We start from the raw sequence: 72,089 nt of genomic DNA, 5'->3' as shown, positions 1-72,089 counted from the left end.
CAGTGTCGCCCGACGAGGTTTTCAAAAAGCCTTTGAAATCATTTCTTTCATGGTCATCATGCATAGACCCATCCCATTTGTGTAGCAACTACTAGCATCCTAACTATTTCCCACCCGCACAACCCTCATAGGTGGTAGGGTCATGCTCATGTGCAAGTACCAACGAGGGGTTTCTCAGAGACAACCCACCAAGGTGGTCACCGACTTATCATGAATCAAATGCAACAAAATATAGTGCTATATGTCAAGCAAAATAAATGGTTTCTTAGAGATGGTCAAAGGGCTGCTTGTCGTGCTCAACAAAGTCTCTAGGGTCTTTAAAATCTTTTGGTCCAAGTCCTTCGTCAACAACGCAATCTATCATCGTAATATTAACGAGCAAAAATAAGAACACCACAAAAACGTGATTGTAGGTATTATAAAAATAGCAAGGTTTTTTTAAGTGTAAAAACTTGGGGAGAACATTTTAACACAAGGTTTAAAGTTTAAAACTAGATTTTAAACTAAAACTATGTATGAAAGTTTCTGTAAAAATTACACAAGTGATGTTATTAAATACTACACAATATTATAATATTTTTGGTGAAAGAATAAATAGACTTGGATGCATTTTGGCTTCTGTGGAATTTTTTCAAAGCAGAAAGAATTGGAAAAAGAAAAAGGAAAGGAGGGGGCCCTTAGTGCAGACTAGACGCGCCATCAACTAGGCCGGCCAAGAGAAATCAGCCCAGGTGGGCGAGGGCGCACGCGTCAGGTTTTGTTTTAAACCTGCACGTGGTCCGTGTCTCCCTGCGAGAGAGAGAGTGTAGGGAGAGGCTAACGCGTGGGTCCCACCCTACGATCGTCTTCTACCTCCCGACACAGGCGAGGGGAAGCTCAGCAGCGATGATTGTAGTAATGGCGAGAGGAGCTAGCGGCGGGACGGATCCAGGAGGTACCCACCATTCGGGTGGAGGTTGAAGGGAGGCTGGAGGTGCCTTGGCTTGCTGGGGACGATCACCCACAATAGAGGAGCTTCGGGAGGTAGCCGTCGGAGTGGATTCATTTAGCAAACCAATGGGAAAAGAGAGGGTGGGGCATTAGCAACGAGCTGCAATTCCAGAGGGAGAGTGAGATAGGCTGGAGCAGCATCTCACCGTGAGAATCGACGACAACCGAAGCAGCGGCGTCGATCTTGATTTCGAGCACAAAAAGAGGGAAGTGGAGAGGGCGTGGTGCAAGGGGCGATTTGGGTCATGAGAGAGTGGAGGGGAAGGAGAGAGAGGCTAGGGGGCCTCTATATAGGCGTGGCCGCGGTGCATCAAAAGCTTGGTGCACCGAGGAGCTCGGGGTCGAGGCCAGAGGCCACGGGTGCTCAAGGGGAGGCGTTTGGGTGTTCCTGGGCGTGGTCTACGTCCAGGGGAGGGAAGGAAGAGAGAGTGGAGGTGCACACTTGTGAGTTTGCTGGTTGGCCGAAAGGGGCGACGTCGAGCACGCGCACGGGATGGTCGTTGGAGAGAGAGAGGAATGAGTAGCCCATAGGGGAGATAGTCGCGGATGCTCACGCGCCTTGACTCGTGCGAGGGACTCGCTCGAGGCGGTCGGCAACTTTGGGCAAAGGGTGGTTACAATGAAGTTGGGCACTGTTGCGCGCTCTAGAGTGCCCGAATTGCATGCCACGACATGCCAGCGACGAATTCTTCCCGGCCAAGCGTGTCCACGGGGTCCAGGGGGATTAAACAAGTGGGCAGAAGCTTTGGATGCTATGGAAGTTTCATAGAGAGAGAGTTGAGTGGAGGGAGAGATGACATATTGCTTTCCAAAAGGAGAAATGGGGTTTTACCCCATAAATAATTAAGCTCACGCCGTGGGAAAGTTAATTGAGGGTGAAGGATCCCGAGAAGAAGGTGTGGTAGAAATTTGAAGTGAAGGAGATGGGAAAAAGTGGAGAAAGTAGCAACTTTACCAGAAGGTGCTTGATGATTATTTGGACAAGTTACCTTTACACAATTGTTGTGAAAGTTAACATGATTGAATTGTGGTAAACACCAAGAGTGTTCACCAAGTTTTTGCTCATTTGGAATAAGTTGGTAATCTAAACATGAAAATCCTCAAAAATAGACAAAATCAGATTCCTGTTGACTTTGGTGATCAAATAAAGTTCCACAAATTCACAACTTGGTGTAGCATCCTTATTTGGGGTCTAGATCACCTGTGTAAAATTTGAGGTCATTTGGATAAACTTGGCAATGAAAAGTTGCTCAAATTTGGTTCTGGACACGGAGGGTTTTGGGGTTCTTAGGTTAACCAAATCAACTTGGATTGAGATGCAATTTTGCAGGGTCACCAGATGTATCATGTGTGGCTTGCAAGAATTCTATTGGAATTTATTGAGAATATTTCCGTTGGGAATATTTCAAAAGCTTGAAATAAGCAGAAAGGGTTTTGAGGGGTTTTGTCCAATATTTTGAACATGACCATGTGTTGAACCTCATATGTATGGAAAATATTTCTCAAATGTTTTTGTAGAACAAACAATATTTCACCTTAAAATATCATTTTTCCTCATAAAATGGTGTTTAAATAAAATAAGGAAATAACTTCTAAAATAAATATTTTGTGGTTTGGGAAGTCATTTTGATAATAGAACCCAAATAAAATCTTTGGGGTGAAACATCCCTCCTAAATTAAGGACTTGTAGTACAAATTCCAATTCATTGGTTTTGAACTTTAAAATAAATAAATACCCTTTTGTTGAGATAAACCTTTTATAAAAGTATTTTCTCGTCCTATACACATGGCATGGTAATTGGGCAAGGGTTTGTGTTCAAGGAGAGAAGTTTTAGAGAGAAGTATTATTTTGGTGAATTGAAACACAATCAACCACACAAGAATGTTGCAATCAAATCAATCATCACAATTACTCAAAAAGTTTTAATTGGTTCCAAATTTTACAAAGACATAATGTGGCGGAGTGGTACAAACACAAGGTGTGACAAACCTACCCCCTTACAAGAATCTTGTCCCCGAGATTCCTAGGGTAAGGGCTAAAAAGATAAGGAAACTCAGATCTAAGGTAGTCTTCATACTTCCACGTTGCTTATATTTCAGTGTAGTTGCTCCACTGGACCTTGAAGTACTTGATGGCGCGGCTTCGAGTGCAACGCTCGGCTTCATCGAAGATGCGGACTGGTCTCTCACGATAAGTGATGTATGGCAGATGGTCGATGGCTTGATGATTGATGTCCTTGTAGAGGTCCGGATGGTTGGGAACTTGGAGGTGTTCAGGAACGTTGCATGGGAAACAAAAAATTTCCTACGCACACGAAGACCTATCATGGTGATGTTCATCTACGAGAGGGAGATTCGATCCACATACCCTTGTAGATCGCTGAGCGTAAGCGTTAATAAACGCGGTTGATGTAGTGGTACGTCTTCACGATCCGTCCCACGAACCGTCCCACGATCCGTCCGACGAACCATCTCGCGATCCGTCCCACGATCCGTCCCATTCAAGTGCCGAACGAACGTTACCTGTGCGTTCCGCACACATAAAACTTGATGACGATCTCTGCCTTCTTGATCCAGACAGAAGGGGCAGAGAGGTAGATGAGTTCTCCGGCACGACGACGTGGTGGTGGTGGTGATGATCTATTCCTGCACGGCTTCGCCTATGCACCGCACAAATCCGATCTACAGGAAAAACTACGAAGTAGAGGTTTAGGGTTGCACGTGGCAAAGTTTTTTCTCAAAAGCCTTAAACCTCTACTATATATAGGAGGAGGGAGGATGCAGCCTTGTCTCCACAAGGGAACCTCCCTTGGGTCGGCCGAAGTGGAGGAGGGAGGAGTCCTCCTCCAATTCAACTTGGATTAGGACTCCTTCCTTATTATCCCACCTCATTTGGATTTTCCACTTGTTCCTCATGGGCTTTCCTTAGATGACTTTGTAAGCCCATTATGCCTTATTGCGCATCCAATAAAATCACATGGACCCCTTGGGGCGTGGTGGGCCCACCCAGTGGGCCCCCGGAACCCATTCGTCACTCCCGGTACACTACCGGCAATGCCCGAAAACCTTCCGGAATCCAAATACCAACTTCCTATATATCAATCTTTGTTTCCGGACCATTCTGGAACCCCTCCTAACCTCCGGGGTCTCATCTGGGACTCTGAACAAAACTTCGGTCACCAACACATATAACTCAACTATACCGAAATGTCATCGAAACTTAAGTGTAGATCCTACGGATTTGAGAACTATGCATACATGACCTGAGACACTCTCTGGTCAATAACCAACAGCGGGACCTAGATGTCCATATTGGTTCGTACATATTCTACGAAGATCTCTATCGGTTGAACCTCTATGTCCGTATACTATTCCCTTTGCCCTTCGGTATGTTACTTGCCCGAGATTCAATCGTCGGTATCTCTATACCTAGTTCAATCTTGTTACCGGCAAGTCTCTTTACTCGTTCCATAATACAAGATCCCGTAACTAACTCCTTAGTCACATTGCTTGCAAGTCTTCTTGTGATGTTGTATTACCGAGTGGGCCCCGAGATACCTCTCCGTCTCACGAGTGACAAATCCCAGTCTCGATCCATGCCAACCCAAAAGACACCTTTGGAGATACATGTAGAGCACCTTTATAGTCACCCAGTTAGGTTGCGACGTTTTATAAGCCACAAGGTATTCCTCCGGTTTCCGGGAGTTTCATGATCTCATGGTCATAGGAACAGATACATTGACATGCAGAAAACAGTAGCAATAAACTTACACGATCATATACTACGTTTATAGTTTGGGTCTTGTCCATCACATCATTCTCCCAATGATGTCATCCCGTTATCAAGTGACAACACTTGCCTATGGCGAGGAAACCTTGACTATCTTTGATCAACAAACTAGTCAACTAGAGGCTCACTAGGGACAATGTGTTGTCTATGTATCCACACATGTATTTGAGTTTCCAATCAATACAATTCTAGCATGGATAATAAACGATTATAATGAACAAGGAAATATAAGAATAAATAATTTACTATTGCCTTTAGGGCATATTTCCCTCAGTCTCCCACTTGCACTAGAGTCAATAATCTAGTTCACATCACTATGTGATTGTAATGAATCTAACACCTATACAGTTCTGGGGTTCGATCATGTCTTGCTTGTGAGAGAGGTTTTAGTCAACGCTTCTGGACCTTTTAGATCCGTGTGTGCTTTACTAATCTTTATGTCATCCTATAGATGCTGCTACTACGTGCTATTTGGAAATATTCCAAATGACTGCTCTACTATACGAATCCGGGTTCCTACTCAGATTTATTTGGATTAGTGTCAAAGCTTGCATCGATGTAACCCTTTACGACGAACTCTTTAATCACCTCCATAATAGAGAAAAAAAAAATCCTTAGTCCATTAGTTACTAAGGATAACTTTGACCGCTGTTCAGTGATTCAATCCTGGATCACTCTTTGTACACCTTGACAGACTTATGGCAAGGCACACATGAGGTGCGGTACACAGCATGGCATACTTTAGAGCCTACGTCTAAGGCATAGGTGTTGGAAATATGCCCTAGAGGCAATAATAAATTAGTTATTATTATATTTCTTAGTTCATGATAATCGTTTATTATCCATGCTATAATTGTATTGATTGGAAACACAATACTTGTGTGGATACATAGACAAAACACTGTCCCTAGTAAGCCTCTAGTTGACTAGCTCGTTGATCAAAGATGGTCAAGGTTTCCTGGCCATAGGCAAGTGTTGTCACTTGATAACGGGATCACATCATTAGGAGAATCATGTGATGGACTAGACCCAAACTAATAGACGTAGCATGTTGATCGTGTCATTTTGTTGCTACTGTTTTCTGCGTGTCAAGTATTTGTTCCTATGACCATGAGATCATATAACTCACGGACACCGGAGGAATGCTTTGTGTGTATCAAACGTCGCAACGTAACTGGGTGACTATAAAGATGCTCTACAGGTATCTCCGAAGGTGTTCGTTGAGTTAGTATAGATCGAGACTGGGATTTGTCACTCCGTGTGACGGAGAGGTATCTCGGGGCCCACTCGGTAATACAACATCACACACAAGCCTTGCAAGCAATGTAACTTAATGTAAGTTGCGGGATCTTGTATTACGGAACGAGTAAAGAGACTTGCCGGTAAACGAGATTGAAATAGGTATGCGGATACTAACGATCGAATCTCGGGCAAGTAACATACCGAAGGACAAAGGGAATGACATACGGGATTATATGAATCCTTGGCACTGAGGTTCAAACGATAAGATCTTCGTAGAATATGTAGGATCCAATATGGGCATCCAGGTCCCGCTATTGGATATTGACCGAGGAGTCTCTCGGGTCATGTCTACATAGTTCTCGAACCCGCAGGGTCTGCACACTTAAGGTTCGACGTTGTTTTATGCGTATTTGAGTTATATGGTTGGTTAGCGAATGTTGTTCGGAGTCCCGGATGAGATCACGGACGTCACGAGGGTTTCCGGAATGGTCCGGAAACGAAGATTGATATATAGGATGACCTCATTTGGTTACCGGAAGGTTTTCGTGCATTACCGGAAAAGTTTCGGGCTCATCGGTAGTGTACCGGGAGTGCCGGGAGGGGTGCCGGGGACCATCGGGAGGGGTGTCACGCCCCAAGGGGTCTCATGGGCTATGGGAAGAGATAAACCAGCCCCTAGTGGGCTGGAATAAGTTCCCACTAAGGCCCATAAGGTTTGAGAAGGAAAAAACACAAGGTGGAAAGAGTTTCCAAGTGGGAAGGTGGAATCCTACTCCAAGTAGGATTGGAGTAGGACTCCTCCACCTCCAGTTTCGGCCAAACCTTTAGGTTTTGAGGCTGCCTCCTCCCCTCCCTCCCACCTATATATACGGAGGTTTTAGGGCTGATTTGAGACGACTTTCTCACGGCTGTCCGACCACATACCTCCATAGTTTTTCCTCTAGATCGTGTTTCTGCGGAGCTCGGGCGGAGCCCTGCTGAGACAAGATCATCACCAACCTCCGGAGCGCCGTCACGCTGCTGGAGAACTCTTCTACCTCTCCGTCTCTCTTGCTGGATCAAGAAGGCCGAGATCATCGTCGAGCTGTACGTGTGCTGAACGCGGAGGTGCCGTCCGTTCGGTACTAGATCGTGGGACTGATCGCGGGATTGTTCGCGGGGCGGGTCGAGGGACGTGAGGACGTTCCACTACATCAACCGCGTTCACTAACGCGTCTGCTGTACGATCTACAAGGGTACGTAGATCACTCATCCCCTCTCGTAGATGGACATCACCATGATAGGTCTTCGTGCGCGTAGGAAATTTTTGTTTCCCATGCGACGTTCCCCAACAATAGGGGACGACCTTCGTCCTTTCTCTTTCTTTTGTCGTGGTTGGGCTTTGAGTGTTTACTCAAATTCACACCTTACAACACAGCCAAGAACTCCTTCTTTGCTGATTTATTTTGAAATCCTTCAAAAACTTGTCAAGGCATGCATTTCATTGAAAGTTCTATTTAGCGTTTTGATCCATCTCTATAGATCTTGATTCTCAATGTTCAAGTATCTCTATCATGTTTTTCCTTTGGTAAACTCCTTTCGAACAACCCTTCATTCTTTTCAGAAATTCTACATTACTTCCGATCAACAATATGTCAACCACATATACTTATCAAAAGTTCTATAGTGCTCCCACTCACTTCTCTGGAAATACAAGTTTCTCATAAACATTGTATAAACCCAAAAGCTTTGATCATCTCATCAAAGCGTATATTCCAACTCTGAGTTGCTCGCACCAGTCCATGGAAGGATCGCTGGATCTTGCATACTTGTTAGCATCCTTAGGATCGATAAAACCTTCTGGTTGTATCACATACAACCTTTCCTCAAGGAAATCGTCGAGGAAACAATGTTTTGACATCCTATGTGAAATATTTCATATATAATGCAGCAACTGCCAACATAACTCCAACAGACTTTTAGCATCACTACGAGTGAGAAAGTCTCATCATAGTCAACTCTTTGAACTTGTCGGAAACATCTTTGCGACAAGTCGAGCTTTTCTTAACGGTGACTTTCACCATCATCATTAGTATTCCTTTAAAAAAATCCACATGTACTTAATAGTCTAACGACCATCAAGTAGTTCTTCCAAAGTCTACACTTTGTTTTATACACGGATCCTCTCTTGGATTACATGGCCTCCATCGCTTCTCCATAGCTCGTAGGTCTTTGTTGTTCAACAACATGACCTCCAAGACAGGGTTACCGTACCACTCTGTAGTAGTACGCGACCTTGTCGACCTACGAGGTTTATAGTAACTTGATCTGAAGCTTAATGATCACCATCATTAGTTTCCACTTCAATTGGCATAGGCACCACAGGAACAACTTCCTGCGCCCTGCTACACACTGGTTGAAGTGATGGTTCAATAACCTTATCAAGTTCCACCACCCTCCCACTCAATTCTTTCGAGAGAAACCTTTCCTCGAGAAAGGACCCGTTTCTAGAAACAAACACTTTGCTTCCGGATCTGAGATAGGAGACGTACGCAACTATTTTCGATATCCTATGAAGATGCATTTATCCGCTTTGGGTTCGAGCTTATGAGACTGAAACTTTTTCACATAAGTGTCGCAACCCCAAACATTCAAGAAACGACAGCTTAGGTTTCTCCAAACCATAGTTTATACGGTGTCGTCTCAACGGAAATACGTGGTGCCCTATTTAAAGTGAATGCAGTTGTCTCGAATGCATAACCCATAAACGATAGTGGTAATTCGACAAGAGACATCATAGTATGCACCATATCAAATAGGGTGTGGCTATGACGTTCGGATACACCATCACACTATAGTGTTCTAGGTGGCATGTATTGCGAAACAATTTCCACATTGTCTTAAGTGTGTACCAAAACTCGCAACACAGATATTCATCTCTATGATCATATCATAGCAGTTTATCCTCTTTTCACGACGATCTTCACTCTGAAATATCTTTGAACTTTTCAATATTTCAGACTTGTGATTCATCATGTAAATACTCCTGTATCTACTCAAATCGTCAGTGAAGTAAGAACATAACGATATCCACGGCGTGCCTGAGCACTCATTGGACTGCACACATCAAAAATGTATTACTTCCAACAAGTTACTTTCTTGTTCCATGTGGTATGATTTGCATGTCTCAAGTGATTCGAAATCATGTGAGTCCAAATGATCCATCTGCATGGAGTTTCTTCATGCGTTTATACCAATAGGTATGGTTTGCATGTTTGAAACGTTTCAAAAATGAGTGAGTACAAAGATCCATCAGCATGGAGCTTCTTCATGCATTTTATACCGACATGACTCAAGCGGCAGTGCCAAAAGTAAGTGGTACTATCATTACTACTTTTGTATATTTTGGCATCAATATTATGAACATGTGTAGCACTACGATCGAGATTCAATAAACCATTGAAGGTAATTATTCAAGCAAATAGAATAACCATTATTCTCTTTAAATGAATAATCATATTGCAATAAACACGATCCAATCATGTTCATGCTCAACGGAAACACCAAGTTACAATTATTTAGGTTTAACACCAATCTCGATGGTAGAGGGAGTGTGCGATGTTTGATCACATCAACCTTGGAAACACTTCCAACACTTCTCGTCACCTCGCCTTTAGCCAGTCTCCGTTTATTCCATAGCTTTTATTTCGAGTTACTAACACTTAGCAACTGGACCGATATCCAATACCCTCATGCTACTAGGAGTACTAGTAAAGTACGCATCAATATCATGTCTATCAAATATACTTCTGTCGACTTCACCAGCATTCTCATCTACCAAGTATCTAGGGTAGCCCCGCCTCAGTGACCATTCCCCTCATAACAGAATCACTTAGCCTCGGGTTTGGGTTCAACCTTGGGTTTCTTTATTAAAGCAGCAACTTGTTTTTCGTTTCATGAAGTATCCCTTCTATCCCTTGCCCTTCTCGAAACTAGTTGTTTTACTAACCATCAACAATTTCTACTTTCGCAGTGTCAAACATTGCAAATCATTCAAGGATCATCATATCTATCCTTGATATGTTATACTTCATCACGAAGCTCTAGCATCTTGGTGGCAGTGACTTTGGAGAACCATCACTATCTCATCTCGAAGATTAACTCCCACTTGATTCAAGCGACTATTGTACTCAGACAATCTGAGCACATGCTCAACGATTGAGCTTTTCTCCTTTACTTTGTAGACAAAGAATCTTGTCGGAGGTCTCATACCTCTCAACAAGGGCACGGGTATGAAATCCCAATTTCATCTCTTAGAACATCTCTTATGTTCCGTGACGTTCAAAACGTCTTCGGTGCCTTGATTCTAAGTCATTAATTATTAGGCACTAAACTATCACGTAGTCATCAAAAACGTGTATGTCAGATGTTCGCAACATCCACAGACGACGCTCGAGGTGCAGCACACCGATTGGTGCATTAAGGACATAAGCCTTTTGCGCAGCAATGAGGACAATTCTGAGTTTACGGACTCAGTCCGCAAAGTTGCTACTATCATCTTTGAACTAAATTTTCTCTAGGAACATATAAAAACAGTAGAGCTATAGCGCAAGCTACAACATAATTCGCAAAGACCTTTTGACTACGTTCATGATAATTAGTTCAATTAATCATATTACTTACGAACTCCCACTCAAATAGAGATCCCTCTAGTCATTCGAGTGGTGCATGATCCAAATCGACTAACTCAAGTCCGAACATCACGTGAGTTGAGAATAGTTTCAGTGGTGAACATCTCCATGTTGATCATATCAACTATATGATTCATGCTCGACCTTTCGGTCTCTTGTGTTCCGAGGCCATGTGTGTACATGCTAGGCTCATCAAGTTTAACCCGAGTGTTCCGAGTGTGCAACTATTTTGCACCCGTTGTATGTGAACGTTGAGTCTATGACACCCGATCATGACGTGGTGTCTCGAAACGATGAACTGTCGCAATGGTGCACAATCGGGGAGAACACAATTTTATCTTGAAATTTTAGTGAGGGGTCACCTTATAATGCTACCACCGTTCTAAGCAAGATAAGGTGCATAAAAGGATTAACATCACATGAAATTCACAAGTGACATGATATGGCCATGATCTTGTGCTTCTTGATCTCCATCACCAAAGCACCGGCATGATCTTTATCGTCACCGGTGCCACACCATGATCTCCATCGTCGTGCTGCCATCGAGGTTGTCTTGCTATCTATGCTATTACTACTACAGCTACAACCAAGCAATATAGTAAACACATCTGCAAACACAAACGTTAGTTTAAAGACAACCCTATGGCTCCTGCCGGTTGCCGTAGCATTGACGTTCAAGTCGATATTTAACTAGTACAACATGATCATCTCATACATCTAATATATCACATCATGTCTTTGGCCATATCACATCACATGCATACCCTAAAAAACAAGTTAGACGTCCTCTAATTTGTTGTTGCATGTTTTACGTGGCTGCTATGGGTATCTAGTATGATCGCATCTTACTTACGCAAAACCACAATGGTGATGTGCAAATTGCTAGTTATCCTCTCTCCAAGGACCGCCTCGGTCAAATCCAATTCAACTAAAGTTGAAGAAACTGACACCCACTAGTCATCTTTATGCAACAAGTTGCATGTTAGTCGATGAAACCGGTCTCTCGTAAGCGTACGAGTAAGGTTGGTCCGGGCCGCTTCAATCCAACAATACCGCAGAATCGAGAAAAGACTAGTGAGGGCAGCAATTCGAACATCAACGCTCACAAAAACTTTTGTGTTCCACTCGAGATTACATCTACGCATGAACCTAGCTCAAGATGCCACTGTTGGGGAACATTGCACGGGAAACAAAAAATTTCCTTAGCACACGAAGACCTATCATGGTGATGTTCATCTACGACAGGGAGATTGGATCCACATACCCTTGTAGATCACTAAGCGGAAGCGTTAATAAACGCGGTTGACGTTGTGATACGTCTTCACAATCCGTCCCACAAACCGCCCCATGATCCGTCCTACGAACCGTCTCGCGATCCGTCCCATGATCCGTCTCGCTCAAGTGCCGAACGAACGGTACCTCCGCGTTCCGCACACGTACATCTTGATGACGATCTCCGCCTTCTTGATCCAGTAAGAAGGGGCGGAGAGGTAGATGAGTTCTCCAGCACGATGACGTGGTGGTGGTGATGATGATCTATTCCTGCGGGGATTCGCCTATGCATCGCAGAAATCCGATGTAGAGGAAATACTATGAAGTAGAGGTTTAGGGTTGCACGTGGCAAAGTTGTGTCTCAAAATCCCTAAAAATCTAGTATATATAGGAGGAGAGAGAAGGCAGCCTTGGCACCACAAGGGAAACTCCCTTGGGTCGGCCAAAGTGGAGGAGGGAGGAGTCCTCCTCCAATTCCACTTGGATTAGGACTCCTTCCTTATTTTCCCACCTCTTTTGGATTTTCTACTTTTTCCTCATGGGATTTCCTTGGATGACTTTGTCAGCCCATTATGCCTTATTGTGCATCCAATAAACCAACATGGACCCCTTGGGGAGTGGTGGGCCCACCCAGTGGGCCCCCAAAACCCATTTGTCACTCCCGTTACATTGTCGGCAATGCGCGAAAACATTTCGGAATCCAAATACCAACTTCCTATATATCAATCTTCATTTCCGGACCATTCCGGAATTCCTCGTGACATCAGGGATCTCATCCGGGACTCCGATCAAAACTTCGGTCACCAACACAAATAACCCATCTATACCGAAACGTCATCGAACCTTAAGTGTGCAGACCCTGCGGGTTCGAGAACTATGCAGACATGACCTGATACCCTCTCTGGTCAATAACCAACAGCGGGACCTGGATGTCCACATTGGTTCCTACATATTCTACGAAGATCTCTATCGGTTCAACCTCTCTGTCAAGGATTCATATAATCCCGTATACTATTCCCTTTGTCCTTCGCTATATTACTTGCCCGAGATTCGATCGTCGGTATCTCTATACCTAGTTCAATCTCGTTATTGGAAAGTCTCTTTACTCGTTCCGTAATACAAGATCCCGTAACTAACTCTTTAGTCACATTGCTTGCAAGGCTTGTTGTTATGTTGTATTACCGAGTGGGCCTCGAGATACCTCTCCGTTACATGGAGTGACAAATCCCAGTCTTGATCCATGCCAACCCAACAGACAGCTTTGGAGATACCTGTAGAACACCTTTTTAGTCACCCAGTTATATTGCCATGTTTGATAACCCACAAGGTATTCCTCTGGTGTCCGGGAGTTGCATGATCTCATGGTCATAGGAAAAAATACATTGACATGCAGAAAACAGTAGCAATAAACTGACACGATCATATACTATGTTTATAGTTTGATCTTGTCCATCTCATCATTCTCCCAATGATGTGATCCCGTTATCAAGTGACAACAGTTGCCTATGGCGAGGAAACCTTGACTATCTTTGATCAACGAACTAGTCAACTAGAGGCTCACTAGGGACAATGTGTTTTCTATGTATCCACACATGTATTTGAGTTTCCAATAAATACAATTCTAGCATGTATAATAAACGATTATTATGAACAAGGAAATATAATAATAACTAATTTATTATTGCCTATAGGGCATATTTACGTTAGGAGGGACTTCCGGAGTTGTGATACGTGGAAAACGTTGTGCACATCCAAAAGCTCGGAAGGTAGCTCCACCTCGTATGCAACTTCTCCTCGTCTATCAGAGATCTTGAAGGGGCTGATGTATCTTGGTGCGAGGTTGATGACCCACAAGTGTAGGGGATCTATCGTATTCCTTTCGATAAGTAAGAGTGTTGAACCCAACGAGGAGCAGAAGGAACTGACAAGTGGTTTTCAGCAAGGTATTCTCTGCAAGCAGTGAAATTATCGGTAACAGATAGTTGTGTGATAAGATAATTCGTGGCAAGTAGCAAGTAATAATAGTAACAAAGGTGCAGCAAGATGGCCCAATCCCTTTTGTAGCAAGGTACTAGCCTGGACGAACTCTTATATGAGGTAAAGCGCTCCCGAGCACACATGGGGATTTCTGTCAAGCTAGTTTTCATCATGTTCATATGATTCGCGTTCGCTACTTTGATAGTTTGATATCTGGGTGGACCGGTGCTTGGGTGCTTCCCTTAGTTGGAGAAACATCCCACTTATGGTTAACCCCTCTCTCAAGCATCCGCAACTATGAAAGAAGAATTAAGACTAAGTCTAACCATAGCATTAAACTAGTGGATCCAAATCAGCCCCTTAGGAAGCAATGCGTAAACTAGGGTTTAAGCTTCTGTCACTCTAGCAACCCATCATCTACTTATTACTTCCAAATGCTTTCCTCTAGGCCCAAATAATGGTGAAGTGTCATGTAGTCGACGTTCACATAACACCATTAGAGGAAAGACAACATACAACGCATCAAAATATCGAACGAATACCAAATTCACATGACTACTTATAGCAAAACTTATCCCATGTCCTCAGGAACAAAAGTGACTACTCAGAAAGCATAATTATGTTCATGACCACAGAGTTATTGAATAGCATTAAGGATCTAAACATATAATCTTCCACCGAGTAATCCAACTAGCATCAACTACAAAGAGTAATTAACACTACTAGCAACCTTACAAGTACCAATCGGAGTCGCGAGACGGAGATTGGTTACAAGATATGAACTAGGGTGTCGACTTGAGATGGTGCTGATGAAGATGTTGATGGAGATGAGTCCCCTTCAATGAGAGGAGTGTTAGTGATGACGATGGCGACGATTTCCCCCTCCGAGAGGGAAGTTTCCCCGGCAGGACGGCCCTGCCGGAGCTCTAGATTGGTTCTCCTCAAGTTCCGCGTCGTGGCGGCGGTGATTCTTCCCGAAAGCCTCCTCTTGATTTTTTTCTGGGATGAAACCCTCCTTATAGCAAAAGATGGGAGCCGGAGGGGCAACAGGGGGCCCACAAGCCACCCAGGCCCAGCTATGGGGGTAGGTCGGGCCTGGCAGGCTTGTGGCCTCCTGGTGGCTCCCCTCCGGTACTTCTTCCACCCAGTATTTTTTATAAAATCCAAAATAATTCCTCGTTTATTTTTACGGCTTTTGGAGTTGCGCAGAGTAGGTATCTCAAACTTGCTCCTTTTTCAGACCAGAATTCCAGCTGCCGGCATTCTCCCTCTTCACGTAAACCTTATAAAATAAGAGACAAAAGGCATAAGTATTGTACCGTAAAGTATAATAACAGCCCATAAAGCGATAAATATCTACATAAAAGCATGATGCAAAATGGACGTATCAGAGGTTTCCCTTGACTTGGAAGCACTTCTTTCCCTTGAGAGGCATGACTCGGAGATAGACATTGTCCCCAACATGGAAACTCGTGTCTCGGCGGTGTGAGTCGGCATAGCTCTTCTGTCTTAACTTGGCGGTCTTCAGGCGTTCCCTGATAAGTTGTACTTTCTCCTCAACTTCACGGAAAATGTGTGGCCCAAAGGTCAGTCCTTCCCTGGTTTCTAGCCAGTTGAGGGGAGTGCGACACTTGCGTCCATACAACACCTCAAATGGTGTCATCTGCAGACCGGACTGGTAGTTGTTGTTGTAGGACAACTCGGCAAAGGGCAAACAATCTTACCACTTGGCTCCATATGCTAAAACACATGAGCAGAGCATGTCCTCGGGTATCTGATTCACTCAATCCGTTTGTCCCCCGTCTGGGGGTGTAAAGCGGTGTTGAAGGAGAGCTTGGTTCCCAAGGCTTCTTGGAATTTTTCCAGAACCTGGAGGTAAAATGGGTCCCTCGGCCTGATACGATCTCCTTAGTAACTCCGTGCAGACTCACAATCCGGTTGATGTAGAGGTTGTCCAGCTCGTTGCCGGTGTAGGTCGTCTTGACAGGAATGAAGTGGGCTACCTTGGTAAAGTGATCGACAATGACCCAAATGGAACCATGTCCCTTGCTTGATATGGGGAGACCGATGATGAATTCTATCCCGACCTTGTCCCAATTGCATTCTGGCACCTTGAGGGGCTATAACAGTCCAGCGGGTCGTTGATGTTCATCTTTGACCCTCTGGAATATGTCACACTTAGCGACTTAAGAAGCTATTTCCCTATTCATGTCGTGCCACCAGAACCTTGCCTTGAGGTCTTCATACATCATAGTTCTTCTGGGATGAGTGGAGTACGGAGTGTCGTGTGCTTCTTGGAAGATCAAGTTCTTGATCTCAACTTTGTTGGGCACGCAAATGCGATTTCCAAACCATACAACTCCTTGTTCATCCACTGAGAATCCTCGAGCTTTGCTGTTCCAGGTCTTCTTCTTGATGCCTTCGATGCTCTCGTGTCCCTTCTAAGCTTCCTTGATATCGTCCATCAATGTAGGCTTTGCTTCGAGGTTGGCCAGAAATCCTGGTGCGAGTAGCTCCAATCCGAAGCTTGCAAGCTCCTCATACAAGGCGGGTAGCCTTTCCATGACCATAAAATTCAAGGAACAAGCCTTTCTACTCAAGGAATCAACTACCACATTGGCCTTTCTAGGGTGGTATTGAACATTGAGGTCGTAATCTTTGATCAACTCCAACCATCTTCGTTGTCTCATGTTCAATTCCTTTTGAGTGAAAATATATTTCAAACTCATGTGGGTTGTGTATATCTCACATTGCTTACCCACAAGGTAATGTCACCAGGTCTTCAAGGTATGAACTACCGCTGCTAGCTCCAGATCATGAGTGGCATAGTTCTCTTCATGACGGCATAGCTGCCTAGATAGATAGGCTATGACTCTGCCTTCTTGCATCAGAACACCACCAAGCCTGGTTTTTGATGCATCACAATATATCACAAATTCCTTGTGAATATCGGGGGTGGCCAAAAGTGGGGCCTTTGTCAATCTCTTCTTGAGCTCCTCGAAGCTCTCTTCACACTTCGACGTCCGTTCGAACTTCTTATACTTCTTCAAGAGTTGCTTCATTGGTTGGGCAATACTTGAGAATCCTTCAACGAACTTGCGGTAGTATCCCGCGAGTCCGAGGAAGCTCCAGACTTCGTTCGCATTGGTCGGAGGCTGCCACTTCGCCACGACTTCAATCTTGGCTAGATCTTCCGACAATCCTTCTGCTGTCATCACATGACCCAAGAATCCAACTTCATGTAGCCAGAATTCGCACTTGCTGAATTTGGCATAAAGCTGGTACTCTTGAAGCTTGTCCTGGACCATCCTCGTGTGTTGCTGATTTTCTTCTTCAGACTTGGAGAAGACGAGTATGTCATCTATGAAGATAACAACAAACTTGTACAAATACTCCATGAAGACTTTGTTCATGAGGTACATGATGTATGCTCGGGGATTGGTTAACCCGAATGACCTGACCGTGCACTCGTACAGGCCATACCTGGTTACAAATGTCGTCTTTGGAGTATCTTCGGGTCTGATCTTCACTTGGTAGTACCCAAACCTAAGATCAATCTTGGAGAACACTTTGTCTCCATTTTACTGACCGAGCAGGTCTTCAATCTTGGGGAGTGGATACTTGTTCTTTATCGTGACTTCATTGAGAGAACGGTAATCAATGCAGAGTCTGATTGTTCCACCCTCTTGGACACCAATAGAACAAGCGATCCCCAAGGAGAGGCACTAGGGCGAATAAATCATTTCCTGAGTTGCTTAGCCAGTTGTCTCTTCAACTCAGCCAATTCTTCGGACCCCATTCTATAGGGCTTCTTATAGATGGTCTTGCTCCGGGCATTAGCTCAATAATGAACTCGATGTCTCGTTGAGGGGGCATACCGGGTAGTTCATCAGGAAAGACGTCCGAGTACTCACATACCATTGGCACTTTGTCCAAATCAATTCCTGAGAGGCAATTAACCCGAGGGGCTTGAGCGGAGGCGGGGTTGGGAACATATTGAGCTTCAACACCCTGGTTGTTGGTCATGGTAACAGTCCTCTTGGCACAATCCAACAAGCCTGGGTGCTTGGTCAACCAATCCATGCCAAGGATCACATCCAAGCCTTGCGACTTCAAGATGATAAGATTTGTGAGGAAGTCTATCCTGTGCATGTTAATCCCAACTCCTCTAATACTGCACCCAGGGTTTGTACCATCACCAGACTACCCAAAGGTGTGGGCTCCATACCAGTTTTTTGTGCAAACTTGTGAGTAACAAAAAGAATGCAAAGCACCACAATCAAACAGAATTGTTAGTGGGGTTGAGTTGACAAGGAATGTAACCAGTATAACATCCGGGTCTTCCTGGGCTTGCTCGACGATGGTGTGGTTCCCACGAGCTTTGCCATAATTTGGTTGGTTGCGGGGAGCGGGGTCCTTGGGTGGCGCTCCACGGCCTTGTCCTTGATTTGGCGCATTAGGGCGCGATGCATCGGGCTTCTTGTTGGGGCACGTCCTCGTGAAGTGCCGAGGCTGACCGGAACCAAAATAGGTGACTTGACCTGACTTTGTTGGCACCACTATTGTTGGGATTGTTGTATGCTGGCTTGGGTTGGCATACTGCTGAGGCTGGTAGCTCGGATGAGGTGTAGGTGGCTTAGCTTGCTGAAGCTGGTAAGTTAGTTTTGCTGGGGCCAGCTGCTAGGGGCGAGGCTTCTGGTTGCTAGAAGTGCACTTGTGGATCATCTTGTTCTTGTGAGTGTCCTCCATGGCACGATGCTTGTCTTCGAGAATAAGAGGCTAGTTCACCAGCTCGAAGAAGGTCCGGCAGTCACAAACAACGAGTTGATACTGCAAGGTTTGTCGTATCCCTTCCATGAAGCGTTCTATCTTGGCTGCCTCAGTGCTGACGTCTTCACGGGCATACCTTGAAAGAAGGTTGAACTTTTGAAGGTATTCCTTGAGAGAGCCACTTCCATGCGTCAGCGCTCGAAATTCTCGTTTCTTGATAGCCATAATCCTAGAAGGGATGTGAGTGGTGCAGAACCCTTGCTTGAAATCAGCCCAGGTGATCACACGATCGCCTTGCATGACCTTGAACCCATCCCACCAAGCTCTAGTAGTACGTCCGAGGCAGTGAGAGGCATAAAGAACCTTCTCACGATCCTCATTCCAGTTGACCAACGAAAGGAGGTCCTCGATGGTGCGGATCCAGTCATCAGCATCCAAAGGCTCAGCCGTCTAAGTGAAGGTTGGCGGTGAATTTCTCATGAATTCCGACAAAGTGGAGCGGCCATTTCCGTACTTGCCCTGTTGCTTGTTGCTCACAAGGGTCTGGGCCAACTATTGCATAGCGGCAGCATTGGCTAGGCGCTACTCCCGGAGAACGTGGAGAAAGTAAGCTATGGTCATATTCTTCGATGGAGGTGGTGGTGGGGGAATGTCACCTTGTGGCCGCTCCTGGCGACCTCTAGCTTGAGCACACCCACCGGCCTCCTACTGGTGGCTAGCGCTGTTGGTGCTAGGGTTGACAAAAGTGCTTGTGCGGGTCGCAATCACCATCCTGTTTGGAGTAGCCGAGTTAAACAACTGTTATAGACAAGATAAGGCAACAAGAGAAAATGCGCGCCTAAGGGTGTTGGTAAAGCGCAAGTGTGACAAACAAAGGTCGAAAAGACCCAACACATATGATTTAAAATAAGATAGGCAATGTAGCCGCTTACATCTTGCCTAAGGAAAAAGCGCGGCTTGCGTCGAAACAAAAACAGTAACACGAATAACAAGCACACATGGTGTCATACGAACCATACACGGACTCGAGTTCAGATGGCTTATCCTACCCTAGGGGTTCTCGTGTTCAAGTGGTGGAGTGCTCGGTCTTGTACTCACGCTCCTCTGGGTATTCCTCATCATCATCATCATCTGTACGGGCATCGTCTCCTTTTGAGGTGGTTGGAGGGTGAAGAAATTCATCCCAACGACGCTTCATCAGTGGAACAGTGAAGAGCCCACGATACTCCTTCGCGCTCATGCGATGATGTCATGGGGTGCATATATGGCTGGGGGTACTCCTCCTCTATATGCAATAGCTGGTCACCCCTTGGGGGCTTCATACGTCTTGATCTTGTCTCGCTTCACCTTGGCCAGTCGGAGTAGCTCACGAGTGCGGTGAAGTTCCTCACGGAGCCTCACAGACTCCTTAATCAGGCTGTGAGCTACACTGTTGGCAAAGAGTCCGAAGTAGGTCTGGAATCTGAATGGTGTTCCATCCTCCGGGGATGGGGTTAGTGTCCATCTCTTGTCAATATCATCCTTACGAAATGGAACGTGGCGAGTAGCTGGCTCATCAACCATCTCTGGAACGATGTCTAGAAGGTGGACGAGTGCCTTCCGTGCAGCTATCTCAATTGCTAGCGCCAAGGTTTCCATCCTGGGTCCTTCAAAGAACCAACTCCTCGGGGAGTCATTTGCCTTCACGACCACATCAACATGGTAGTACTTCGTGATGGCATCAATCCAGTGCTCGTGGTAGAGGAAAACGGGTGATCGGTGCAACTCGCATTTTCTCCACGCTATCCTCAAGGAGTAGGGGAAAGCCGGATGCTAGAAGGTTTCCTGGTACGACAACCATCTACAAGGTTCAAGCGAGGCTGTGAATAATGCTTTGAAATAGAGTGGAAGAGGTAAGAAGTGCAGAAACTCCTAAATATAAAGACTAGGTATAGTTTTGGAAAGGGGTTCATCCTATCTGACGTCCCTGCTACTATGGCTTCCTACAGTCAGGATGGCTGTGATACCAGCTGTGTGGGGACGTCAACTTATAAGTCGTGATCACCGAATGCACGTGTACAGTGATCCCAGAGATCAATGCTCACTTAATACACATAAGCTGAATAACAAGAGTCTTAAATCCATACATAGCATCTGATACAAACGGAGACCATTAAGGTCAAGTCTTACATAGATAGGGCCTCGAAGGCCAACACACCAAACATAACTAGCAGCGGCAATCTTGATTGAAAGCGTGAACCCAAGACATCTGCCTTAAACCTCGAGGCATTCTGACTAGGAAGCATCCTAGTTCCCGTATTTGTCATCAACGAACTCTTCTCTGTATCCCTCCTCTTCCATGCCTGGCCAATTACATAACACGTGGCAAGCCAATGAGTACTTTGAATGTACTCGCAAGCAACCCATAATGTGGAACAAGGCAATAATAATGCATGATATAGCACTAAGTAGGTAAGTTTGCAAAAAGCTAATTTTAAGTGCAATGACATGATCAATCTTACAAAAGCATGCATCAACTTGTTGTGCATGTCCATATGAACAAGATATAAACTATCATCATAAGCCGGGGTTGAACGTCCCACGTGCAATTCCCATGCCAAGTCGTATGACTTAGATCAAGTATCATCTACCTCATATCATCATCTTTGCCACATATTCACACACATACTCATTTGGTTTATGCGAAAACATCTGGGCGTAGCCCAAGAGTGGTCCTCACTGTCCTTGACCATGGACGCGGCTTTTCGAATAGTTTACATTCTATAGAGGTTGCGCGATGTACCCACAAGACTCGGGGAGGTACCGTGTGATCCACGACTCGCGTATATTACATACCCATGGTAAGCACACGAACAGTGCCTTTCCCCTAACGATGCTAAATAAAGAGTCCACTTGATTGGTACCCAACCCTCATGATGTACATCATACGAGCCTCACTCTAGATTTTATCATCCATGAGGGGACCAACGGTGTGCCCGGTGCCTGTGAAAATAGCTCATGGTCGCCCTACGAGGCATGGCCCAACACAAAAGTGACCATTCCACTCTCGCCACTGCTACGGCGACATAAATCCTTCTGTCGTCTCTTGAGCTTGCGTTGGTTTTTCCCTTGAAGAGGAAAGGGTGATGCAGCACAGGAGCAGTAAGTATTTCCCTCAGTTTGAGAACCAAGGTATCAATCCAGAGGGAGAATCGCGTCAAGTCCAGAGTACCTGCGCAAACACAAAAGAGCTTGCACCCAACGCTATAAAGGGGTTGTCAATCCCTTCAAGATTGATTGCAAAGTGAGATCTGAAGGCGGAAAGTGCAACAAAGTAAAACTATAAGGCTGAAAATATGGTGTGAAGTAGACCCGGGGGCCATAGTGTTCACTAGAGGCTTCTCTCAAAATAGCAAATATTACGGTCGGTGAACAAATTACTGTCGAGAAATTGATAGAACCGCACAAAGTCATGACGATATCTAAGGCAATGATCATACATATAGGCACCACGTCCGAGACAAGTAGACCGATACTTTCTGCATATAGTACTATTACTCCACACATCGACCGCTATCCAGCATGCATCTAGTGTATTGAGTTCATGACGAACAGAGTAACGCCTTAAGCAAGATGACATGATGTAGAAGGATAAACTCAAACCAATGATGAAAACCCCATTTTTTACCCTTGATGGCAACAACATGATGTGTGCCTCGCTACCCCATCTATCACTGGGTGAGGTCACGGCACGGTATGAACCCAAAACCAAGCACTTCTCCCATTGCAAGAATCATAGATCAAGTTGGCCAAACAAGACCCACAACTCGAAGTGAATTACAAGGATATGAAATCATGCATATAAGAGATCAGAAGAAACTCAAATAAGATACATAGATAATGTGATCATAATTCCACAATTCATCGGATCTCGAGAAACACACCGCAAAAGAAGATTACATCGGATAGATCTCCATGTAGATCATGGAGAACTTTGTATTGAAGATCCAAGAGAGAGAATAAGCCATCTAGCTACTAGCTATGGACCCGAAGGTCTATGGTGAACTACTCACGCATCATCGGAGAGGTCATGGTGTTGATGAAGAAGCCCTCCGTATCCGAATCCCCCCTCTGGCTGGTCACTAGAACGTGCCCCAGATGGGATCTTGCGGAGATAGAAGCTTGCGGCGGCGGAAAAGTATTTTCGTGGATCTCTTCTTTAGTTTTGGAATTTTTCTGGATTTATAGGCGGAAGAGGTAGGGCACACGTGCCACAGGGGGCCCACAAGCCTGCTAGGCGCGGCCCCCCTGGCCGCGCCTAGGGGGCTTGTGGGGTCCCCTGCTGGCCCTTGCCTTGGTTCTCAAGTTTGGCGCGTATCTTTTGTTCCGGAACAAATCTTTTCGGAAGTTTTATTTCGTTTGGACACCGTTTAAAATCCTCCTCTGAAAAGGGTCAAAAACACGGAAAAACCAGGAACTGGCACTTGGCACTGAGTTAATAAGTTAGTCCAAAAAATATATAAAAGGCATAGAAAACATCAAAAGTTTGATAAGATAATAGCATGGAACCATAAAAAATAATAGATACGTTGGAGACGTATCAAGCATCCCCAAGCTTAACTCCTGCTCGTCCTCGAGTAGGGAAGTGATAAAGACTAAATTTTTGATGTGGAATGCTACGTAGCATAGTTGTCCTTTGTAGTTCTTTCAAGTGGCATGAATGTTTAGATCCGTAAGATTCAAAACAATAGTTTGCTATTGACATGAAAACAATAAAACTTCAAGCAAACTAGCAAGGTAATCATGAACTTTCGAAATAACAAGGCCAAAGAAAGTTATCCCTACAAAATCATATAGTCTGGCTATGCTCCATCATCCCCACACAACTATTTTAAATCATGCACAACCCCGGTATTGGCCAGGTAATTGTTTTTGCACTCTTACTTTCTCAAACCTTTTTCAACTACCACACAATACATGAGCGTGAGCTATGGATATAGCATTATAGGTGGAATAGGGTGTGGTGGTGGTTGTGAGACAAAAAGGAGGAGATGGTCACATTGACTCGGCGTATTAAAGGGCTATGGAGATTCCCATTAATAGATATCAATGTGAATGAGTAGGGATTGCCATACAAAGGATGCACTAGAGCTATAAGTATGTGAAAGCTCAAAAGGAGAACTAGTGGGTGTGCATCCAACTTGCTTGCTCACGAAGACCTAGGGCAATTTGAGGAAGCCCATCATTGGAATATACAAGCCAAGTTATATAATGAAAATTCCCACTAGCATATGGTGGTGACAAAACAAGAGGCTCTCAATCATGAAGAACATGGTGCTATTATGAAGCACAAGTGTGGAAAGAGATAGTAGCATTGTCCCTTCTCTCTTTTTCTCTCTTCTTTTATTTGGGCTCTTGGGCCTCTCTTTTTTTTCTCCTTTTTTTATTGTGGGCAACTTTGGCCTCTTTTTTTATTATTTCCTCACATGGGATAATGTTGTAATAATGACGATCATCACTCTTTTATTTACTCACAGCTCAAAGCTCAGAACGATGACGACTCTATAGGAAATGCCTCCGGCAGTGTACCGGGATGTGCAAGGATCTAGCTTGGCGTATGACGTTAAAACATCTAGCTAGCTATCTTTCGATCATGCAATGGCAATATGAGAGTGACAGCACAAGTCATGAGACGGAACGGTGGGAGTTGCATGGCAATATATCTCGGAATGGCTATGAAAATGCCATAGTAGGTAGGTATGGTGGCTGTTTTGAGGAAGGCATATATGGTGGGTTTGTGGACCAGCGAAAATTGCGCGGTAGTAGAGAGGCTAGCAATGGTGGAAGGTGAAAGTGCATCTATACCATGGACTCACATTAGTCATGGAGAACTCACATACTTGTTGCAAAAGTTTTTATTAGTAATCGAAACAAAGTGCTAAACGCATACTCCTAGGGGAAGGGCTGGTAGGTGTTAACCATCGCGAGATCCCGACCGCAACACAAAGGATGAAAATCAATAGATGAATTATGCTCCGACTTCCTAACATAGCGGTTCACCATACGTGCATGTTACGGGAATCACTAACTTCAACACAAGTATTTCTAGATTCACAACACCCTACTAACATAACTCTTAATATTACCAAATCCACGTCTCAAAACTAATTGAGAGGAATCAAACTTCTCTTTCTACTCAATGCTCATGAAGATGGAAGTTTTTGTATCCTCTTTGGGTACCTATCACCTTTGGGACTACTTTCATAGCACAAACCAACTTCCAAGTCACGCACCGCCGTGCTCTAAAAGATCTAAGTGAAGCACATAGAGCAAAATTATCTAGCTCAAAAGATATAAGTGAAGCACGATGAGCATTCTAGCAAATCCATGATGAGTGCATGTCTCTCTCAAAGGTGTGCAGAAAGGATGATTGTGACACAACAAGAAGAAAAGACTCCTACGATACAAGACGCTCCAAGCAAAACACATATCATGTGGTGAATAAAAATATAGCTTCAAGTAATGTTACCGATGGATTGAAGACGAAAGAGGGGATGCCTTCCTGGGGCATCCCCAAGCGTAGGCTTTTTGGTGTCCTTGAATTTGGCTTGGGATGCCTTGGGCATCCCCAAGCTTGAGCTCTTTCCACTATTTATCCATTTTTCCATGAGAACATCACCCAAAATTTGAAAACTTCACAACACAAAACTTAAACTACCACCTCTTTAGGTACTGTAGCATCATCAGAGAGGTCATGGTGTTGATGAAGAAGCCCTCCGTATCTGAATCCCCCTCCGGCAGGGCACCAGAACGTGCCCTAGATGGGATCTTGCGGAGACAGAAGCTTGCGGCGGTGGAAAAGTATTTTCGTGGATCTCTCCTTCAGTTTTGGAATTTTTCTGGATTTATAGGCGGACGAGGTAGGGCAGACGTGCCACAAGGGTCCCACAAGCCTGCTAGGCGCACCCCTAGCCGCGCCTATGGGGCTTGTGGGGTCCCCTGCTGCACCTGCCTTGGTTCCCAAGTTTGGCGCGTATCTTTTGTTCTGGAAAAAATGTTTTCGTAAGTTTTATTCCATTTGGACACCGTTTATAATCCTCCTCTGAAAAGGGTCAAAAACACGGAAAAAACAGGACCTGGCACTTGGCACTGAGTTAATAAGTTAGTCCCAAAAAAGATATAAAAGGCATACAAAACATCCAAAGTTTGACAAGATAATTGCATGGAACCATCAAAAATTATAGATACGTTGGAGACGTATCAAACACTAGTAATGCGGGCTCTCTGCTAGCATCGACTAAGGTAATCAACAAAGCCCCGTCCCGTAAGGGGTATTGTGGTCGCACATGTAAGGTTGGAGTAACGGTCGCAACTTCCACCAATCCGTTTCCGAAACCATACACGCAAAACTTTTCTTGGTGACCCGCTTCTTTCCCATGTGGTCACCCATCTCATCACCATCTCTCTCGGGCATAAGTGTCACCCGACGGGGTTTTCAAAAATCCTTAGAAATCATTTCTTACGTGGTCACCATTCATAGACCCATCCCATTTGTGTAGCAACTACTAGCATCATAACTACTTCCCACCCACACAACCCTCATAGGTGGTAGGGTCATGCTCATGTGCAAGTATCAATGAGGGTTTTCTCGGAGACAACCCACCAAGGTGGTCACCGGCTCATCATGAATCAAATGCAACAAAATTTAGTGCTATATGTCATGCAAAATAAATGGTTTCTTAGACATGGTCAAAAGGGTGCTTGCCTTGCTCAACAAAGTCTCCGGGGTTTTCAAAATCTTCTGGTCCAAGTCCATCGTGAGCAATGTAATCTATCGTCGCAATATTAACGGGCAAAAATAAGAACACCACAAAAACTAGAAAAAATATTTTCTCCAAAAAAAGCACCACATTTTTGTAAAATACTAGGGTGATTGTAGGTATTGTAAAAATAGCTAGGTTTTATTTTTCAAGTGTAAAAAGTTATGAAAACATTTTAGCAGATGGTTAAAATGTTTAAAACAAGATTTTAAAATAAAACTGTGTATAAAACATTTCGTAAAAATTACACAAGTGATGTTATTAAATACTACTCAATATTACAATATTTGTGGTGAAAGAATAAACGGTTTTGAATGCATTTTGGCTTCTGTGGAAGTTTTGCAAAGCAGAAAGAATTGGAAAAAGAAAAACGAAAGGAGGGGGGCCTTAGTGGGGGCTAGAGGAGCGTGCAACTAGGCTGGCGCAAAGAAATCAGCCCAGGTGGTCGAGGTCGCGCGCGTGGCTGGTTTTGATTTAAAATTGCACGCAGACCCTGTCTACCAGCGAGAGGGAGCGCGGGCGGGGACAGGCTGATGCACGGGTCCCACCACATGGTCATCTTCTACCTCCGCACAGGGGTGAGGGGAAGCTCACCAGCGTAGATTCCGGCGAGGCAAGAGAAGCTAGCATGGAGAACGGATCCAGGAGGGACCCACCATTCTTGTGGAGGTTGAAGGGAGGCCAGAGGTGCCCTGGCTTGCCGACGACAATCACCCACGGTGGAGGAACTTCGGTAGGTTGTCATCGGAGTGGATTCCTGTAGCAAATCGACAGGAAATGAGAGGGGGAGGCATCAACGGCGAACTGTGGTTCCAGAGGTAGAGAGTGATAGGCTGGAGCAGCATCTCACCGTGAGAACCGGCAGCGGCCTAAGCGGCGGCATCAAGCTCGATTCCGAGCATAGAGAGAGGGAAGTGGAGAGGGGGTGGAGGGGGAGATTGGGGCCGTGAGAGAGTGGAGGGGAAGGACAGAGAGGCACATGGGCATTTTTATAGGGGTGGCCGTGGTGCATCGAAAGCTTGGTGCGCCGGCGAGTTCGAGGTCGAGGCTAGAGGGCACGAGGGATCAAGGGGAGGCATCTGGGTGTTCCTCGGTGTGATCTATGTCCAGGGGAGGGAAGGAAGAGAGAGGGGAGGCACGCACGTGTGGGTTGGCTGGTTGGCCAAAAGGGGCGGCGTCGGCCATGCACTGGGGATGGTTACTGGAGGGAGAGAGAGGAGGGGGTCGACAGGGTAGATAGTCGCAGATGCCCACACGCCAAGATTGGCGCGAGGGACTGGCTCGAGGCATTCGACAGCGTCGAGTAGAGGACGGCTACAATGCGGCTGGGCACTGTAGCGCACTCTAGAGCGCCCGAATTTCATGCCACGACATGCAAGGAACGAATTTTGCGTGACCAAGCGTGTCCAGGGGTCCAGGGGGAATTAAACAAGTGGGCAAAGGCTTTGGATGCTCTGCAGGTTCGACACACAGAGAGAAGAGTGGAGAGAGAGATGTGATCTTTCAATCTAGAAGGGGAAATGGGGGTTTTACCCCACCAATAATTGAACTGAGGTCGTGGGAAAGTTACTCGGAGTGAAGGATCACCATAAGAAGGTGTGGTAAAAATTTCAAGTGAAGGAGATGAGAAAGAGTGGAGAAACTAGCAACTTTACCAAACTACAAGAAGGAGTTTGATGATTGTTTGGGCAAGTTTCCATTAATCAGTTGCTGTGAAAGTTAACATGATTGAATTGTGGTAAAAACCAAGAGTGTTCACCAAGTTTCAACTCATTTGAGCAAAGTTGGTAATGTAAACATGAAAATCCTCAAAAATAGACAGAATCAGATTCCTGTTGACTTTGGTGACCAATTCAATTCCCACAAATGCACAACTTTGTGTAGCATCCTTATTTGGGGTCTAGATCACCTCTGTAAAATGTGAGGTCATTTCGATAAACTTGGCAATGAAAAGTTGCTCAAATTTGGTTCTGGACACGGAGGGTTTTGGGGTTCTTAGGTGGACCAAATCAACTTGGATTGAGATGAAGTTTTGCACGGAACCACATATATTATGTGTGCCTTACTAGAATTTTCCTGGAATTTGTTCACAATATTTACTTTGGCAATATTTCATAACCTTGAAATAGGAAGAAAGGGTTTTGAGGGGTTTTGTCCAATATTTTGAACATGACCATGTGTTGACCCTCATATGTATGGAAATTATATGTCGAGTGAGTTTCCCTGAATTTTCTCAAATATTTTTAAAGAAAAAAAATATTTTTTACCCTCAAAATTTCATTTCCTGCCTAAAAAGGTGTTTATTTAAAATAGGGAAATAACTTTTAAAATAAATATTTTGTGGTTTTGGGAAGTGTTTTTGATAATAGAATCCAAATTAAATCTTTGGGGTAAAACAACCCTCATAAATTAAGACTTGTAGTACAAATCCCAATTCAAGGGTTTTGAACTTTAAAATAAGTAAGTTCCCTTTTGTTGAGATAACATTTTTTATAAAAGTGGTTTCTAGTCCTATACACACGGCATGGTAAGTGGGCAAGGGTTTGGGGTCAAGGAGTGAATTTTTGGAGAGAAGAATTATTTTGGTGAATTGAAACGCAAACAACCACACAAGCATGTTGCAATCAAATTAATCATCACAAACACTCAAAAAGTTTTAATTTTTTCCAAATTTTGCAAAGACATAATGTGGCAAAGTGATACAAACACAGGGTGTGATAGAGGGAGAAGTGTATAGATCATTAGTTCTTCAAGAGAGAGAGAGAGTCTTGCGTCTTGCTTTTTATTGCTCTCTTTTGGTTTGTCAAAACATTTGGTCTTTTAGATGTCTTAAATTTCGTTGTGTTTGAGTATACACTTTGACTGTTGATGCTAATATGTTATATCTTTGAGCCATCTAGATGATGATCATTCACTCTGTTGTTTGGTGTTATGTGAATTACTATTCACTCATATCATTTATGCGCACCACCAAGATGTATGTGGCATGGAAGAGTGACCCATGATTCTAATCGACTGTGCATTCGCATCAAACACAAATTTAAAATAATGCACAAATTGGGGGGGGCTCTTGTTTTTCACATACTTCTCAAAGCGATAATGCTAATCATTGATTACATCTTTTGTCGAACCTTTGATCTATATGTTGTCATCAATTACGAAAAAGGGGGAGATTGAAAGCACAATTGCTCCCTAAGGTGGTTTTGGTTATTAATCACAACATATGTATCATTGAACTAATGAATCTATATAAGTATATATATTTCAGAAAAGTTCAAAGATGCATTTGCTAAAGGATTGTGAGGAGAAACCCTTGATGCAAGGAAAGGAATAGGATTTGCCAAGCTTCAAGCTACAAGACTCTACATTTTATATTTGTGATAAATCACATTTGAGTCCATAGGAAAGCCAATACTATTAAAAGCGGGTGAGGTATCTATGATGAATTGGTTTCTCAAGTGCTTAGAGATAGCCACCAAAATTACTCAGCCATTCTCCCACAATATTCTCTCTCCAAAGCCTAAACATCAAAATCGGTGCCACCAACAATTTCCACTCGGCCCTATCGATTTTCTAGAGACACATCTTATGCCAAACCCAAGAATGTCGGTACCACCAACTCTCACTTCGGTGCCATCGAAAATCAGTGACAAACAATAGTATGTTGATTTCAAGAATCAGAATTTCTGAGTTTTCAAATCGGTCTCACCGAGATTTAGAAACTGCCCTAGGTCACCATATCAGTACCAGCGAGATTCCTGTATGAGTCTCATCGAGAATTCGAAAGTTGCCACATTTAGTGCAACTCGGTACCATCAAGATTCATTTCAGTTTCACAGAGTTGGGCAATAATGTTGTAACAGTTGGATTTTTGGAGATGCCTATATATACCCCTCCACCACCTCTCATTCCCAAAGGAAGCACCGAGAACACACACACACACACACTTTCCATATCCATTTTTCTAAGAGAGAGCCACCTACTCATGTGTTGAGATCAAGATATTCCAATCCATCCATTAGAAACTTGATCTCTAGACTCCCCAAGTTGCTTTCCACAAAATCAATCTCTTCCACCCATGCGAAATCTGTGAGAGAGTGATCGAGTGTTGACGAGACTATCGTTTGAAGCACAAGAGCAAGGAGTTCATCGTTCTATCACATCTATTACCTTATGGGGGGTGTTGCCTCCTAGATTGGTTAGGTGTCACATGGGAGCCTCCTACTTTTTGTTGTGGAGTTGAACCAAGAAGTTTGTAAGGGCAGGCATATCTCCTACTTCGTGAAGATCTACCCTGAGTGAGGCTAGTCCTCTGTGGACGTAAGACATGGTGGAATATACAAGGACACTTCTTCGTGGGCCCCTTGTGGGTGGAGCCCTGTATGGATTCCTGCAGTCGTTACCCTCCGTGGGTTGAATTCTCAACTAACGTGGATTTACGATAGCACCACCTATCAAAACCACATGAAAAATCATTGTGTCAACCATTGCATTTGATATTCCTATTCCCACCCTCTACCTACATTTGTATGTCATTACTTTCCGGTGCAATACTCTTAGATATGCATGTGTAAGGTGTGCTTGACTTACTACAACTGCTAAAACTGGTCCACAACTAAAAATGGGAAAACGCTAGGTTTTTACTTGGTCAAGTAGTCAAATCACCCCCTCGGGACATACTTTCGATCCAATTGGTCTCCCCACTTAGAGTTTTACTTAATGGTTGCCTTGGGCGATTCCTCGCATTGGGAAGTTAAGCTGTTGTGTGTGGTTCAGGTGTGTTTTCTACTCAAAGACCATAACCGGAATTAGTTGACAACTCTGGTTGAGTAAAGAAATCCATTACTCGTGGGTAAAGAGTACACCCTGTGCAGAGTGTTATTTCTGTTCGGATAGCCGTGTTCGCGGTTAAGGACTATAGTTTGGAATAGGTCAAGTGTCGGTCTTAGAGTCGTTCTTTGGAGGAATTAATTTAACCATTATGACAATCTTGAATAGTTATGGATGATCATGCTATTATATATTTTGTTGTGGGCTGATCTCTTCTTGAATATGAATTTTGAGTGTCCCCGGGATGGTTCTACCTCCTCGATACTCATTATTATTATCTTGTAAGATCTTTGTGTGGCATCGCTCAGACGCCCGATTGTGGCAACTGTTATCATCTACATATATATATATATATATAAGCCCTTTATGTGGTGTTGCTTAGACGCTCGACTGAGGCTTCTTTTATATTTGTATCCTTTCGAGGCATCGCTTCAGACACCCGACCGGACTACTTTATGTTCTTGGAATTTTCGGAAGGACTACCACCCGATCTTCCATTTTATTTCTTTCACTAATTTATTATTTAATTTTCCAGTATGGATAAATTTCGTACTTGCTGGCATTTATAAATTCACCTTATGACTGATAGAACGCCCGAAATAAATTTTAGTGCATATTACTCACCTGCTATATTATGTTTGTTTTCATGATGTTTGCGAGTACATTCAAAAGTACTAACTGGCTTGTCCATGGCTATTATCTTTGCCAGATTGCATATTTGGAGCGGAGAATCCTGATGACAACCCCGGAACCTAGGCACCGAAGATAGCACCCATGTGAGATAGGAGTTATCTAGGTCAGCTATTCGTGTGGGAAATGGAGTACCATAGATGCTGGAGATTCCCAAACCGCTTCCACCATCAACCACTAGAAACCTTCGTTGTACTACATAGACCATCATGGTCTTGTACTCCAGATTTTGTAATTTGCTTGGATATTTTGTATCAAGGATGAGGCCACCAGATAACAGTAATCCTGGGCTAGTGAGCACAAGGGTCTTTTGCTTGGAAATTTATATTTCGGAAAACCGGCCGTGACATCCTTGGTATCTGAGTCAAGCTGACCATTGGCTAATCCCATCTAGTCGGGTCAATAAAACCCTAGGAAACCACCCATCTGAACCATTATCCTACCCACATCCATGCCTATCCTAGCCAATAGCCTGTATAGTGAGAACCGACACCTTTCTTCAGTCGACGCCCAACCTATCCGACTAGCCTGGTGGTCACACGGCCGTGACCGACACGTGAGAACCCTGGATGCAACTCCGGGAAGTTTTCTTAAGATACCGTGGGACTATACCTGCAGTACCATGGGTTCTCCCCTCCCACCCGAGTACGAGTTGTTCAAATCTAAGATCACTTCCACCGCCTCGAACTATTGGGCAGTTGTGCACATCCCATCGGTAAACCCAAACCAAGACCCCGCGGAAGTCACCTTCATCGGGTAATCTATTCCCACTGCGGGAATGGCCATAGAGGTTGATGCCTATGAAGAAATTACCCGCCTTCGATTTGCAGTACCATATGCCAGCGAACGGGGGTATTATTATTTTTCGAGCCGTGTAGCACCTAGAGAAGCAGCATCTTTTCCCGGCACCCGAGTAGAGAGAGCCACTACTGATCAAGCTTGCGCACTATGTCATCGCTCAAGGGTGTTTGACCCAACAAGTGATGGATTTTCTCTACATCCTTGCGGTTATGAATCCTAAGATCGCCATTGGCAAACCTGTGAGACCAGACTAGGAAGAACGCTTTCTGCGAGTCCTCCACCTGCTCTCCCCACCGGACGATGGATATATCGCACTGCCGGGAATATTTTTGCGCGACCTTTAGATTTTTGCTTGTTCCGAAGGTGCCATAGTTGTATTCATTATCCTAGTGTTTGATTACCTAATGTGATATATGTGCCTTCTTTTATAATTTATCATATTCATATATTATGATGATTGTAGTTGTTTTGTTGATGTGATTAACAAATTGATTGCTTGTTTCTTGGCACAAACCTGCAAGTGGGATTTTCTTAAAAAGAACATTGTGATAGATTTTGCCAACATATATTTAAATTGCATGTCGTCTCGTCATCCCGCTCACAACCACACTCAACCTACCACATGCACTAAGTCCAGAACCATGCACACCTTTAGCACCTAACTGATTGCCTTGCTGGTACACCACAACTTCCCCGAAGGAAACATTGTGGCTATTTTATTTTTGCAGAGTTGTTGCCAACAAACTAGCACCCACTCATGGACAGTGCAGATGCCTAGTCATCATGGTCACCACCGCCACAGAGAGCCACCACTCGAGAAGCAGCATCACGACGATTATCGTGGATGATCGTGCATAGCTGCATTGAGAACCCGATCAACGCCACCACTGCTCCATCCAGGAGGATCGGAACCCACCCTGAAAGCACGTCCTCCATTAGAGCCTTGCATCGAGCTTCTGCAAGTAGAAAAGAAATAGGAGAAAGAGGAAGGATTGTGGTCAGATGTGAGGTAGATGAGTGAGACACCACGGTCATTTTATAGCCCGAGCTTGGTGTACGATGGGCGAAATCCACCAGCGTCGCTCCTCGCTCGATCGCCGGTGTTCACACACGAATCCACGAGCAGTGTCGACAGGGCACTAACCACGAGGTGAGTACACATTGCGCCGGCAGCTAGCATGTCGCGCACTACTGTAGTATGACCCTAGGAGACCTACACGCTAGGTGTTGCACGTGGAGAATGCGTGGAGAGCATGCGAGAGAGAGAAGGAAGAGGAAAGCCGGAGGAAGAAAAATAAACTAACAGTGGGCCTTTTCCATGTGTCGGCCAAAGAGAGCACTATACACTCGGGTACGACAAGCACAATCTTGATTTAGAAAATTTCCTTTTCCAAAATTGTTGCAGCCCTAAGTAACCGAGTCTCGATTGCCCAACCGTAGATTTTATTCGCAACACCAGTATCACACCATAGTTGCACCATATCAGCATTTTCACTATAATCACGTGAGACCGCGTGATTGGATATTTAGTTTTCGTATTATTACCGCTGTAAGGTAGGAATAAAAAATCTAAACCACCTTAGCAAATCTTGAGAACGAGATTTTTCATAAGGGGGTAGAGTTTGTCACACCCCAAAATTTCATCCATATTTTTCCTAATTAAAAATTTTGTCACGCAATTAAATATTTAATTTTTGGATTTTGTTTTCGTGTAAGAACCACCGTTTTCTTTAAATTGTCAGATTCTTCCCCTCCATATAGAAGCATTTGAATAATATTGTGGGACTTGGATGTTTGATTTAAAAGTTTTTCTTGTCATTTTAATATTTTACTGAGAAATATTTTTAGAACTAAACTTGCCTCATTTAATACTTTTAAATGACTTTTTTATTCATTAAAGGGTCTCTATTGCACTATGACCCTTTTGAATACTCATTTAGAAATTCCACAAAAATTTGGAGATGTCATGTGATGCTTATCGATCACTTCTGTACAAAAATCCATCTTGATCTTTTGAATGAGTTGAGCAAACCATCCTCATTTTCATTCTGGTCCAATTGAGTACTTTGAACCGCAATCCTATTTTATTTTTCCCTAACCACCATGAGATTTTCCTACTTGTAGTAGACCCATTTTAAGTCTAGAAGCTTAGCCCCATTGGAGTATTTTAAGTGCATGAGATAACCACCTCCATTTTTTGTCTAGAATTGTGTTTCTTCAAATATTGCACTAACAAGATTTAGTTTTTCTAAAATTAACTTGACCATCATTGCTAGCATTTAAAGAGACCCAAGTATGTAAGTTTTTGTTGCTAGCATAGCCCTCTAGATGCCCGTGGCATTTTGTCAAACATCTAAAGGACAGGGAAACAATTGGCAGGGTTCACCACTTACTTGGGGGAATTTGCTTCCCTAGACTAACAAGCTTGTCTAACAGCATTGCCTTAGCCTATAAAATAAACCTGGTAGATTGGAGCTTCACGAGAGACCCCTAATTTGCTCTTGCATTATGTTGAGCACCTGATGCGAATGTCCAGAGCACGTCTATTGTAGGTAAATTTTTGTGTTTTGATCTTTAGGACAAACAAAACCCAGATTTGACCTATGTTTGAATTTTTTTTCAAATCTATCCTCTTTATGTGACACCAACGTCCCTGGCGTCTGGATTAGACGGGATACGCCACGAACAATGGCGTCTGGTTGGGGCCCGCTCAATCTGCACTATCGTTGACCAGTTGGCGTGGCAACGGGGCCAGACGCCAGGGGACATGGCGTCTAGTCCCCAGGCCCAAACGCCGCGCACCCTGGCGTCTGGCTCGGGTAACTTACACAGCCCACGGGAGAGTGAGTGGGACCCACCCCACTCACTCTCCAAAATCCTATCTGAGTTTTCTCATCCTACTCTCATTTCCCGTGTCTCCAAACCTCAACCCCCCCTCAAATCATCTCCAAAAGGTGGTTTCCTTCGGTGGATCTTTCCATCACCTTGTTGCTTGTGGTAATCTCCTTAGATTCATCCAATTTGTTTTTGCTTAAATCTTGTTATTTGCATAGATTTTTGAAATCTTGGAGAAACCCTAGTTCATGACTTTTCCCCTAATTTTGGTGTCTTTTAGGGTTAGCTTTGGTTTTATATTTGGTAATATGGATGAGCTTGTTGTAGCTATAAATATTAGCTTCATGAGTAGATTTTTTTTAATTTAGGGTTGATTACTGTTTACGGTAATGTCATTAGTGTATCTTAAATATTTTAGACAGCCCACAATTTTCATTGATGTGTTTAATTCTTTCATGGTGTGTTTAGATGGGGAGACTCGTTAATGTTCATTATATGGACAAGGAGGCATTCTTGACTAACAATGTCGACGCCGATGAGGAAGCAATTGTTTTTATACAAGTCCTAGCTATGTTGAGCTTGTTGCAAAAGTGAGACATGTATTAGAGTGGATGGACCCCAATGATGGTGTTAAGTTAATAGGAAGGTATGATGTTGGATTTGGAGCCAAATCTCGATTGAAAATTATGCCTATCACCTCTATCTTGCATTGGGATGTGTACAAGGAAAAAGTTTCCCAAGCAGAAGACAAGTCACTTGAACTGTTTGCCACCAAGGTTGAAGCTCCGCGGTTTGCAATTGACTTCAACCGTCTTGTGTCTTCCCCAATGATCGAGAGGAGAAGTGTGCCTTTTGTTGAGAATAGGATTGGGGTTGATGCCTCCAATGCTTATAGTCTACCACCAACTAACCAAGAAAATGAGGTTCATTTGTATGGCCCTAATGCTTTTAGCTAACCACCAACTAGCCAAGCAAATGAAGTTGATGTGATTGCTACTGAGAAAATAATTCAAGAGGATGGTGATGGTGGTGATGATGATGTTGATTTGGATGAAGTAGAGGAAGGGTTTCATGGTATTGATGTTGGTAACTTGGATGCGTACATAGCGCAAAAGGATATGGATCGTGAGTTACCTTTTAGGTGTCTATATGGGTAGGACTCAAATGACGAAGGTCCTCGGGAAGAATTAGACGAGGATGGATCCGCGAAGGAGGAAAACCAAATTCGCTTCGAGTTGACCGGCTTGGAAAAAAGAACATGCGTGTTACGAGATCTCAGCCTTGCTCATAAAGCCGTAGTTGATAGTGGCTTGAGAAACATGGCGATTGAGCCAACACCTTGCCCTGATCTAAGCGAACCAAGGGATGAGGATGAGGACGAGAATGCTTATTTGAAGAAAGGAGTGAAGTTTCTAACTTTGGATGACATGAAGGTTTGGTTGTCTGACTATGCCATTCGGAACCACATGCCATTTTATGTTGAGCACTCCGACATAAATTTGCAGTTCACCGTGAAGTGTGATAAAGGAGATGAAGGATGACCATGGAAGGTTCGTTCTAGAAAGTTAGGAGAAACCGGAGAATGGGTGTTAAGAAGTTGTGTTCCCACTCATTTTTGCAAACCACCAAAGAAACGTGATCGTACGACACACCGTCAGCTCACGTCCGAGTACCTCGGATACAAAATTATGACAGACATAGCTGATGAACCCACTGTCAAATTGAGGTTTCTCATGAGGAAGGCGAAAAAACTATATGGTTATGAAGTCAAGTATGGGAAGGCATGGGGGGCCAAGGCAAATGCCATTAGGATGTTGTATGGTGGTTATGAAGAAGCATACAACCAGCTCCCCAGATTGTAAGGAGCAATTGCATATAGGAACCCGAGCATGTATCATGTCGTAGATGATAACCATGGAGTGTTCCACCGTGCCTTCTGGAGGTATGGACAATGTGTGGAAGTATTTAAGCATTGTCGTCCGGTCTTGTCTGTAGATGGCACTTTCTTGACCGACATATACAAGGGCACACTAACGTTAGCGATGGTCCACTCATCGAACGTCAATGTGTTGCCAGTTGCATTTGCTTTGGTGCCTTCCGAGCACCAAGACAACTGGGAGTGGTTCATGCGTCATGTGAGGCAGAAGGTGATTTTTGATAGGGAGGTATGCATCATATCAGACAGACACCATGGCATACTCAAGGCAGTGGACGTTGTTATTCTAGGTTGTCCAAAGCTTCACCACAGATGGTCCATGAGGTATTTCGTGGCCAACTTTTACCGGGCATGTAAGAGGAAGTATTTAAGTTAAGACCTTACCCATGTATGCGTGGCCTTCACCACCCAAGCTTTTGATGCTCGGTACAACATACTATTTGCAGTGGTGAACGACGGGGGAAAAGAATTCTTAACCATGAAGTTCAGCGAGAAGAACAAGTGGGCACGCGCTCATGATGATGGAGGAAGGCGGTATGGCGACATGACGAGCAACTTGGTTGAATGTTTCAACAACGTGCTCAAGGGTGCTCATTCCTTACGTGTGACAACAACAATGGAGTATACATTCTTCAAGCTTAATGAATACTTGTAGAGTCATTCGCAAGAGACTGCCAAGTGGATAGGTGAGAAAATGGATTATCCAGCGAAGGTTGATGAATGGCTTCAGTTACAAGCAACTAAGTCTTCGCAAGAACAAATTATCACATTCGACAGAAATGAAATGAAATGTCAAGTCGACGAGCTAGGTGTCACAACACGAGACGATCATTCATATGGTGGTGCCGCATTTGAGGTGCACCTCAAGACATGGTGGTGCCAGTGCAGAGTCCTAGTAAGTATCATTGGCCATGCCCACATTTGATAACAGCGGCGAATGCGGCACACATAACAGTTTTCGATGGGAAAACCTTGCGGATGCAAGAGTTCCATGTGGAAGCTACTAGGTTGAAATGTGCTCCTCGGTTTCACCCTTTCTTAGACCAATCACAATGGCCCGAGTATCATGGCACCCATACTAAGACAGACCCTCTTTTGATGGTGAAGACCAAGGGTAGAAGGAGAACTAAGAGGTTCAGGGGTGATATGGATGACCTTGTTGGATACACTAGCATGAATCAATTTGGTAGCGGTCATTTCATGGAGGCTCCTGATACTAACAACTGTGGGGTGTGCGATGAAGGGCGTCAAAACACGCGGACATTCAAGAAAAGGAAAACGTCGAATAAGGGCTTTCCTAGAAGTAGCAGTAGAGATAGAGAAAGTCATGGACGAGGATATGATGTTGGTAGACGAAGAGGAAGTACAAGTTCTTGAGGTCGTGTTGGTGGACATAGATGAAGCACAAGTTTTAGAGGTCGTGGTGGTGGTCGTAGAGGAAGCAAATTTCTAGAGGTGGTGTTTGTCGTAGAAGACATGTTGATAACAATTATTCATTTTGTAGGCATGGCTTCATCCGGTTCCGTGACGAGGTCGTCGTGCGCCGACCAAGAGGACATGCCAAAGACGTGGAAAGAGGCCAAATTGGACAAGATCAAGGAGAAGGATGTGCCAACACCACAATGTTGGTGCGGTGATGTTTGGAAGGTGAAGGTGGCCACAGTGGTGTTTGTTCGCCCAATCCAATGTATCCTGATTTTTCCTTCGACTGAACCTACAAACGATGCATGATTTAAACCATTAGTAAACATAGACTTTCACAATGCTATAGTACAAATCTCGTAGACATTTTGGCTCACCGATGTAGACTTGTGATTACACTCCTGGTCTCCTCAGTTGGAATACCTTGTCGTTTCCCAAATTGCATGGCAACATGGTCTACAAAGTGATACTCGATAGCGTAAAAGCATATCATTGGACACCTAGACCTCCAAATATTATTATCACGCGTGCACATATGGTTGAGGTCGTACTCACGATCTTCCACATAAGGCCGCCAGAAAACCTCCAACAATTGGACGAGCTGAGATATTAGGTACACGTTCTCATATGGCCGTCAGAAAACCTACAATGGAAGGAAGTGAAATGTTGGTACCTGCTCAACAGTTAAGGTGTCCAGCTCGTTCACATAGCACTTGTATCGCACATGATAGCTTCCTGTGTGGAATTGGGTTTAGCTTATCGTGGTTCTTTAACACGCGCCATCCCACCCGCAACCGCTCCCACATCCACACACAGAGGCTCCACACAAACCCACACAATGAAGATGTCCCTCTTGTCCTCGTTGACGCCTGGTCCAACTGCAATTAAACATAAATGTTAGCAATATGTGACGCATGACAAATTAAAAATAAATGTTTGCAGATAGCTCTCACCTGACGATACAAGTACGCTAGTGCTGCTAAACCCCAGCTATACTGAATATTCCAGTTCTTGAGGCACTCCAAATACATCCAAAGGGCTGAGTTACAGGTTGCATCTCTGAAGACTACTTTGGTTAGTACGTACCAAAGATAGGCCCGAGCATACTGCTGCACAACAATCTCATCGGCATCCGCAGGGCACGGTGCTCCTCTGACTTGTTTTAACAAGGAGTGCTTCACTTTTGATCCATCAGGCTTGCCTAGCAGAGGGGGAGGGGGTTCAACACCAATTAAAACGCCAACCCACCGTCGCCAGTTAGCGGCACTCACATCACCCGTAACAGCATCGCCGTTGCGAGGAAGGCCGCTTATCATGGCCATGTCCTCTAAGGTCATCGTCATCTCCCCACAGGCAAGGTAGAAAGAGTGTGTCTTGGGCCTCCAACGATCCGTCAGTGTTGTGAGCGCTTCATGGTTCACCGGTGGTGGGTTTCTCTTGAATTGCAACACAAAGGGGAGCAGACCCAATCTTGTAATGTAGGGCTCGTAGCGCACGTCGTATGGAAAGTCATTTGCACCATGACCCCTCATGCGCATAGAGACTACATGCTACACGGAATGTGAGCTTCATATCAGTACGACAAACACACATGAAAAACACAAATAATTGACAAGTCTTCGATTAAGTCTACTTACCTTATGATTCTCACCTGCAAGACCACGGTGCTCTCTGTCGAACTCTTCTATTAACCCATCATACCAAGGGCCATTATCATCCACCATCCTACAAAAAATAACATACATCGAATTTCATCATATCTTTTGCAAAAAAATAACCAAAGGAAAATACATACACCTACACATATATATCATCCAACACAATAAAATCTGCCTAACATATTGAACAACACCAAAAAATTAACCAAAGACCAATACATACACCTACACATATTTATCATATATATCATCCTACATAAGAAATATTTTGGTATATCATCCTACACTTATATATCATCTAACATATTCAACAAAAAAATACAACTACACATATACATACATCTAACAACTATATCATCTAATAAAATTTGCTTACACATATACATCTAACATCTAACAACTACAAAAAAATAACATAGAGGAACTATAGATAGGAACTATATCTAAATCTAACAACTACAAAAAAATAACATCTAACATATAAGAACTACATCTAACATCTAAAATATAGGAACTATATCATCTAACAAATACAAAACAATCCATAATACTAAGACAAAATCACCTAATCTAACATAACCTAATATTCAAAAATAATATCAAAATAAGATGTGGAATTTTTTTTGGAGGGATTGGAGGAGATTACCTCAAGGAAGCTTTGAGGGATCCGATCTATGGATTTTGGTGGAGGAGGGAGTAGATCAAGGGGATGGGGTGTGAGGGGGAAGAGGGGGCGAGAGGAGAAGAGATGTGTTCTGTTAGGGAGGGGTGGGAGGAAGAAGATGGGTTGGTGGGTCGGGCCCGAGTCGGTTAAGTCACCCGAGCCAGACGCCATGATGCGTGGCGCTTGGGTCTGGCGACCAGACGTTGGGGTCCCTCGCGTCTAGCCCCTTTGCCATGTCAGCCGGTCAACGACAGTGCAGATCGAGCGGGCACCTACTAGACGCGAGGGACGTTGGCGTCACGTAAAGAGGTTACATTTGAATTTTTTAAACATAGGTCAAATCTGGGTTTTCTTTGTAGTTTAGGTCAAAACACAAATTTTGTTCTCCATAGTAGTCAACTGCATCGAGTCGCCGTGCCCCACCTACCCTCGTGCCCTTAGCTCTTCCTGGCTCGCACGGCCAAGCCATCACCCTTTCCCCCTCGCTAGTGTCGCCGATATCCCCCTGATGTGGCCAGAGTCGCCGTTGTAGTTTTCTTCGTAGTTTAGGTAAAAACACAAAATTTCTCCTCTATTGTAGTCAACCTCATCGAGTCGTCGTGCCCCACCTAGCCCCGTGCCCTTGGCTCTTCCTTGCTCACAGGGCCAAGCCATCGCCCGTTCCCCCCTCGCTAGTGTCACCGACAGCCCCCTGGCGTGGCCCAGAGCCACTGCTGTAGCCGCCTTGGCGGCTAGCCGCCGACCGCGTCCGATCCTTACCATGTTAGCGTCACCCGCCTCTCCCCACTCGCCAGCTCGGCCCTGGAACGGTGCCAAGCCATCCGCTAGCTCCTACGACCTTCCTGAGCCCTCCCATGTCGCTCCTCCGCCAGTGATGGCCGCGTCGACGAGCTTATTCTAAGGAAGTCACGGAAAAGACATTCCCGAGATATGTATAAGCAACCCAAGCCTACCCTCATCCTCAGAAGGACCCCACTGTCCTGCGTAGATTCTTAGTAGAAGCCAATTTAGTGGAGATGGCCATCTTCTCTGTCCCCGACATCAATGGCTATTGTCGTCTCCCTGTCGACCCGGGCCACACTAGAGCATCCCCCATTGTAGCCGTCAGTAGCTTCCTATTGACCCAAGAGCCCATCTCGCCTCCAAATCGGCTAGTGAGCCGTGGAGTGAGAAGCCCCCCTTTCAACAATGGCGCCTGTCCTCCATGGGGAATGCCCTGCTCACCTCCAAGCTGTCCGGTGTGCAAGAATTTCATCCCGCGTAGCGTTGCTTCCCCTGAGCAAGTTGGTGGTCATTGTATCACGAACGGTGGGGTGAGCCACCCAGAAACCTCGCCGGAATCCGGCCTCTATTTTTGTCCAGGTGCGCGGATGGGCAAGGTGACGAACCCGACAGGTGGTCCCCACCTGTTGGCGAGCCGGCCTCCTCCGTTGTTACCGCACCTCGTTGGGTGTGTTTTCCCTCGAGGTTGTGTATTCCTCGGAGTAATCTTTCATTATTCCGAAAGCTCATTAACCTTGGGTATATTTTCTCTTTTCTGAAAACGTGTTCCTTAGCAAAGCGTTTTCCTTTTTCTATTTAATTCAAAAATTAGATTTGAATACAACTTTGACTGCTGATACATCTCCGTCGTATCTACTTTTCCGAACTCTTTTGCCCTTGTTTTGGACTCTAATTTGCATGATTTGAATGGAACTAACCCGGACAAATGTTGTTTTCAGCAGAATTGCCATGGTCTTATTTTTGTGCAAAAATAAAAGTTCTCGGAATGACCTGAAAATTTACGGAGAATTTTTCAGGAATTAATGAAAAATACCTACGCAAAGATTCACCGGAGGTGGTGAGCCAGTGGGCCACAAGCCCAGGGCCGCGGGCACCCCCCCTGGCCGCGCCGTGAGGGCTTGTGGAGCCCACGGAGCTCCACCACATCCAAACTCAGCTCTATATATTGCGTTTCGCCCGAAAAAAACAGAGAAGGATTCATCACGTTTTACGATACAGAGGCGCCGCCACCTCCTGTTCTTTATCTGGAGGGCAGATCTGGAGTCCGTTCTGGGCTCCGGAGAGGGGAAATCATCGCCATCGTCATCATCAACCTTCCTCCATTGCCTATTCCATGATGCTCTTCACCTTTCGTGAGTAATCTCATCGTAGGCTTACTGGACGGTGATGAGTTGGATGAGATCTATCATGTAATCGAGGTAGTTTTGACGGGGATTGATCCCTAGTATCCACTATGTTCTGAGATTGATGTTGCTACTACTTTGCCATGCTTAATGCTTGTCACTAGGGCCCGAGTGCCATGATTTCAGATCTGAACCTATTATGTTGTCGCCAATATATGTGTGTTTTAGATACTATCTTGCAAGTTGTAGTCACCTACTATGTGTTATGACCCGGCAACCCCGGAGTGACAATAGCCGGAACCACTCCCGGAGATGACCATTGTATGAGGAGTTCATGTATTCACCAAGTGTTAATGCGTTGGTCCGGTTCTTTATCAAAAGGAGAACCTTAATATCCCGTAGTTTCCATTAGGACCCCGCTACCACGGGAGGGATGGACAATAGATGTCATGCAAGTTCTTTTCCCTAAGCACCGATGACTACATACAGAATACATGCCTACATTAGATCGACGAACGGGAGCTAGTTACTTATCTCTCCGTGTTATAGCTGTTACATGATGATTCACATCCGGCATAATCATTCATCACCGATCCACTGCCTACAAGTCTTTTACTACTGGTCCTTGCTACGTTACTTTGTCGCTACTGCTGTCACTTATGTTACTCTGCTGCCACTACTGTTGTTACTTGTTACTGCTGTCACTACTGCTGTTCCTTGCTACTGTTGTCACTACTGTGTTACTTGCTACTTTGCTGTTACCTGCTGCAACACTTTTCTAGCGCCATTGATACAACAAGTCAGGGATAGTCTGCCGTCAACAGACCACTTTCTGGCACCGTTGCTATCATACCACTTTGCTATTGATACTTTGCTTGCAGAAACTAATCTTTCAGGTGTGGTTGAATTGACAACTCAGCTGCTAATACTTGAGAATATTCTTTCGCTTCCCCTTGAGTCGAATTAATAAATTTGGGTTGAATACTCTACCCTCGAAAATTGTTGCGATCCCCTACACTTGTGGGTTATCAAGACAATTTTCTGGCGCCGTTGCCAGGCAAGCACAACTATATTCTCAGAGTCACTTGGGATTGACGTCTGCTGGTCACTATGAGGAATCCGAAAGATCCAAGAACTGAAATCTTGCCGTCAACTACGAGGACCTGTAAGGAACTGCCATCTAGCTCTGCACTTGATTCACCTTCAGTTATGAGTAAGTTTGCGACATCACCTCGTGCTAGAAATCTTGATATGTCGCCTGTGCTTGATGATGCTACTTCTGCTACCCATGATGCTTATGATGATGATATGCTTGATACTGCTTTGCCTGATGATGCTATGCTTGATACTGCTTTGCCTGATGATGCTATGCCTGATACTGCTTTGCCACTAGGTGCATTCCTTGATGCACAAATTGCTAGAGTTGCTGCTAGATGTGATGATACTTCTGAAACTGCTGATACTATTGAAGTAAAACCTGCTACTATGCGTGAATTGCCTGTTATGCCTGAGCGCTATGTTATGGAGGGAGAGATAGCTGAGGATTTTCTTGCGTGTACGGATATCTATGATGTTGAGAAATTACTGCGCAAGTGGAAAGAAAAATCTCTGAACGCTAGGATGAAATACGACCCGAAGTTTGCTACTTCGCCTATCTTTGTGACCGATAAGGATTATCAATTCTTTGTCGACCATGAGTTAATCACTCTGGTCGAATCAGATCCTTTTCACGGTTATGAGTCTGAAACGGTTGTATCCCATCTTACCAAACTGCACGATATAGCCACCCTATTCACTAGTGAGGAAAAGATCCGCCACTACTATATCCTCAAGCTGTTTCCTTTCTCGCTAAAGGATGACGCTAAGACTTGGTTCACTTCTCTTGTGCCTGGTTGTGTGCGTAGCCTCCAGGATATAGTCTACTACTTCTCTGAAACATATTTCCCTACCCATAAGAAGCAAGCTGCCTTGCAGGAAATATACAACTTTGCTCAAGCTGAAGAAGAGAGTCTCCCACAAGCTTGGGGGAGGCTCATCCAGCTACTGAATGCTTTGCCTGATCACCCTCTTGAGAAGAATGAAATACTTGATATCTTCTATAATGTACTTACCGATGCTTCCAAAGACCGCCTAGATAGTTGTGATGGTTGTGTTTTTAGGTAATGAACTGTAGAACAAGCTGAGATTCTATTGAAAAATAGCTTGTGCAATGAGAATGCTTGGACTATTCCCGAACCACCTCCTAAGTTGACTCCAAAGAAAAGAGGTATTCTATTCCTCAGTCCCGAAGATATGCAAGAAGCCAATAAATCTATGCGAGAGAAAGGCATTAAATCTGAAGATGTCAAAAGTCTACCACCTATAGAAGAGATCCATGGTCTTGATAACCCGATACATGTAGTAGAAGTAAATTCTCTGCGTAGGTTTCATGAGAGTGATATTCCTTTTGATAAACCTGCTAGCTTATGCATGGATGAATTTGATAACTTCGTTGCCAAACAACAAAGTTTCAATGATTATGTCAGCAGACAATTGGAACAGAATGCTCGGATGCTTAGTCATTTAAGTGCTTGTGTGGACAGAAATGTCAATGATCTTAAGCTCCTGAGTAAACATGCCTCAATGGTTACTACTCAAGTAGAACAAGTACTTAAGGCTCAGAATGACTTGCTCAATGAGTTGAATGACAACTCTGTCAGAGTCGTCACTAGAGGCGGTAGAATGACCCAGGAACCTTTGTATCCTGAGGGTCATCCGAAGAGAATTGAACAAGATTCTCAAGGAGTTAGCACTGATGCACCTAGTCATCCTACAAAGAAGAAGAAAGATGATAGGAACCTGCACGCTAGCAACCCATATGGTGCTACACCTAAGAGTCCAAACGATGCCTGTGTTTCTGATGCTGAAACACAATCTGGTGATGAACACGAGCCTAATGATGATATCAATAGTGATGTTCATGTTGATGCTCAACCTAGCAACGATAAGGATGTGGAGATTGAACCTGTTGATCTTGATAACCCATAGCCGAAGACTAAGAGATACAATAAAAATTACTTTGCTGGTAGGAAGCATGGTAAAGATAGGGAACCATGGCTTCAGAAACCCATGCCCTTTCCTCCCAAACCATCCAAGAAAAAGGATGATGAGGATTTTGAGCGATTTGTTGAAATGATCAGACCTGTCTTTCTGCAAATGTGTTTGACGGATATGCTCAAGATGTCTCCGTATGCTAAGTACATGAAAGATATTGTAACTAATAAGAGGAGGATACCTGAGGTTGAGATTTCCACCATGCTTGCTAATTATACCTTCAAGGGTGGAACTCCCAAGAAACTAGGTGATCCCGGTGTGCCCACTATACCTTGCTCCATTAAAGGTAACTACGTTCGAACTTCTTTATGCGACCTTGGAGCCGGTGTTAGTGTTATGACTCTCTCTCTTTATCGTAGAATTGAACTGGATAAGTTGACACCCACTGAAATCTCTCTGCAAATGGCCGACAAATCAACTGCTTTCCCTATCGGCATTTGTGAGGATGTGCCTGTTGTGGTTGCCAATGTCACTATCTTAACAGACTTTGTTATCTTGTATATTCCCGAGGACGATGTCATGGCGGTCATCCTCGTAAGACCCTTTTTAAACACTGCAAGGGCTGTTATAGATTGCAACAAAGGCAATGTCACTTTCCATGTCAACGGTAATGAGCATACGGTGCACTTTCTGAAGAAATAATACTGAGTACATTGCATCAATGCTATCGAAAAAACTTCATCGATTCTTATTGGGAGCTTTGAATGCCCTATTCCTCGTGTCAAGATGAAGTATGATTTGCTTGTTGGGGAAATACGCATCCCCATTGAGGTAACCTAGTGACTATTCGGAAATTCTCCGTTCTCTTTTGCGATTCGAAAAGGTTTGTAAAAGAGGCTTGATCAACCTCACTGACGGATATCTTTCAATGACCAGGAGATGGATGAATCGAGGAGTCACAAACCTCCGTTCCAAGCTTTCACTTTAGGTTGCTTAGAAGAAAAAATAATAGATTTAGTTTAGTTTTCCCTATTTTCTGTTTTAGCGTCCGGTGGAAAATTACCCAGAAAATAAAAGTTCTCCGAACACCGTGAAAATCAAGTATGTTTTTTCTGGATTTTTTGAAAAATTCTGTGACGAAGAACTTGTGTGGGGGCTGCACCAGTGGGCCACAAGCCCTCACGGTGCGGGCACCCCCATGGCCGCGCCACCCAGGCTTGTGGGGCGCACAGGCACCCCTCCACTCATTCTTGCTCTTATCTGGTTCTCCTACCTCGAGAAAAAATTGTTTTGCATCTCAAACCCGTGTTCTTGCTCCTCTTGTTGGGATTTTCGATCTCTTTGCTCAAATCACTATTCTCCGAACTGTTTTGGGGAAATTACTCCTTGGTAAGTGACTCCTCCATTGGTCCATTTAGTTTTTGCTCTACTGCCTTATACTCCGTGTATTTTTGCTGCCTTGGTGACCATGTTCTTGAGCTTTGCATGCTAATTTTAGCTGGTCCCGAGTGGTTTTGATGCGTAATATGGCCTCTAGGAACTTGTGGGAGTAGTTGCTAGAAGTTCAGTTGAGCCTTGTTCACTTTTCCTTAGAATCACTAAAAATTTCAGAAATTTTCAGAGATAGAAAAGGGAAAAGATGAGGAGGTTCTTGAGAGGCTCTTCAAGCCATGACCCCAAGGATGATGGGAGTGAGAAGAAGCCCAAGTATCTGGTTCCTCGAGTTGCAGAAGTTTGAGCTTGCGAGTGGCCAAGCGACATGATCTTACGCGCTGCTGGAATTTATGAGGACTTTTGTCACTTGGTGGAAAACGCAGGCCTTACCGCCTTCGTTGAAGATAAGTGTCCGCAATACCTCCTCCTCACTAATGTCTTCGTACAAAGATTTAACTTCTATCCGAGGAAGAATCCTCCTATGGTTGAGTTCAAACTTTATGATATCCCCCAACGCATGTCACTCCAGGATTTTTTCAATGTTTGCAAATTACCTGACGTTGGGGATATTCATGAACCTCGTCCACGGGACTTGGAAGATTTCATAGATACAATTGTTGTAGGAGAGGAGAGAGGAGTGTCTTGTGCTAGAGCTTCTAGCATTCATTTTCCCGTGCTTCGATACTTCTCACTATTTGTGGGAAAATGTTTGATTGGCCGTGGGAAAGCTGGGTCCCTTATATCCCCAGATCTTGCGGTCTTGCGCGAAGCCATTTACAATGATAAAACTTATAGCTTGGGCACTATAGTAGCTCAACGGTTGAACACGAACCGTTCTAAAGGCGTTGTCTATGGAGGTATCTATGCTACTCGTCTTGCTAGACACTTTGAGATACCTATTAGACTGGAAGAGGAAGAAGAGATTCTTCTTCCCGAGAGATATCTAGATTATGATAGCATGGTTCGCCATGACTTTCTTGATAGAGATATAAGTGGAAGGATGATTTATGACCTGATATTTAATCAGGGTACTCGTGAGACTATTACTTTGCCTGCTCCTTCTTTGTTCAATCATCATGCAGGCAGGTCCATTATTATGCCCTCGGACATCTACGCATATTGGGGCTTAGCCCAACCACAGGTGCCCGTGCCCGAGCCACTAGTCGAGTACCAGACGCCAGTTTATCAGTGGGAGCCAGAGGAGCTCACACAGCAGTGGCATCCTGAGTCCACTACGGAGTATCCTGGAGCTTGTTATTTCCCTCCTTGGGAGTAGACCAACTTAGGCCAAAACCCTAAGCTTCGGGGAGTACGTGTTCTCACCGACTTTACATTCTTGCTTATGCTTTCACTTTGTTAGCCGGTGTTCACACTTTGCCACTTTATCATCCATGCTAGTTTACTTTCTTTTTCTCGTTTTCTTTTCGTGTGTCTGTCTAGTTTGAGAAAACCAAAAAAAGATTTTCTTTTTTCTTCTTTTGCTTGTTGGGAGCTTTCCCGTGTAAATAGTTTTCTTTTTCTTTGGGTCAAGGTAGAAGATATTGGTTACAATGTTCAGTGGCTCTCGCATGCATACCTGTTTAGCTGTTAAAGAGCCATATTACTTTGTCTTCTCCTTTGTGTTTGCCTGCAGATTCCAGCTTTAGTCCAATGCACGAGCACTCTTATTATTTTTCACATCATTCGGTCGTGCAAATGAAAGGCAATAATGACGATATATGATGAAGTGACTGAGCCTGGAAAAGCTGGTATGAACTCGATCTATTTTGTTTTTGTAAATATGACTAGCTCATCATGCTTGATTCAGCTTTGTTGTGAGAGAAACATGTTTGCAATGAAAACTTAGAGATCATAGTTGCTTATGCCATGCTTACTTAGCTATGAGCTTATAATGGGTTGTCTTGGTTGCCCACATGAATGTTGAGATGACTGTGTTGCAGTATGATAGGATGGTATCCTCCTTCGAATGGTTCAAGTGGCTTGACTTGGCGCATCTTCACGCATGTAGTTGAAACAAAATCAACATAGCCTCTATGATGTTCATGTTCATGGTGATTTATGTCCTACTCATGCTTGCACTCAATGTTAGTTAATCTCAATGCATTTTGATGACTGTTGTCGCTCTCTAGTTGGTCGCTTCCAAGTCTTTTGCTAGCCTTCACTTGTACTAAGCGGGAATACTGCTTGTGCATCCACCCCCATAAACCCAAAGTTGTCCCATATGAGTCCACCATACCTTCCTATTTGCGGTATCTACCTGCCGTTCCAAGTAGATTTGCATGTGCCACTCTCTAAACCTTCAAGAAATAATCTGTTTTGCATGCCTGAACCGCTCATGTGGTGACAGGGGCTATCAGTATCTTTCGTGCTAGGCGTGTTATCCTCGATATGTGTTTATTCACTATCATTCACCAGAAAGGGGTCGGTAATTGGAATTCCCAGTTCCATGCTCAAATCGAAAAGATAATTGCAAACAAAACTCCCCGAGGATTGATGTTGGTATGGACGGTACCTGAGAATTCGGCTAGCCGTGGAGTGTGATTGATTGGTGGTGGGGGAGTCAAAACTTTACTTTTCTGCTTGGGAACCGCCTATAGCACGTGTATCGTGGAATATGATGAGAACTCTTAGTCATTGTGTTGATAATGAGAGCATGCCACCCAAAATTATTATCTCTGTTTTAAAAGCTTGAGCGCTTGCACCTCTGCAAATCAATGCTTCCCTCTACGAATGGCCTGTCTATTTATGTTCTTGTTGAGTTATCCAAATATTACAAAAGCACCAATTAGAGAGCACCTCTGTCGTTTTTATGCTTTGCTTTTAACTGTATGGACTATGACTGTGACTGGATCTTCTTTGCCATGAGTTACAATGTTTAGTCAGCCCTTGGTCTTTGAAGGTGCTCTGCATTTATGTTTTGCGGTCTCGGAAAGAGCTAGCGAGATACCATCTGTTCGTACTTCTTCATGATTGTTTTGATTGATGTGTTGACGTGTGAGGCTTATTATTATTTGCTCGCTAGCTAATTATGCCATTGATATGAGTTTACCGTGAGACCTAGATGTCATTTGCTTATGTGGTTTGTTTGTGATCTTGCTGAAATTCTGGTTGTGAGTTAGACATAGTTGCAACCACAAGATCAAACAGAGTTTGTCAAAGTTTTTCTTTTGTCTCTTTCAGTTTGTCAACTGAATTGCTTGAGGACAAGCAAGGCTTTAAGCTTGGGGAGTTGATACGTCTCCGTCGTATCTACTTTTCCGAACTCTTTTGCCCTTGTTTTGGACTCTAATTTGCATGATTTGAATGGAACTAACCCAGACTACCGCTATTTTCAGCAGATTTGCCATGGTGTTGTTTTTGTGCAGAAATAAAAGTTATCAGAATGACCTGAGAATTTATGGAGAATTTTTCTGGCATTAATGAAAAATACCTGCGCAAAGATCCACCAGAGGGGGTGAGCTAGTGGGCCACAAGCCCAGGGGCCGCGGCCACCCCCCCTGGCCGCTCCGTGAGGGCTTGTGGATCCCACGGAGCTCCATCGCCTCCAAACTCAGCTCTGTATATTCTGTTTCGCCTGGAAAAAATCAGAGAGAAGGATTCATCACGTTTTACGATACGGAGGCGCCGCCACCCCCTGTTCTTCATCTGGAGGGCAAATCTGGAGTCCGTTCTGGGCTCCGGAGAGGGGAAATCATCGCCATCGTCATCATCAACCTTTCTCCATCGCCAATTCCGTGATGCTCTTCACCGTTCATGAGTAATCTCATCGTATCTTGCTGGACGGTGATGAGTTGGATGAGATCTATCATGCAATCGAGTTAATTTTGACGGGGATTGATCCCTAGTATCCATTATGTTCTGAGATTGATGTTGCTATTTGCCATGTTTAATGCTTGTCACTCGGGCCCGAGTGCCATGATTTCAGATCTGAACCTATTATGTTGTCGCCAATATATGTGTGTTTTAGATCTTATCTTGCAAGTTGTAGTCACCTACTATGTGTTATGACCCGGCAACCCCGGAGTGATAATAGCCGGAACCACTCCAGGAGATGACCATAGTATGAGGAGTTAATGTATTCACCAAGTGTTCATGCGTTGGTCCAGTTCTTTATTAAAAGGAGAACCTTAATATCCCGTAGTTTCCATTAGGACCCCGCTGCCACGGGAGGGATGGACAATAGATGTCATGCAAGTTTTTCCCTAAGCACGTATGACTACATACGGAATACATGCCTACATTAGATTAACGAACGGGAGCTAGTTACTTATCTCTTCGTGTTATAGCTATTACATGATGAATCACATCTGGCATAATCATCCATCACCGATCCACTGCCTACGAGTCTTTTACTACTAGTCCTTGCTACGTTACTTTGCCGCTACTGCTGTCACTGCTGTCACTGCTGTCACTACTGTTGTTCCTTGCTACTGCTGTTACTTGCTACTTTGTTGTTACCTGGTGCAACACTTTTCTGGCGCCATTGATACAACAAGTCAAGGATAGTCTGCCGTCAACAGACCACTTTCTGGCACCGTTGCTGTCATACCACTTTGCTACTGATACTTTGCTTGCAGACACTAATCTTTCAGGTGTGGTTGAATTGACAACTCAGTTGCTAATACTTGAGAATATTATTTCGCTTCCCCTTGAGTCGAATCAATAAATTTGGGTTGAATACTCTACCCTTGTGGGGACCCCGACTTACTAGTCGAGATCGCCGTGCTCAGTGATCACAGAGATCAATGCTCACCGAACACAGATACCGATTAAAAGAGTCTTACATCCAAGTACCGGTTATTACAGCGCATGACCGAAGGGTCAAGTTCACAAGACAGGGCCTAAGGCCAAATCACTCATATACACCAGTAGCGGAAAACATAGGGCTAAGCGGGTGCCCATGCCATCAAGCCTACACCGACATGCATTCTGACTCGGAAGCGTCCTAGTTTGTAAGGGCATCTCCGAAGATGTACTCATCTCCAAACTCTGGTCCTTCCATGTCTGGTCAATAACATAACCAGTGTCAAGCCAATGAGTACTTTGAATATACTCGCAAACAGCCCATGATATAATCAACGAAAGTGAAGGATAACAATATCATGCATCTTTAGTGTAACTCATCTGGGTGGAATGATCATGAATATGCATCAAGTTAAAAAATTACTTTTGAAGAACAGGTTACATATATCAATATATCTGTCGAGGGATGAACCATCCGGGTTCACCCTATATGCCAAGTCACCGAACTTGGTCATATCATTGCTATCATAGCAACACCTTTCTCAACACCACACACACTCACACTTGGTTTATGCGGAAACAACTGGACGTAGTTTAAGCAGGATTACCCAACTATCCTTGACCGTGGACACGGCTATTCGAATAGTTAACACTCTGCAAAGGTAGTACGCTGGACCCAGGAGATCCGGGAAACTTCCGTGTCATCCACGACTAGCGGTATATCACATTCCCAAGGTAAGTACCCGATCAATGCCTTTCCCCTGACGATACAAGACAAAGAGGTCCACTCGATTGGTACCCATCCCACATGTTGTACGTCTTACGAGCACCAACTCTGGACAGTACCAACCATGCGGGGACCAACGGTGTGACTGGAACTCATAAAAATAGCATAGTCGTCCTACTTGGCACCACCCTATTACGAGAGTGACCACACATCATGCCCGCCACTTTGCTAGCACCGACCAGAGTAATTAACATAGCCCCGTCCCATGAGGGGTAACATGGTCGTACTGGTAAGGTTGGGACGATCGACACATCATAAATCTAATCCCATTTCCGAAACCATACTCACACAAATACCGGTGCATCACTTCACCGAAAGTGACCACCTAACTCATCATCACCCTTGGGCATTAGTGGCACCCGATGGGGTTTTCATAAACTCTTGATTTATGTCATCTACATGGTCATGATAATACTACTTCTATCTTTACTTGTCAACATGGTATTAGCAGGACCGTCAAGGGGTAGGGTCAAGCTCAATGCATGTGCTACGGGGGAGCCTTCGGTAAAATCATATCAAATGATTACCGACACTTATGATCATATGCAACGGAATACTTGCTATATTAACATGCAAAATAACATATGATCAGTCATGGTCTAAGGGTTGCTTGCCTTGGTCAGCTAAGTATCCGGGGTCTTCGAGGTCTTCCGCTCCGATTCCCTCGTCACACGGATTTTCTATCGTCGATAAAACAATAAATAAGAAATATCTCACACATAAACAGACCACAAAGTCATTTTAAAAATGTTCTTTATTATTGATAAATCTAAGGTATCATTTTAAAAATATTTGCCTTAGTTTTCCTTGAAGGAATATCTTTGAAATCAACCAAACATAAGCAAAACAATTTCAATTTTTTCCTTTTTATTAATGTAAAATAGAATAGTTGTTGGAAAATTCATCCAAACATATTATTAAATACTACACATTTTTAGAAAAATAACGTTTGAAGAATTATATTTTTACACTTGTTAAATGTTTTTATAAAAATCTTAGAAACCAGGGTTTAGAAATAAAAGAAAAACGGCTAAACTCCAGGCCTGGCTTGATCCAGAGCTGGGCTGGCCCATGGCCAGCCGACAGCCTGCCCAGGCGCGCGCGCCGTCTGGTTTGAACCTGACGCGCGGGGCCCTGCCGTCAGCGGCCGAGGTCAGCGCAGGGGAGGAGGCTGGGCCACCGACAGGTGGGGCACACGTTTCGGGGTCGTCTCCTACCTGTGGCCAGAGAGGAGGAGGAGGACGCCGGCGAGGTTGCCGACGCTCTCATGCCCCAATGAGGACTGGAATGGGTTCGCCTTACTATCACCTACCTGCTGGTGGTCGGAGCAATGACGGGGAGGTAGGGGTTCGCCGGCGATGAGCAGGTCGTGGCGGAGGAGTTTCGGGAGGTGGTCGAGGGGGTGGCTAGAGGCACGGAAAAGCTCGGGCGAGTTGGGGGAAAGCTTCCTGGAATCGAGAGAGTTAGTTTGGTGGGTTGAGGGGCGCAGGAGCCATCGTATAGTCGGAGATCGACCGGAGCTCCGAGGCGGAGGGGCCTCAGTCGATCTCGAGAACCGGGGCTCTGCTGGGTTGCTGGGGTGACTAGGAAGGTACTAGTGATCATGGTGAAGCTATCTGAGGGGTGCTAGAGCGAGGGGGAGGGCTATTTATAGGCCCGCGATGGTGAGCAGATTCGGGAGCGCCAGTGACTCACCGTGGCACGCATGGGGGTGCAGAGAGAGGCTGGGGTCGAAACCACGGTCTCAGGACGTGGTTTTGGACTGCCCGAACCATGTGCAGCAGAGGGAGAGAGAGGAAAATCGAGCATTCGTGGCCGCGCAACCTTGGCCGGTTCTGGTGCGTGCGGGCACGCATGGCGCGAGCTCTAGCGTGGGAGAGGAGGGGCCCTGAGGCTTGCTCGACGCAGAAGGGTTGTCGGGGGAGAGGTTGGACATCTCGGGGGAGGCTCGAACTGGCCGAGGTCGTCGCCCCCACCTCGGTGACTCCCTGTAGCGCGCCCAGAGCGCAGTTTTGGCATGCCACGGCATGCTGGTGCGCTCTGAGGCACTTTGTACTTGTCTAGCATGTCCTGGCACTGGTTGGGGGTGCGGTTAGCCGTTTGGTTCTAGTGGGAGCTTCGGCTGGTCAAGGGAGGCAAGAAATACTGGTGCTGTGAGTCATGAACTGAGATCTAAATTGGGGTTATTGGCCTTTCCACTTTGAACCACTGAGGGGCCGGTTGACTGGGGTTAGACACAGGTGCTGGCCGCCTAATCTATGAGTTTGAAGCAAAGGGGTTTGGTTTAGCTGTGGCTAAGGTGGCTTTTTCCTATCTGTCAGAAGGTGTTCGACAGTGGCTTAAGGGGTTGCACCCCACAACTGGTGCTACAACTTAACACGTTTGGGTTTGGTGGTAAACCATGGAGTTTCACAAAATTTGAGCTCCAAAGGACAAGTTTAGCTTTGTAAACTTGAAAAATACTCCAATATGACCAGATCTGTCCCTTCCAAAGGGAGTGTGGGCAAACTAAGTCCCACAAATCCCATTTTTGGAGTGGAGCCCTCATTTGAGGTATTAGGTACTCGTGCAAAGTTTTAGCATCATTGGACAAACTTTGCTATGTAGAGTTTCTCTAACTTGATTCTGGATAGACATGGTTTTTGGGTTATTTGGGGTCCTTATTCACCTTTGATCAAGGTGAAACTTTATGTGGACACCAAACAAGGCTTAGGGATATCACTGGAATTTTCTAGGAATTTATTGAGAATATTTCCTTTGGAAATATGTCAAAATGCCAAAACAGATAGAAATAGCTTTCATAGTTTTATTCCATAAATATAATATAAAATGGGGTTTAAAATCCTATGTATGGAAAATATATGTCCTTCTGATCATCTCCAAATTTAATCAGTTTCCTAAGGCAGAAAAGTATTTTTCCATGTTGGAATACCAATTCTGGCTTCAGAAATGGACATGTTAATTAATTAGGAAAATAATCACAAAAATAATTATTTCTATGGTTTTGAAATAAAAAGATAGGTTAAAATCAGATTACCAAATATGAGTAGAAGCACTGCTTGCTATCAGGACATGTAGTGCAACTTAAGGTAAGTTTTATCTTGATCAGAAATAAGCAAAGATTTTTGGAAATCAGTGTTATACCAAAAGAATTTAGGGTTTTAAATCCTCACATGATCAAGCATACAAGCATACAATGTCAATCATGGCATTCACAACATTAGTTTTGAAAAAGTTTTAACAAGCTCAGAATTTCACAATACAGACAAGTGATAGCAAAAACAGGGTGTGACAGACCTATCCCCCTTACAAGAATCTCGTCCCCGAGATTCCTAAGCTAGGTGCTAAAAAGGTCTGGAAACTTAGATCGGAGATAGTCTTCACGCTCCCATGTAGCTTCGGCTTAGGTGTGGTTGCTCCATTGAACCTTGAAATACTTGATAGTGTGGCTCCTGGTGCATCGCTTTGCTTCGTCCAGAATGCGGATTGTCCTCTCGCGGTAGGTAAGATCAGACTGAAGGTCAATGGCTTGGCACACAACGCACTTTTCCACATACGTCGCAATTTCCCTCTTCATGACGTGCCACCAAAATCTTTCTCGGAGATCTTGATACATCTTGGTACCACGGGGTGAATGGAGTAGGGTGTATCATGTGCTTCCCGTAGGATTAAATCCTTGAGTTCAGCCTTGTTGGGTACGCATAAACGTTTCCCAAACCACACCACTCCTTGATCATCCTCCAAGAATCCTGGGGCCTTGCCTTCTTGAATCTTCTTCTTGATACCTTCAATGCTCTTGTGACCCTTCTGGGCTCCCCTGATGTCGTCTTCCAACGTTGATTTGACTTTGAGGTTATCTAGGAATCCAGATTCCACTAGTTCCAACCCGAAGTTCTCCAATTCTTCATATAAGGCGGGCTGCCTTTCCTTAAGCATGAAGTTTAAGGTGCTGGTCTTCCGGCTCAAGGCATCAGCCACTATGTTAGCCTTACCGGGGTGATATTGAATGCTGAGGTCGTAGTCCTTGATTAACTCTAACCATCTCCGTTGCCTCATATTCAATTCCCTTTGCGTGAAGATATACTTTAGACTCTTGTGGTCAGTGTATATTTCACATCGCTTCCCCAGAAGGTAATGTCGCCATGTCTTCAGAGCATGCACCAGTGCTGCCAACTCGAGATCATCTGTGGCATAGTTCTCCTCATGCGGGCGCAGTTGTCGTGACAAGTATGCCACGACTATGCCGTCCTGCATTAGAACCCCACCTAGCCCGGTCCTTGAGGCATCGCAATATATCACGAACTCCCTCCTGATATCTGGAGTGGCCAATACCGGGGCGGTGGTTAGCTTCTTCTTCAAATCTTGGAAGCTTGCTTCACATTCCGGCGTCCATTCGAACTTCTTGCCTTCCTTGAAGAGCTGAGTCATAGGTCGCGCGATGCGGGAGAATCCTTCTACAAACTTGCGGTAATAACCCGCGAGTCCGAGGAAGCTCCTGAGTTCCTTCACGTCGATTGGCGATTCCCAATTGGTTACAATGGTAATCTTAGAGGGATCAACTGCCAATCGACTTGCTGTCATGGTATGACCCAGGAATCCAACTTTGTTCAGCCAAAACTAGCATTTGCTGAACTTGGCATACAGTTGGTGCTCTCGAAGCTTCTCCAATACTAACCTCAAGTGTTGCTCATGCTCTTCTTCAGACTTGGAAAAAATTAATATGTCATCAATGAATACAACGACAAACTTGTCCAGGTATTCGATGAAGACCTTATTCATGAGGTACATGAAGTAAGCTGGGGCATTAGTCAATCCAAAAGACATGACAGTGCATTCCTACAGACTGTACCGGGTCACAAATGCCTTCTTCGGTATGTCTTCGGGTCAAATCTTTAGTTGGTAATATCCAGATCGGAGGTCGATCTTGGAGAATACCTTAGCTCCATTTAGCTGGTCGAACAACTATTCAATCTTGGGGAGTGGGTACTTGTTCTTGATCGTCACCTCATTGAGAGAACGGTAATCGACGCAAAGTCTGATTGTCCCATCCTTCTTGGACACGAAGAGAATAGGTGATCCCCAAGGTGACGCACTCAGACGAATAAACCCTTTCCTGAGTTGCTCATCCAGTTGTTTCTTCAACTCCTCAAGCTCTTCGGATCCCATCCCATAAGGCTTCTTATAGATAGGCATTGATCTGGGCATGAGTTCGATGATGAACTCGATGTCTCGGTCACGAGGCATCCCTGGTAGCTCATCGGGAAAGACGTCCGGGTATTCAGAGACCATTGGCACTCGGTCTAGTCTTTCCTCTAATAGCTTGTTAACTCGTGGTACTCGAGTGGGTACTGGCTCAGAGACATACTTGACTTTGACCCCTTGGTCACTTGTCATGGTAAGGGCCCTGTTGGCACAGTCTAAGATGCTTTGATGCTTGGCCAACCAGTCCATGCCGAGAATTACTTCTAGGCCTTGCGACTTAAGCACAATGAGATCCGCTGAGAAGCTCGTCCCATTGATAACTATCCCGACTTTCCTACACCCTAGGTTGGTCCTCAAAACTGCTCCCGAGGTTTGAATTGCCATATGCCTAAGAAGCAAGGTAGGTTCTAGACCACACTTTTCCGCATACTTTTGCGTAACAAAAGAATGCGAAGCACCATAATCAAACAATACTGTTGCTGGGGTAGAGTTGACGAGGAACGTACCCAGAATGCAATCCGGGTCTTCCTATGCCTCTTCTACGGAAATGTGATTAATCCGCCCCTTGCTGTGATACTGCTGATTGTGGGGAGCCTCGTTCCTGCCTGGTGCTCCTTGGCCTGGATTTGGCGCATTGGGGCGCGGAGCATCAGGTTTCTTGTTGGGGCACTGCCTGGAATTGTGCCCTGTTTTTCCACACCCGAAACAGGTAACTTGCGCTGGAAGGTTGGTCTTTCCCCTACCGTTGTTTCGCAGAGTGCTTGCTGGCTTGGCGTTGACTTGCTGCTGAGGTTGGTAATTCTGGCGAAATGTTGGATGCTTGTATTGTTGCTGCTCATAGTTGGGTCTTGGCGGGGCTGACTGCCATGGTCGTGGTTTCGAGCTAATCGGTCCTCCACTACCCATTAGCTTGCGCTTACGGGTGTCGTCCATTGCACGACGCTTGTATTCCAACATAAGAGCCTTATTACCTAGGTCACTGAAGGTCTGGCATTCACAAACAACCAGCTGATACTGGAGTGACTGTTGCAGTCCTTCCATAAGGCGTTCCAGTTTGGCAGCCTCAGTGCTAACGTCTTCAGGTGCGTATCTTGATAGGAGGTTGAACTTCTGCAAATACTCCTTGACAGATCCACTTCCTTGCCTTAAGGCTCGGAATTCTCGCTTCTTAATGGTCAACATTCCCGGAGGAATTTGAGCAGCGCGGAATCCATCCTTGAAAACGGCCCAAGTGATGACTTGCCTAGCTCGCATGGTCTGAAATCGATCCCACCAGGCTCTGGCTGTGCCTGTGAGACAGTGAGTTGCATAGAGGATTTTCTCGTGGTCATCAGTGCACTTGAACAGCGCGAGAAGGTCTTCAATAGTACGGATCCAGTCATCGGCATCCAAGGGTTCAATCGTCTCCGTGAATATGGGTGGCGTAGTTCGCATAAACTCAGAGAGAGTTGAGCGATCATTGCCAATCCCGTTCTGCGGCGGGTGGTTCACCAGGGTTTGAGCCAGCTGTCGGATAGCGGCATTGTTGGCTTGACGCTCCTCTCGAAGAGCTTGAAGGAACTGAGCCATGCTCAAGCTTTGAGGAGTAGGTGGTGGCGGTGGAACATCGTCTTGCTGCGCGTGGTGATCTCCAGCTTGAGCTTCCCCTTCGGTTCCCTGCTGCTGTCCTGAAGAGGCAGAGCCGGGGTTGCCGAAGGTGCTGTTGCAAGTTGCATTCACCATCCTGTTAGGGGAGCAGACAGGTCAATTTTGCCGAACTGTTTGTACTCGAAAGGGATGACGTTCTAGTAAAGAGGGGGTCTGGTGTCGTGCTAGTGTGCAAAATTTTTATGACAATGGTTTGAAAAGAACTACTCCATTAAATTTAAAACAAGTGATGTAGTCGCTCACAAGCTGCCTAAGGCAGAATGCGCCTTGCATCCAACAGGTTTACACAACATCCGGGGTCATAAAATCCTGATACAAGAACTCCTACGCTCGGTACATCCTATGCTGCTAAGCGATCGACTGCGCGGTCTCATAAGCCGGCTCTGTGGGATCTTCATCTTCATCTTCCTCTCTATCTTCATCTTCATTAGTGCGTCCCTTCCTTGAGGGAGTAGGGGAAGGAAGCGGACCATCTCAACGTCTCTTGGTTGGCGAGGTAGCGAAGAGTTCGGTGTATTCTTCTGTGGTTAAGCGACGACTCTGAAAAGGAACGGCCTGAAGCGGGGGTATTCCTCCTCGGAAAGCAAAGCCAGGTGATATTATGGGTGCTCCTTCTATCTTCACCTTGCGGTTCTTCATTTTCTCCATACTAAGTAGGTCCTTGACTTGGTGCAGCTCTTGGCGGATCCTAGTCGACTCCTTGATCAAAAGATGCGTCAAGGTGTCTGAGGAGAGACTGAAGTAGGTCTAAAACCTCAATGGCGTCCCGTCCTCGGATGAGGGGTTGAGTGTCCAACTCCCGTCTACCTTATCTTTAGCAAAACGTAGGTGACGAGTAGCTGGCTTGTCCGCCATCTCAAGAAGGATGTCGCGGAGTCGCACGAGTGCCTCTCGTGTTGCAGTCTCCACGGCCAACATCACATCCTCCATGTGTGGCCCTTCAAAGAACCAGCTAGTTGGGGAGTCATTAGCCTTCCCTATCACGTCCACGTAATACTCCTTGGTGTCGGCGTTGACCCAGTGTTCGTGGTAGAGGAAGATGGGCGTGCGACGTACTTGACACTTCTCGAGGCTATCTCTCAAAAGGAGAGCAAACCCCGCTTCCAGAAGCATTTCAGGTAGGGCGGCCATCTACAAGGTGTAGAGGAGAGGGTTAGAAATATTTAATGGGTGCGGTTCTCGGGTCAATCTTATATGTACTAATCGTTTCGGCTATCGTCCATGCTACCTAAGGCTTCCTATAGTCAGGATAGCTCTGATACTAGCTCTGTGGGGACCCCGAGTTACTAGTCGAGATCGTCGTGCTCTGTGATCCCAGAGATCAATGCTCACCGAACACAGATATTGATTAAAAGAGTATTACATCCAAGTAACGATTATTACAACGCATGACCGAAGGGTCAAGTTCACAAGACAGGGCCTAAGGCCAAATCACTCAGATACACTAGTAGCGGAAAACATAGGGCTTAGCGGGTGCCCATGCCATCAAGCCTACACCGACACACATTCTGACTCGGAAGCGTCCTAGTTCGCAGGGGCCTCTCCGAAGATGTACTCATCTCCAAACTCCGGTCCTTCCATGTCTGGTCAATAACATAACCAGTGGCAAGCCAATGAGTACTTTGAATGTACTCGCAAATAGCCCATGATATAATCAACGAAAGTGAAGGATAACAATATCAGGCATCTTTAGTGTAACTCATCTGGGTGGAATGATCATGAATATGCATGAAGTTAAAGAATTACTTTTGAAGAACAGGTTACAGATATAAATATATTTGTCGAGGGCTGAACCATCCGGGTTCACCCTATATGCCAAGTCACCGAACTTGGTCATATCATTGCTATCATAGCAACACCTTTCTCAACACCACACACACTCACGCTAGGTTTATGCGGAAACAACTGGAGGTAGTTTAAGCAGGATTACCCAACTGTCCTTGACCATGGACATGGCTATTCGAATAGTTTACATTCTGTAGAGGTAGTACGCTGGACCCATGAGATCCGGGAAACTTCCGTCTCATCCACGACTCGCCGTATATCACATACCCGAGGTAAGTACCCGATCAATGCCTTTCCCCTGACGATACTAGACAAACAGGTCCACTCGATTGGTACCCAGCCCACATGTTGTACGTCTTACGAGCACCAACTCTGGACAGTACCAACCATGCGGGGACCAACGGTGTGACTGGAAATTATAAAAATGTCATAGTCGTCCTACCTGGCACGACCCCATCACGAGAGTGACCACACATCACTCCCGCCACTAGTAATGTGGCTCTTTGCTAGCACCGACCAGAGTAATTAACATAGCCCCGTCCCACGAGGGGTAACGTGTTCGTACTGGTAAGGTTGGGACGGTTGATACGTCTCCATCGTATCTATAATTTTGGATTGTTTCATGCAAATATTCTACAACTTTTTCATATACTTTTGGCAACTTTTTATACTATTTTTGGGACTAACATATTGATCCAGTACCCAGTGCCAGTTCCTGTTTGTTGTATGTTTTTTGTTTCGCAGAATATCCATACCAAACGAAGTCCAAACACAATACAAATTTACAGGGATTTTTTTTTGGAATATTTATGATTTTTGGGAAGAAGAATCAACGCGAGACGGTGAACGGAGTGCCCACAAGCCCACCAGCCGTGGCCAGGGGGTGGGCCCGCGGCTGGCAGTTTGTGACCACTCCTTAAGGCGGTTGGTGCCCTTCTTTCGCTGCAAGAAAGATAATATCCAGAAGAAAATCGTGTTAAAATTTCAGCCCAATCGGAGTTACGGATCTCCAGAAATTTACGAAACGGTGAAACGCAGAATCTGGGAGTGCAGAAACAGAAGGACACAGAGAGAGAGATGCAATCTCAGAGGGGCTCTCGCCCCTCCGCCGCCATGGAGACCATGGACCACAGGGGAAACCATTCTCCCATCTAGGGAGGAGGTCAAGGAAGAAGAAGAAGGAGGGGGCTCTCTCCCCCTCTCTCCCAGCGGCGCCGGAATGCCGCCAGGGACATCATCGTGTGACGACGATCTACACCAACACCTCCGTCATCTTCACCAACATCTCCATCATCTTCCCCCATCTATATTCAGCGGTTCACTCTCCCGCAACCCTCTGTACCCTCTACTTGAACATGGTGCTTTATGCTACATATTATTATCCAACGATGTGTTGCTATCGTATGATATCTGAGTAGATTATCGTTGTCCTATCGGTGATTGATGAATTGCTATGATTGGTTTAATTTGCTTGTGGTTATGTTGGTGTCCTTTGGTGCCCATCATATGATCACGCACGGGGATCACACCATAGGGTTAGTTGTATGTTGATAGGACTATGTATTGGCAGGCTAGAGTGACAGAAGCTTCAAACCTAGCATAGAAATTGATGCATATGGGATTGAAGGGGGACCAATATATCTTATTGCTATGGTTGGGTTTTACCTTAATGAACGTTAGTAGTTGCGAACGCTTGCTAATAGTTCCAATCATAAGTGCATAGAATTCCAAGTAAGGGATGACATGCTAGCAGAGGCCTCTCCCACATGATACTTGTTAACGATCTAATAATGTAGTCAATTGCTTATGGACAATTCCGCAACTCCTACCACCACTTTTCCACACTCGTTAGACACTCGTAGTTGTTTCTTTATCTAACCAGCCCCTAGTTTTACTTACGTGTTCTTTACTTTCTTGCAAGCCTTGCCTATCACTCCTAGAAAGTACTTCTAGTTTCATTCTTGTTCTAGGTAAAGCGAACGTAAAGTGTGAGTAGAGTTGTATCGGTGGTTGATAGAACTTGAGAGAATATTTGTCCTACCTTTAGCTCCTCGTTGGGTTCGACACTCCTACTTATCGAGAAAGGCTACAATTGATCCCCTATACTTATGGGTTATCAAGACCTTTTTCTGGTGCCGTTGCCGGGGAGCAATAGTGTGGGGTGAATATCCTCGTGTGTGCTTGTTTTCTTTTCACTAAGTAGATTTATTTTCTGTTATAAGTTGTTCTCTATCTTTAGTTATGGATATGGAACACGAAATACCCAAAAAAATAGGTGTACTTGCTACTCATGGATATGGGGAACCTCCTAAAACCGTCGAGGCTCGTTATGTGGAAAATATTATGCACTTCTTTAATAATCCCGAGAAAGCCCCATTCAATTATATAATGGGATACACGTTGGATCAACGTGAATACTTTAGGGATTATCGCTTGACTCAAAAAGGGAAACTTTTATGGGATCAAATCCATTTGTTGAAATGGTATGCTTGGGAACTATGCAAGAGATATGGTGTTACTTGTTGCTCTAGGATGAAGGCTCCACACCTTCCCTTTTCTTGTGAATTTAATGATCATAGAACCTTGGCTTCTTATGCTAATGGTATATATGATTACTATGATGTGGTGCAAATAGAAGAGTTTGTTGCTTTTATGCTTGCTTATGAAATTGAGGCTGTGTTTAAAGGGTGTGATGATAATGATGATGCTCCTAACCGATCTGAAAATTTGGCTATGCTTCGTTATTGTTTTACTAATTATGAATATAATGCCCATATTGAACGATTTAAGGATAAATTCTATACTGCCCAAGAAGAGACTATTATTATGAAGGAAACTATGGAAGAAGAAAATGCTGAAATTGTGAGCTCATTAGATGAAAAAGATGAAGAGGAGAGCGAAGAACAAAAGGAGGAAGAGCGGACTAGCTACTCGTGTCCACCTTCTAATGAGAGTAACTCTTCTACTCATACATTATTTAATTTCCGTTGGTTCTTACCGAAGGATGAATGCTATGATCCCATGGATTCGTTTGAAATATCCCTTTTTGATGAACTTGATGCATGCTATGCTTGTGGCCATGTTGCCAATATGAATGATGCTTATGAAGATGAGCTAGCTATAGTCCCTTATGTTAAACATGATCATTTTGATGAATATAATATGCATGTGCTTGCTGCTCCTACTTGCAGTTATTATGAGAGAGGAACTACATCTCCACCTCTCTATGTTTCCAGTACGATAAAATTGCAAGAAACTGCTTATGCTATGTATTGGCCTTTACTTGGTGTGCATGAATTGTTCTTTTATGACATGCCAATGCATAGGAAGAGAGTTATACTTCATCATTGCTTGATATATGTTACCTTGTGCTCACTACTAAATTTCAAATCATTGCTAATTAAAATTGGCTTTGATATACCTTGGGATCCGTGTGGATCCATTACTTGAGCACTTTATGCCTAGCTTAATGGCTTTAAAGAAAGCTATGCCTAGGAGACAACCCGGAAGTTTTAGAGAGTCATTTATTTCTGTTGAGTTCTTTTATTTAGTTTAAAAACAAAAAAAATATAGAGGGGAACTTAAAACTTTTTCAAAAAGAGAAGCGATTGAAAGGTGATGCATTGTGGAAGTGAGGGTCGACCTTGAACACTTGTGTTCATGCTCATGGATACAATGTAGAATTTTTCATGGAAGTTTCTCACAAAAATAATTATCCCCTTGTACAATTCATTTGTGTTTTTTAAAAATAATGTGCCAAGTAAAGCCTTTACGATTAGTTTGGATGATAGTTGTTTGATCACGCTGAGAAAAGACAGAAACTTTCAGCTCACGAAATTAATTTTCCTTTTTATTATGGTAGAGCTTTTGAGTTGATTCTTTTTTCTTCTGATTGATCTGCAAATTTTCCATACGATCGTAATTTTGCAGATTTTTTTGAGATAACAGAAGTATAAGGAATATACAGATTGCAACAGATTGTTCTGTTTTGACAGATTCTGTTTTCTATGCATTGTTCTCTTATTTTGATGAATCTATGGGTAGTATCGCGGGGTATGAACCATGGTGAAGTTGGATTACAGTATATATAATGATAATATAAATTTAGAATGATTTCACAACAGTACTTGAAGTGGTGATTTATTTTATTATACTAACGGATCTCACGAAGTTTTGTTGAGTTTTGTGTGATTGAAGTTTTCAAGTTTTTGGTGAGAGCACGATGGATGACGGAATAAGGAGAGGCAAGAGCCTACGCTTGGGGATGCCCGAGGCACCCCAAGGTAATATTCAAGGAAGACTCAAGCGTCTATGCTTGGGGATGCCCCGGAAGGCATCCCCTGTTTCGTCTACAATCTATCGGTAATTTTACTCGGAGCTATATTTTAATTCGTCACATGATATGTGCAAATGCTTGGAGCGTCTTTTGTGTTTATTTTTCCTTTTTCTTTTATGCACCATGCTGGTATGAGATAGTCCTTTGTTGGCTTTATAGAATGCTTCTTGTGCTTCACTTATATCTTTTGAAGTTTGGATTGCCTGTTTCCCTACACATAGAAAACCGCCATTTGTAGAATGCTCTTTTGCTTCACTTATATTTGTTAGAGCGGGGAATATCTTTTGTAGAAAGAATTAAACTCTCATGCTTCACTTATACCTATTTAGAGAGTTAACAGGAGTTGGTCATTCACATGGTTAGTCATAAAATCCTACATAAAACTTGTAGATCACTGAATATGATATGTTTGATTCCTTGCAACAGTTTTGCGACATGAATATGTGATATTAGAGTCATGCTAGTGAGTAATTGTGTATTTTTATAAATACTTGTGTTAAGATTTGTGATTCCCGTAGCATGCACGTATGGTGAACCGTTATGTGATGAAGTCGGAGCATGATTTATTTATTGATTGTCATCCTATGTGTGGAGGTCGGGATCACGCGATGGTTAACTCCTACCAACCTTTCCCCTAGGAGCATGCGTGTAGTACCTTGTTTCGATGACTAATAGACTTCTGCAATAAGTATGTGAGTTCTTTATGACTAATGTTGAGTCCATGGATTATACGCACTCTCACCCTTCCACCATTGCTAGCCTCTCTAGCACCGTGCAACTTTCGCCCGTGCATTACACCAACCATATAGCCTCCATCAAAACAGCCACCATACCTACCTATTATGGCATTTTCATAGCCATTCCGAGGTATATTGACATGCAACTACCACCGTTCCGTCTCATGACATGTGCCACCACTTCCATATTGCCATTGGATGATCGTAAGATAGCTAGCATGACGTTTCCATGGCTTGTCCGTTTTTTGATGCCATTGCTTTGCTAGATCATTATCACAGTACACTAACGAAGGCATTTCATATAGAGTCATCATTGCTCTAAGTATTGAGTTGTAAGTGTGACGATCATTATTAATAGAGCATTGTCCCATGTGAGGAAATAAAAGAGGCCAGCGAAGCCCATTTACAAAAAAGAGGCCAAAGATGCCCACCAAAATGAAAAAAAAAATATAAAAATAAAAAAAGAGGCCAAAGAGCCCACAAAAAAAAGACAGAAAAGACAGAAGGGACAATTGCTACTATCCTCTTTCCACACTTGTGCTTCAAATAGCACTATGATCTTCATGACAGAGAGTCTCCTATGTTGACACTTCCATATACTAGTGGGAAATTTTCATTATATAACTTGGCTTGTATATTCCAATGATGGGCTTCCTCAAAATTGCCCTAGGTCTTCGTGAGCAAGCAAGTTGGGTGCACACCCACTAATTTCTTTTGTGAGCTTTCATACACTTATAAGCTCTAGTGCATCCGTTGCGTGGCAATCCCTACTGACTCACATTGATATCTATTGATGGGCATCTCCATAGCCCGTTGATACGCCTAGTTGATGTGAGACTATGTCCTCCTTTTTGTCTTCTCCACGACCACCATATTCTATTCCACCTATAGTGCTATGTCCATGGCTCACGCTCATGTATTGCGTGAAAGTTGAAAAGGTTTGAGAAAACTAAAGTATGAAACAATTGCTTGGCTAAAATCGGGGTTGTGCATGATTTAAATACGTTGTGTGGGGAAGATGGAGCATAGTCAGACTATATGATTTTGTAGGGATAACTTTCTTTGGCCATGATATTTTGAGAAGACATGATTGCTTTGTTAGTATGCTTGAAATATTATTGTCTTTATGTCAAATGATAGACTATTGCTTCGAATCACTCGTGTTTTAGTATTCATGCCATGATTCGATTATATGATCAAGATTACGCTACGTAGCATTCCACATCAAAAATTATCTTTTTTATCATTTACCTACTCGAGGACGAGCAGGAATTAAGCTTGGGGATGTTGGTACGTCTCCGTCATATCTATAATTGAAAATCTCTTATTCAAATAGGGCTTGATGCGTTCCAATAGCTCTATATCATTTCCCATCAACAATATATCATCCACATATAATATAAGAAATGCTACAGAGATCCCACTCACTTTCTTGTAAATACAGGCTTCTCCATAAGTCTGTATAAACCCAAACACTTTGATCACCTCATCAAAGCGAATGTTCCAACTCTGAGATGCTTGCACCAGCCCATAGATGGAGCGCTGAAGCTTGAATACCTTGTTAGCACTACTAGGATCGATAAAAGCTTCCGGTTGTATCATATACAATTCTTCTTTAAGAAAGCCGTTCAGGAATACTGTTTTGACATCCATTTGCCAGATTTCATAATCATAAAATGCGGCAATTGCTAACATGATTCGGACCGACTTCAGCATCACTACGGGTGAGAAGGTCTCATAGTAGTCAATCCCTTGAACTTGTCGATAACCATTAGCGACAAGTCGAGCTTTATAGATGGTCACATTACCATCCGCGTCGGTCTTCTTCTTGAAGATCCATTTATTTTCTATGGCTCGCCGATCGTCGGTCAAGTCCACCAAAGTCCATAGTTTGTTCTCATACTTGGATCCTATCTCACATTTCATGGCCTCAAGCCATTTGTTGGAATCCGGGCCCATCATCGCTTCTTCATAGTTCGAAGGTTCACTGTTGTCTAACAACGTGATTTCCATGACAGGGTTGCCGTACCACTCTGGTGCAGAACGTACCCTGGTCGACCTTCGAGGTTCAATCGCAACTTGATCCAAAGTGTCATGATCATCATTAACTTCATCTCTAGCCGGTGCAGGCGCCTCAGAAACATTTTCTTGCGCTGCGCTACTCTCCGATTCGAGAGGAGGACTACCTCATCAAGTTCTATTTTCCTCCCACTTACTTCTTTCGAGAGAAACTCTTTCTCTAGAAAGGATCCATTCTTAGCAACAAAGATCTTGCCTTTGGATCTAAGATAGAAGGTGTACCCAATATTTTCCTTAGGGTATCCTATGAAGACACATTTTTCCGCTTTGGGTTCGAGCTTCTCTGGTTGAAGTTTCTTCACGTAATCATCGCAGCCCCAAACTTTAAGAAACGACAGCTTAGGTTTCTTGCCAAACCATAATTCATACGGTGTCATCTCAACGGATTTAGACGGTGCCCTATTTAAAGTGAATGCGACAGTTTCCAAGGCATATCCCCAAAATGATAGCGGTAAATCGGTAAGAGACATCATTGATTGCACCATATCCAAAAAAGTGCGATTACGACGTTCATACACACCGTTACGTTGCGGTGTGCTAGAAGGCATGAGTTGTGAAACAATTCCACATTTCTATAGGCGTGTGCCATACTCATGACTTAAATATTCTCCTCCACGATCAGATCATAGAAACTTTATTTTCTTATCGCGTTGATTCTCCACCTCACTCTGAAATTCCTTGAACTTTTCAAAGGTTTCATCCTTGTGCTCTATTAAGTAGACATATCCATATCTACTTAAATCATCAGTGAGGGTGAGAACATAACGATAGACACCGCGAGTTTCAACGCTCATTGGACCGCATACATCGGTATGTATTATTTCCATAAAGTTAGTTGCTCGCTCCATTGTTCTGGAGAATGGAGTCTTGGTCATATTGCCCATAAGGCATGGTTCGCATGTGTCAAATGATTCAAAATCAAGTGACTCCAAAAGTCCATCTATATGGAGTTTCTTCATGCGCTTTACACCGATATGACCAAGGCGGCAGTGCCACAAGTATGTGGGACTATCATTATGAACCTTGCATCTTTTATCACTCACACTATGAATATGTGTAACATCATGATCGAGATTCATTAGGAATATACCATTAACCAGCGGGGCATGACCATAAAACATACCACTCATATAAATAAAACAACCTTTATTCTCAGATTTAAATGAGTAGCCATCTTGCATCAAGCGAGATCCCGATACAATGTTCATGCTTAAAGCTGGTACTAAATAACAATTATTAAGGTTTACAACTAATCCCGAAGGTAGATGCATAGGTAGCGTGCCGACGGTGATCACATTGACCTTGGAACCATTCCCGACGTGCATCGTCACCTCGTCCTTAGCCAGTCTACGCTTGTTTTGTAGTTCCTGCTTACAGTTGCAAATGTGAGCAATAGCACCGGTATCAAATACCCAGGAGCTACTACAAACGCTGGTAAGGTACACATCAATAACAAGTATATCACATATACCTTTGACATTTCCAGCCTTCTTGTCCGCTAAGTACTTGGGGCAATTCCGCTTCTAGTGTCCGGTTCCCTTGCAGTAGTAGCACTCAGTCTCAAACTTAGGTCCTTTCTTTGATTTCTTCTCGGCAACTGGCTTACCGGGCGCGGCAACAACTTTGCCGTCTTTCTTGAAGCTTTTCTTACCCTTGCCCTTCTTGAAACTGGTGGTCTTATTGATCATCAACACTTGATGCTCTTTCTTGATTTCTACCTCTGCAGATTTCAGCATTAAATAAAACTCGGGAATAGACTTTGAAAGTGCGTTATATCGACTAGAGGGGGGGTGAATAGGCAATTTTCAGAATTTCATCGCTCAGGAATTTCCTCACTGATGAATAACATGCAGCAAAATAGCACAGGATCAGAGGTGCAAAGATTACAACAGCAGTTTACTTGATGAAGATTATGAGAATCGGTTTTCACAACATGCAGGCATAGAATAACCAGGTGAAGATTAACTGGTATGAAGAATTTGAGGTTGAGGAAATTCAGTGAAAGTCTTCAGCAAATTCTTCAAACAGTGACAATGAAAGTCTTCAACATACAATATTGAGGAATTGAAAGAGTTGAAGAAATAGAACCCGTATCACGAAGAAGACAGTTGTTGACGACCTAGTTCTAACTGCTGTGACAGTCGTACGTTTGGTTTGGAGTGGCTTGGTATTGAAACCAAAGGACACACAGTCCCAGGACACACAGTCCCTACCGTATTCTCCTTGAGCTAAGGACACACAGTCCTTGCCCAACACTCGAGGTAAGTCTTCAGGGCAGACTTCCAAACCCTCACAAACTCGGTCACCCGGCGATCCACAATTGACTGCTGGATTGCTCTAGATCATGATGCCTAACCGTCTCGAGGATGCACAGTCCTCAAAGGTAAAAGGCTTCAGTTCCACACAGGAACAAATTCTTCAGTGATGCTCAATCACTTGGTTTTGGTCTGTGGTTTGGTGTTTGGGGTATTTCCTCACTTGATGATTTACTCTCGAAGACTCTAAGGAATTTGGGTTGCTCTAAATGACAAGTGTTAGTTTCTTGCGGAGCAGCCAACCAGCTAGTGGTTGTGGGGGCGTCTATTTATAGTCTGGGAGCATCTCGACATGATTAGACATAAATGCCCTTAAATATTATGACCGTTGGTGTGGATAAGATTGGTGAGGTGGCGCGAATCGCGGGAATGGTCGGAACTCTCAACTGTGAGATTCCTCATGTCTCCCATATTCCTCACTTGAGGCTTTTGTAGGTTTAGGCTTGGGTTGAGCATCATGAGGAAATTAATTCCATAGTATTACCTCGACCCCCTTTAACACTATGGTTTTCCTATGAC

The sequence above is a fragment of the Hordeum vulgare genome, chromosome 5H (genome assembly GCF_904849725.1).
Source record: "Hordeum vulgare subsp. vulgare chromosome 5H, MorexV3_pseudomolecules_assembly, whole genome shotgun sequence".
Lineage (NCBI taxonomy): Eukaryota > Viridiplantae > Streptophyta > Magnoliopsida > Poales > Poaceae > Hordeum > Hordeum vulgare.
Note: the sequence above shows the minus strand (reverse complement) of the source record.